Source organism: Cornus florida, unplaced genomic scaffold (assembly GCF_030987335.1).
Source record: "Cornus florida cultivar Cherokee Brave unplaced genomic scaffold, ASM3098733v1 CherokeeBrave_3.0.0_Hap2_Chr05, whole genome shotgun sequence".
Taxonomy (NCBI): domain Eukaryota; kingdom Viridiplantae; phylum Streptophyta; class Magnoliopsida; order Cornales; family Cornaceae; genus Cornus; species Cornus florida.
The window spans coordinates 56,670,619-56,742,707 of record NW_026775575.1 but is presented as its reverse complement, the minus strand read 5'-3'; the positions used below and the strand labels follow the sequence as shown (position 1 = coordinate 56,742,707).

The 72,089-nt window shown below is 36.6% G+C and overlaps 1 protein-coding gene and 1 non-coding gene across 2 annotated transcripts; one reads left to right on the top strand and one right to left on the bottom strand.

Annotated features, from left to right (window-relative positions):
* Window positions 1-28,606: 28,606 nt before the first annotated feature.
* Window positions 28,607-28,713, bottom strand: LOC132310675 (small nucleolar RNA R71). The gene has a single exon (XR_009482674.1). It is a non-coding gene; the product is annotated as a small nucleolar RNA R71 (small nucleolar RNA).
* Window positions 28,714-31,050: 2,337 nt separating this feature from the next.
* LOC132309307 (uncharacterized) lies at window positions 31,051-34,704 on the top strand (the record flags this gene model as incomplete). Its single annotated transcript, XM_059807623.1, has 5 exons — window positions 31,051-31,134; window positions 31,861-32,056; window positions 32,258-32,617; window positions 32,864-33,090; window positions 34,516-34,704. Coding segments are annotated over 5 exons (1,056 nt in total), but the record flags the coding sequence as incomplete, so codon positions are not given.
* Window positions 34,705-72,089: the final 37,385 nt, after the last annotated feature.

Below are 72,089 nucleotides of genomic sequence, written 5' to 3'. Positions count from 1 at the left end.
AAGATTAAAGTTCATGGCTATACCTTGCATGAAATTGAGTTGTATTATGCTTCTAAATTAAGTTTTGGCATGTTGTTTAACATACTTTAATTTGAGAGCATTTGGTTGAGTTTGAAAATCAAGAGACTTTAATTATGAGGATTAATTAAAATCTATTTTGTGGTTTCGTGGGCCTAATTAAGCTTTTGTGTGAATATATGTAATGATCATGATATATCTTTCAACATATATCAAATTGAGGCCATTTGGGGATGATTTGAAATCTAGAGAGTTGATTATTGTGATGTAATTAAATTCTATCTTGTTTATCCTTGGATTTAATCATGTTTTAGAAGTTGCTTCTATTTTAAGATCATGGATTTAGACTTGTGGTGTATTCACTTGATTATGTTTTAAGCATTGGAAAGCGTTGTTGTTAAATTTATATTCATGAGAATACGTTTCTAATATGAATATATTGTTGACTTGTGATTTCATAGCATTATGAATATAAAATGCTTATAATGCACAATTGAGAGTTATATTGCTAACTTGTTACTATGTAGTAATAATGTGTATAAGTTATAAATTTATTTGGATTATTTTGGAGTCTTGGGACATTGTTTTGTGAGATGGCTAGAGTTTGGCTCTAGTACGGGGACGTGAGTCATTTAAGTCAAAAGTTCACGCGTTGGGAAGGCTGGCTGGGGGTTAGTAGCTCCAAATTAGCCCAAAGGAGTTCGCGCGTTGGGTAGGCTGCCTGGGGGTTAGTAGCTCCAAATTTGCCTTGTCTCGGCGGAAATCCGAGCTTTGATGTCTAAGTCTTCCACTATTTGTTTCGCATTAAATTCCAAGTTGACAACCAATGTTTAATTGTGACTTGTGATTTTGGTTATAGGCGATTTGATGTTGTTAAGTATATCCATACTAAATTGTCATATTTAGTTGATCTCACACTTTTAGATTTCTAGTTGATAGTCTAGAGAATCTATGTCTTGATGTGTGGTATTGGATATTCTAATTATACTAAATTGCTATATCTAGTTGATTTCGCATTTTAGATTTTTAGTTGATTACTTGAAAAATCTATATCTTGTTACTTTGTGTAAGCATATTCTTATCTTGTTGCTTGGTGTAAGCATGTTCCTATATTGATTCTCGGTGTAAGCATGTTCTTATATTGTTGCTTTGCGTAAGCATGCTCCTATGTTGTTGAAATTGCATGAATGAGGTGATTGATGCTAGAATTGATCTAGGGTAGCTTAGGATGCTCCCTGAGTCTCACCTTTGACATAGATGTTAGGTGGAATGAACCACAATGATTAAATCATGCAAACTTATAAAACTTAGGTCAATGCATGCTCATTTCCTACGAGTAGCTTTATGTTACTCACCCCTACGATACTGGGGCATATTTCAGGTACAGGGTTCAAGATTGGAGATTGTAATTGCTTGGGTGATTTGCTGAGTTGAGCTTCTTTAGAAGCATTTTTGTTCACATGCAAGTGTTAGCATGTTCATGATTTGTCTATAAAATGTAATTTTTCTAACTTAGAGGTTTAACATGTCAAATGTTGTAAATGAATTGTAATAAGGCCATAGGCCATTGTACCATGATTAAAATGTCATTTTACATTTGCGTGTATGTTCACATCATCACACACTTGCATAGAATGTAATTTGATCATGCTATGGGGGATTCAAATGAAAACATAAGGTCCATTTTCAGCTTTGGTGCATAACAGGTTCATATGCACATTTTCGAGCCATTTCGGTTGACCGAAATGCCAGTTCGGTCGACCGATTCTCTTTTGATTTTAATTGTTCAGCACAAAGTCCAATTCCAGTAGCCTTTTTCACTTTGAGGCTTATTTCGGTCGACCGGTTTGTCATTTCGGTCGACCGAAGTGAAGGTTTATTTCCTTCCTTTCTTGGTCCATTTCGGCAGACCAAAGCTCCATTTCGGTCAACCGAAATAGAGCTGTTTTGTGGTTTTTGCTTGGTCGTTTATTTCGGTTGGTTTGTTTTGTCTGTTGTTCCCACAGAACTTGGTTTATCTTGTTTAAGCCAATTAGTGGTGTACTTGGTTTAGTTTGAACTAGATCTTGTTCCTTTGGTTGTCATTGGTGTTATAGGGTACCATTTGACCTTTTTATTCTAGCTTTCGCTTCCGATTATTTCCTTGAGCTTCGTGACTTCATGTAAGGTCACATTGGTGCCTTAGAGATGGTTTATATCTCTAAAAAACTTTGGTTTCATCTTTGCTTCCGCATCTCGGATCCGTTATCGGATCATTTTTCGGTTCATCACTGACGCACCTGGTGGAAAAACTTGGGCCGTCACAAATTTGGCTTCATGTTTTCCTAGTATTTTTTATTCGGTACTTTGTATAATAAAGGCAATTTAGGTTTTTAGGTATTTTCTTTTTAGATTTTTTTGTATTATATTTTGGGACTGAGAAAATGGATAGAAGGCACCACTTGATGATTATAATTGCACTACTTATCATTATTCTATAAATACATACATCAATTTTTTTTTATCAATTTTATTTAATTTTTTACTTGTTTTGTGCATAGTTCAATTTCATATAGCATACTTATGCCCTGTATACTTGTTTCGTGCGTATTTCAATTCCATTTAGTATATATACTTGCGTCTTGTATACTTGTTCCATGCGTATTTCGATTCCATTTAGTAAACTTGCGTCCTGTATTCTTGTTTTGTGCGTATTTCAATTTAGCGTAGTATACTTGTGCCTTGTATACTTGTTTTACGTGTATTTCAATATTGTCAGTCTACTAGAGTACGCATACTTATATATTATATATCTAGTTCCAATATTGCTTTGTATACTTGAGCATGTATACTCTTATATTGTCTTCCATTTCAATTGATTGTGTAGCTAGAGAAGATCCCTTAGTTCAACTTGGAATATAGACGTTATGAAGAATGATCCCTTGTAATGATCTATACTAAACTTGCATAATGTTTGAAACTTTAGGGTATACATATGCACTTCTTGCTACGAGTAACTTGTTTACTCACCCTAGTTGTTTAGGATTTTTTTTCAGGTAACGAAACTTGTTTTGGGATGCAGAACATCCCTTGAATGGCTCGGTTCCATCAATATGCTTTTGTGTAATTTTAAGTACATACAAGTGTTAGCATGTTAATTTACTAATACTCACTTTGGTTTCAATATATAGTTTTTGTCTTGAAACATGTAAAGTGTGACTAAGCACACTAATTTGGATCCTTTTTATATGTATGAGGCGTGGACATGGGCCAAACGACATTTCGTTTACGCCTATGTACCTTATTGTTGTAATTTACCTTTAAAAGCAATATTATGAATTTAGAGGTTTTAATATGTCGTTTTCGCTTCGGAGTATGTATTCTGCACTATAGTATGCTTTTTGAGATCCATTTTATACGTATAAGGTGTGGCCAAGAGCTAAACACCTTTCAGTTCTCATATATGCTCATTGTCTCCATAATTTACTTTCAAAAAGCCATTTTATGCATTTCGGAGGTTTGGCATATCATTTTTTGTATCGGGCGTATTTGGGGGCCACGAGCCATTATAGCGCGTCTTAAAATGCATATTACGTTTGTGTGCATGTCCACTTTTATGCACAACCTTATCCTTGGTGATTTGAGTACCCTTAATTTTAAAAGGATAGTCTCGGTATTTTAATTTATTATTTTATTGCATTTTTATTTGGTCAATTGATTATTTGCTTATTTGTTTAATTATTTAATTGAATTATTTGCTTATCTGTTTAATTATTTAATTGAGTTATTTGTTTTCATTATTATATACTTATGTGGCAATTTAATTATAATTGTTTGTCTTGGGTAAATGCATAAATTGGTTTATTTAATTATGTGATTAAATGTTATAAATTAGTATCATTAGTTATAATAGTGTAATGATAGGTTTAGGGTTTTATATTTATTCATGTAATCATGTGGGTTAGGTTAGCCGACTTATAATTGGTTTGGAATTAGAATTAGGTTTTCATAGAAGCCTATATATATATAAGTTATGTGTCAGCAAAGGGTTTTAGAACCTTATTCACGAACAGTGGAGGCAGAGAGAAAGAACAGAGAGGTTTGAGAGAGAGATGAGAGGGAGAATTAGGGTTTGATGAGGAACAAGGATTTCACTAAGGAGGGGTGGTAGAAGCTTGCTTGTGGGTTGAACCAGGAGCAACTGAAGGTCTGTGAAAGCAACCAAGGTCATTGGATTTATTATCAGTGACGAAGGTTTAAGGTTTCAAAACTGAAATCAAAGGCAAGTTCATATTCTAATTCCTTCCCTTAGACCTTTGTTTTGTGCATGCCTATATAGTCTCTAAGACTTAATCAGACTTTAAAATGGTTATTGTATGCCTGTTAATTCAAACTTTTAACTATTTTATGTATTGATTTATTAAAATTGATTTATTGACCAAATTGTTTCAGTTTATGTTTTTAATTCTTGTTAACGATGTGTACTGGATTTTTATAAGTTTCTGGATGATTTGGGACATGGTCGGACATCTAAGGACTTTAACTGAGACTTACAGAGGGATTTTAACATCGTCGTAGATGAAGACGATGATGGGAAGTAGGGACAGAGCTGGCTCTCAAGGGGATGGAGCTGGCTCCCTAAATATTTTTGGCCGAGGCTCTCTGTAAGAGAGAGAGCCGGCTCCATGGTGAAGGGAGTCGGCTCCCTAACGCACAGAGCTGGCTCCATGGGTAGGGGAGTTGGTTCCCATTGGTGGAGAGCCTGCTCTCAACTTTTGAGAGCTTGTTCTCTTGCTACGATATGTACGGGAAGTGTTTTTAGGCACTGTTTGGATATTTTTGGGATTCCAGAATTGTTGTAGGTTACTAAAGGGGGATTCTAAATAATTTTCATGACCTATTAGGATCCCTTAAGGTATAATTTTTATCTATATGCTAATGATTTGAATAGAATGAAATTTTAATGAAGTTTTTAATAATTTTCATGAATCTTATTTTCGCAATTTAAACAACTATGACATGATTTCTAAATCTTGTATTAGATGCATAATATGATCATATATATATATCAGATTGCTATTATGCATAAGCTTTGGATTTTAATTGATGAAATATTTATATCTATTTATCAATTAATGGATTGTATTGTGGATAGTATGCATCGGTATAGGATGGTGGTATATTAGGGATGGATTAGTTCAAAACACTAAGTCCTACCCATTCTGAAATAAGAAATGGATTAACTATAAAAGTTAAGTCATACTCATATATATGTCAGGTCAATAAATAGTTGAATGACATACCTTGGTTTGGATAGATTATTTATATATATACTTATGGTACCGTGATATGAGCTTGAGTCTCAAGATTATGGTTAGAGTGTGTATATCGCCTAGGATGGATAACTGGACATAGTAGATACCTGGTCCCCTGGTAGGTCCAGGTATACTTGCCCACGTTATGTGTGCGATTTGCATGTTACCTTCTACTTAGGTTGAGACAGACCTATAGACTAGTGAGCGTCCTATAGTGTATATTTATACACATATGGACTACTTTAGTTATTGCTAAGTTATCTATAATGTATCTGCATATCGGGTCTCTTTATGGATTATAATAGAGTAAAACTTGCTCGTGGGCCTTACCCTTCTTATTTTTCAAGTGTTCGTCAGTTCCAAGCTTAGAGCTTGATCGTGCTGAGTAGATACAGTCACTTACTCCTCTGATTTTATTTTCGTTTTTTACTTTCTATTGGGATTTTTATTAGGGGTCCACTAGATGGATTCCCGAGTTGTACGTATATTGGAGGTTTTGGAAAGTTTGGATTATATTAGTTTTATAACTTTTGAGGATTTAATATTTAGAATTCTTTCAGCTTATTTAATTATTTATTTCTTAATTCTTTTGTACTCATGCTTGTTTAAATACTAAATCTTCTATTATCCCTCGGATATGTTCTCGGACTTGATCACCTGTGGCTCTAGAATAGAGGGGTATCATAGTTAGTATCAGAGCACTCTAGGTTCAGTGTCTCTGGGGTATTTCGTATTAAGACTTTCGCGTAATGTATTCTCTTGTTTAAAACTTAAGTTCATGATTCATTGTATTCCTTTACGGTTCGCTTAGAGCATACTGATGTCAATTTATTCTGTAATTTTAGAATGTTTGCCACTAAGAAAAGGATGTAGGCCGCGATGAAACCAAAAAGGGACCCAAAGATGAAAAAGATTACTCCGACGATTCCTCTACGAAGGCAGACCTAGAAGGCAGACTTGGAGACTAAAGACTTGTTTCTAATCAGTGTCGTCTCAGAGTATAAGCCAAGGAAGGTTTCTTGTGTGCGGTATTGGCCACCATACTGTGGACCTAACACAATTTCGGTGGTGCTCAATGCTGTGACAAGTGTAGAGGAAGACCCCGAAAAAGATCATGATGGAGGAGATACCGGAGCATCCAAGGTGGAGGATACCGGAGTTCGAGAATGAAAACTCTTTTAAGAGTGATATGTTTTTATTACTCCTAATAGTAGTGGAAGTATGATTTAAAGAATAGTACTGTTTAAATTACATACACTAGTATTTTTTTTTAGAATACATGACATTTATTCTTTTGGAAGTGTATGATTTAAAGAAGTTCTTAATGAAGTGAACTGGTTGTTTTGGCATCTCAATTGTGTATCATAAGAGTTTTTTTAGATTTTCATAAATGATTTTAATTAAACTATATTGGATTATGTATGTTGGGATGATATAGAAATATCACAGTGGAGTGGTTGGTATTTGGACGGGCAAACAACTTTTTGCTTATAATTAGGTTATATAGGTAGGAGACGATTACTAGTTGTTGCCCAAGAATGGACTCTAAAGGGGGGTGAATAGAGTCCTTGTCTAATAATGGTAGATTAAAAATTAAGTAGATGTGCAAGATGTAATTTCTATTTGACAAGTATGAGCTAAACAACATCAGCAAATAGATATAGCAACAAGCTGTTACTGATTTTCAGATTATGCAACTTCAATTTCTAGCAAGTAAATTGTAGCAATTGTGTAATACTAGAGATATAAATTTAGCAAGTTAATGGCACAATAACAAGAGAGATAAAGGAAGAGAAATTGAAAACATAGACACAGCCATTTTAGCGAGGTTCGAAAACTCCAACTCCTCGGCTCAAGACACCTCTTGAGACTTCCCAATCCACTATGGCTTCTCCTTACGGGTGGAGAGCAAACCTTGTAGTGAAGCAACTCCCTTGCTTCTTCTTGCTAAGAGACACCCACTCTTAGACTTCCTTTGGGCCAAACCAGCCCTTACAATATCCTTACTACGAGACCACCTCTTTTAGTCTTACATAGGCCACACCAGCCCTTACAATAGCTTTGCTAAGAGAACTCCTTCTCTTAGACTTACAATAGATTTCTAGATATAATTTATAGTACAAGAAATCCTCACAAGAACTGATACAAATCAAACCTCACACTAGAGTATATATGAAATCAAGTGAAGCTCAAACTCTAAGTATGAAATGTATGAGAGATAACGAGGAAACAATCAGAACACAAGTTCTGGAAATTATCAGAACAAAAGCTCTGTTTAAGATTAAATCAAGCTAGGAACAAAAGCTCATTCGAAGATGGATTATACCAGAACAAAAGCTCTATAAATGGTAAGTGAAACCCAGAACAAAAGCTCTGTTCAAAGTTCACGAATGTGGCTCTCTCTTCACTTAGCCTGCTATACAAAACTGATGCATATATATGAAGTTCATGAGATGCAATATGACCGTTATTTTGGATTCTACTTGATAGGCATACCTGTATCTGGTGCTCGAAATATGTGTACAAAGGTATATGTAAAGCATGGAGCAAGATTGCAGAAGTATTAAAGAAGATGCGCAACTCTGACACAGAAGGAATATAGCCATTGGCTATTCCTTCAGGACTTAGTCGACTAAGTTGTGAACTAAGTTGGTTGGGTTGAGAAGGGAGTCGGCTCAATTATGAATTGAGTCGGCTGGATTATCAAATGAGTTGAATTTTGATTTTGATGAGCCTCGGCCTAACTGAGTCGGCTGGATTCCAAACTGAGTCGGCTGAGTTGTGAATTGAACATAATGAGCCTCGGCCTAACTGAGTCGGCTGGATTGCTGACTGAGTTGGCAGAGTTGCATTATATCAGAAATTCAAACTGTTTGTGATCTACAACAGGTATCTGCACAGGACTTCTGCACAAGTAAATGTCTTTACAGTATTTATATGTCCATTTACTTTAAGTTTACAATGTAAATAAGGAAGTACCCCCATTTGGATTCAATAAAAAATACTAGAAAATTGAAATCCAACTAAATCAAAATGTAGAAATTTAGTTTTAGTACAAATTTAGATTTTCGACAATTTTGGTAAAAATGAATCCTTATGTACAACAATGTAGACTTGGTCAAAAAATCTGATAAAATCGATTTAAGCTAGTTTAAGTATAAAGAGTTATTATCGGGAAAAATTATTTTGAAATAATCATTATTTCAAAAATCTATTTTTCACACTTAGCCAAAAACACAGTTATCATGATGCGCATACAAGAGTCCTAAAGTTCGTTACCAACTTATGGTAATGAAGGCTTCTCATGTCTTAATCGTTGACCAATGTGAATTATGTGATTGATGTGCATGGTCTTAACATTTCTAGCACAAGTGATGAGTTCTTTATAAGTTTATACAAGCTTGAACTAACTCATTCTTTTAGCAAAGACTTCATGTGTCAATGATATGATGAAGTGCATAGTCTATTGCTAATGGATAAAGGAGCATATAAATGATGTATGATATGCATGGTCCTATAAAGATGAGCTTCAAATGGATTCATAAATACCTTGACAATGAATCCTAAACACTCACCAACCTATCCCCTTTCTTCATGCTTTGTCCATGATCGTGTAGGCTTTCAAGTAGACTTGTTTTCTTCCTTTCTTTAAGTTGCTTTATTGCTCATTGTAGTCCAAGCTATCTTTAGATGGACTTTGCATTTAGTTCCTTGCAACTTCATGTTCCTTTGTCTCCTTTGCTTTCCATAGATGTGATCTTGAGTAATGGAATACTTGGAATGGTTTTTATGATCTTCATTGAGGTTTTTCTTTGAATGTAAATCATCTATAACACTCAATGTAAACATTAGTCCTTAAACACCATTAATGGTTTGTTATCATTAAAACACCTAGATTGTCCTTGGATGGAATCCTTATGGTCAACAATCTCCCCCTTTTTGATGATGACAAAACATTGATACATTCATAAGCAAGTGGAGTAGCATTTGAAAAATGCTCCCTCTGTCAAAGTGTATATAATGAACATAATGTCAAAAAATAGCATGCTTTCTATATCATAAATCATTTTAGACATAAATATGCATTTAAGATCATTTAACACATCACATTTCTCTCGCCCTTTGGCACCTCAAAAAGGTGGGAGGTCAAGACATCTTTTTTTAGCATTTGATCATTTAGCATAGTGAATTGACATGGTGAAGTCAATAATTGGCATTTGAAGAATTAATGATTATAATATGCTTTGGAATTAAACACGTAAGCAATTATATCATAAGAAGCCAATTTCATGAAAGGCATGAGTTCAATGTATCATTAAGGTTCATAGCATATACAAAAGTATATAGAAGACATAAACCAAGGATGAAACATAAACTCAATTACAAGAAGTATACAAAGTATACATAATAAAACTTAAAAAGAATGAAGTATGGATTAGAATAAGCCAAAAGGCAAAGACCTTGTAAGGCAAATTTAGGAATTTGAATGTGCTTCAATCCTAATATATGTTTCCCATTTGATATCTTCAATAATGAGGGAAAATTTTCAAAGTTATGAAAGCTCATATGAACGGAATATAATGACCAAAAGTCATTTTAAGGCATGTTTTGACAATATACAAGATAAGTCAATTAAGCTAATCAAATCATACAATATTCCTTCACAAGATATTACTAATAATCTCCCCCTATCAATATACTTCCATTTATATCATATATTATTCAATGGTTATGCAATGAGTCATTGATTCCAAAGTATATAATTGAATGATAACAATTATATATGGCATGAAGAACATAAAGCATATACAAGTAGTGTCACTACTTCTAGTTATATGCAATAAATTTCCAAGTATGCAAAAACATATTTTCTTGGACATGTATGGTTAGAGATAATTGGCTACATGATTGTCCATGTGGATGAGCTCAATATTTCTCTAATACATATTTCTCAAGGAGTCATTTCAAAGCATCTTATGGAATCCTAAGGCGCTAAGAATGATAATTAGAATATGGCCTTGATACCCAAAAAAAAGTCTTCTTTAAAAGTTGTGAGAGATTGGCTACATGATTTTTCATGTAGATAAGCTTAATATCTCTTTTAGACGCATTCTTTAAAAAATGATGTAGAAGCATCACATATAGTTCCAAATGGCTCAAAAATGGATACATCAAAATAGAATAGCACTTGATATTACATTAGTCATCTAAGCTAGAACAAAGTGTTCTTTGAATAATATAACCCAAAGACAAAAGTGTCAAATGGATATATGAAATTTAATTTTCATGACACTTTAGGAGTTTCACTCCTTAGAAGAAATCAAGTTTACTTATTATGCTCATTTCAATTTATTTTGCATGCTTTAGGTAAACTTCTTTGTACAAAACATAAATGTTGATATAAAGACAAGATCATCCATGTAAGTGCAATCAACATAATGTCAACAATGGTTTTGAAAATGATGAGATACAAAAATATCAAGTTTATCCAAAAATCATCATTCTTGAGAAAACCACAAAGCCTTTTGAAAAGATCTCTAGGAGTTTATTTGTAAACACATAAGGCTATAGATCATTTTAAACATGAGTTCCAAATGTATGCATTTCAATTCCGAGTGTTTTATCTTCAGAGACCTTTGAATTTAAAGTCATTTAAAAATGCATTTGATAAAAATTATTTCATGTAAAAACATGTAGCATTTTTATTGTTTTAGTCCAAAGTCATATGCACAAAGACATATATTCAAGACATTTTTCTTGGTTGAACAATTGGGAATAAAACTTTAGCTTAGTTACCAATAATGACGCATGTTGCCTAACATGATGTGTGATAAGCACTGAAAAGTGCGCATTTAAACCCGTTAAGCTTAAGCATTCTAGTACCTTTATCTATCTTACTTTGCCGTTTTAGACTTATTACGTGTTATTTATATTTTCAGGCACTAATCCCAAAATTGAGCTAACTCAGCCAAATAAGAGCTTAATTGAAGCAATCCTGAGATAAACCAAAGGAGGGAGCAAAGTGGAGAAAGAAAGGAGCAAAAAGGAATTAAGTTGTGCAGCTAAAAAGTTCGATCGATCCAAATTAGAGTTCGATCGATTGAACATATATGATCGATCACAGTACTTCTCGATAGATCCAACCTTGGCCTTTGCTGAAATTCCAAGTTCGATCGATCGAACATCACCTTCGATCGATCGATCGAACCCTATTTTGTCCTATTCAAATGATTGATCTTATCCACAGCTGTACGCCTATCAACCACTTTTGTCCTTTTCCCCATAAATATCTTCGAAATATCTCAGCCTTGTCCTTATCCGGAGGAGTCAGACCACTTCGATCGATCCAAGATGCAGTTCGATCGATCGAACTCATCTTCGATCGATCCAAGTTAAGGTTCGATCGATCGAACTTCCTCCAGCGAGAAAAAGTTAAAGTCCAGCTCATTTATTCCGTCCTTCATCCAATCATTGGAGAATATGCCTTGCACGACCACAGCTCATCATAGGGTGTATTTGACCTACCTATCTAAGGAATATGATACACTTTTTGGAGAGGGCTCTAGAGTCTCTTGTCACACATTGAAAATTATCTTGGAGGCTATTCTTGGAGAGGAAGAAGGGAGGAAGCTAGAGCAACCATTGGAGGAGATCTTCACCAACAAGGAGTAGCCATGGAGTTGGCCCTTGAGGGTTGGATCATCACTACCATGAGTGGCTAGACATCTTCTTGGGGCTACAGTTAGCCCCAAGCATGCTTTCTATACTCTAATCTTGTGTATTATTGAGGGATTAGTGTTGTATGATACATCTTGATATTCATGTATATATAAATCTTGATTATTTCATGGTTTATATGGTTTAATGCTTCCAATTGACTATTCTATTCTATCCATATGTCTATGTATGGTAGAGTAGGATATTCATGTGCTTATCTCTAGATTTAGTATTTTTGATGCATGTCTATGTGTATTGATGCTATAGATCTAGAGATTATCAAGATGATATGCTTAATGAATGCTATTTTGGTTCATTTGATGGTTTATGCCTATTCTTGATGGTTTGTGCTTCTCCCCTAGTCTAGATAGCTTTATTTTCATGTTAGTAGTGTAGATTTAGTGTAGTGGTAGTGTAATGTTAGATGGGAGGACAATCTACTCTTGATGTTTGATGTTCCATGCTTGTGAGTCCAAATGGCATATTCCTCTAACATTGTGTTGCATGTGGATTGTGAGCTTAATGAAGGATTAATGACTTGTTTTGATCTATTGTGCCATCCCCATGTTGTCTAGACAATATATGCTCTATTGTTTAGATATATTGTGCTCTTCACATGATGTTTAGACAATACTTGTTTGATTTGTCATCCTTGCCAATTGAATCAACCTAATGCACACACACCATTATCATATTGCAACACATCCATTACCCTCAATAGATCACTTGTTAGTAGTATAGAAAAGTATTGCTTGGTGGTGATCTCTACACCCCAAGACCTCTCTCTCTCTTGTTTACCTCATATTATTTTATTTAGTTGAATTCAATTTAGCTTAATCAACCAACCAACCAATTGTGTGATCACTCGACCTACTAACCCTAATTACCATAGTTTCACAATTCGATACACCATCAAATCCCTTGGGACGATCCCTACTCGCCCTATCTATATTTTATATAGAGAAAGGTAGTAGTGGCTTTCTATAAATGTAAAACTTGGCCACCTCCTAAATTCACACACAACTTTCAAGCTTTGTTGGTTGTGGCGACTCCATCAAGGAAACCAACAACAAGTTTTTGGCGCCGTTGCCGGGGATTTTAAATTGGCAACGTCGAATTGTGAAATTCAATTAGGATTAGTACTCTTTTGATCGTGTCTTTACTTTCTTTTTATTTTCTGTTTTTGATTACTTATTAAGTTTGTTCTTCATTAACAAGGTGCATTGAGCAAGGAGCTAGCAAAGAACTTCAAAGCTAAGGAGCAAAGCATGCAAAAAGGAAAAAAAAATTGCTAAAAATGAAGAGTTGCTAAAAAAAAAAAAAAAAATTTTGCTAAGCTAAGCTTTTAAATTTGGAGTTGAAGTGCTAAAGGACTATTATGAGTCCTTCTTACTCAATCTCCTTAGTTAAATCGGGGGCCCACGTGGAGGCATTTATTTGACATACATTGCATTTGAAAATTATGGTTGTGAAGTTTAATTGCATTGTTGAAAAAGTTGCTTATTCGTGTTGCATTGTGCATGCATGGTCGTCGTTCATTGAGACCTACTCTTGTCCCTCTTGATTTGCATTTAGAATCCATTATTAGGAATCCAAGGGGAAGAGGAAGTTCACATAGAACCAATCTACCAATGGACGCTCTCAATGATGATCATGTTGAAGACCTTGGTCACATAGACCAACAAGGCATCCTTCACCCTAATGTGCAAAATGATAATATGCAAGTTCCATTAGGCATGCCTAGGCCATACATTCATCAACCTCCTCAACAGCAAGGCCAAATTCCAATGGGAATTCCAAGGCCAATATATGCACCACAACCCCCTATCATTAATCAAGCTCAATATAACCAAGGTGTCCATGTTGCACCTCAAGTTGCTAATCCACCACTCGCATTGAGAGATCACTATGTGCCTAATGAGTATAATGTACCCACATGCATTCAATTGCCACCATTTAGAGCACACCATTATGAGATTAGAAGCACAAACTATCCAAATGCTACCTAACTTTCATGGACTTCTTAGTGAAGAACCTTACAAGCATTTGGATGAGTTTCTTGAAGTTTGTTCTACCATTCGATACACGGACATGCCGGAAGAAGTTTTAAGGCTGAAACTTTTTCCATTCACCCTTAAAGATAAGGCGAAGTATTGGTTTAACAACCTTAGGCCTTTTTCTATAACTTCTTGGGCAGAAATGCAACAAGAATTTTTGAAAAAGTATTATCCGGTTTTGAAGACCAATGCTATGAGAACCGCCATTAGGGAATTCACACATGGGGAGGGAGAAACTTTCCACGAGGCATGGAAACGCTTCAATGAATTGCTTAGGAAGTGTCCTCACCATGACATGCCTAAATGGCAATTGGTCCAATTCTTCTTTGAAAGCTTATCGGACAATTATAAAGGCATGGTTGATGCTTCAATGGGAGGGTCTTATATAGACCAGCAAGAGGAAGACGTGTGGCGTCTTTATGAGAGCATGAGTGAAAACTCTTTGCATAGAACATTGTCATCTAGGAATGGTAAAAATTCTCAAGGTAGGAAGAGTGTTGGCTTGCATCAAGTTGACCACTCAGATGATATAACTGCCGAGATGAAGTCTTTATCTCAAAAGTTTGATCAATTGATCAATCAAAACTTGGCGAATCAAGTGTCTTCCTTTCCGAACCATTCTCCTAGAGCTCAAAATGAATCATGTATGACTTGTTCTAGTGTTCTTCATTCTACTTCTAATTGTCCTCATAGACAAATTCAAAATGAACCCATTGAGCAAGTTAATGCAACATTTGTGAACCAAGGGAACAATCCTTATGGTAACCATTACAATCCCGGTTGGAGGAATCATCCTAATTTTTCTTGGAAAAACCAAGGGGAGGTCTCGAACTCTTCCCAAGGCAATTTTCAAGGGAAATACATTCCACCTCCACTTCAAAACCAAGGATCCCAAGGTTCAAGACCATATAACTCACAAGAAAATCAATTTGCTAGTTCTCCTTTTCCTAACCAATCATATTCTCAAGGAAATTCTAGAGGTTCCGCTTTTGAGGAAAAGGTTTTAAATGCTTTGGGCACTCTAGAAGCAAATACTCAATTGTTGCATTCTCATTCTCAATCAATTGCCAAGCTAGAAACCCAAGTAGGGCAAATAGCTGAAACACTTAATGCTAGAGAGAAGGGAAAGATGCACATGAATGCCCCAATCAAACAACAATGTGCTGTAGAAACCAAATCCTCATTGGAAGGGCATAATGTTGAGCATGTCAATGCGGTAACAACCTTGAGAAGTGGTAGGGTAGTAGATAATCAAGTTAGAATGCCTAATGAAGAGAGTGAACGTGTACAACCTCAAGTTGTCACCCATCCCGTTCCACACACTATTCCTCCTTCATTGCATGTGCATGATCTTGAGAATGAGAAACCCTCAAATTGTGAGTTGAAAGATGATTTCCAAAGAGATTCATTGAAAACAGTGTTGAAAAATGTGTTTGAGAAAAGTTCTTTGAAAAATGTTATTCATGATTCTTCTTTGAAAAGTGATTTGAAATCCAATGAATCGAACAAGTCCAATGCTAAAAATTCTTTGAAAGAAAATGCTGAAAGAGTTTTTGAAAAAAACTCCATTTCCGGACGCCTTGAAAGGGTCCATTTCAAAAGAAAGGCAAAAGACCAAGAACAATGAGATAATGGATATGTTTAGGTAAGTCATAGTCAATCTTCCACTTTTGGATGCAAGTAAGCAAATTCCGGCTTATGCCAAATTCTTGAAGGACTTATGCACCCAAAAGCGGAAGAACAAGAGCCAAACATCAAAAAAAGTGGTCTTAACCGAACAAGTGAGTTCCATTCTACAACACAACACTTTGCCAAAGTTTAAGGACCCCGGTGCACCTACAACATCTTGTGTCATTGGTGAACATGTCATCAACCGGGCACTTCTTGACTTAGGGGCTAGTGTTAACCTTCTTCCCTATTCGGTTTATGTCAAATTGGGCCTAAGTGAATTGAAACCGACGTCGGTGGTTTTACAACTTTCCGACCGATCCATTAAGAAGCCTAGGGGGATAATTGAGGATGTGTTGATTAAGATTGATAAGTTCTTCTTCCCGGTTGACTTTGTCGTTATTGACACGGAACCAGTGCCCAATCCAAAGAACCAAATTCCGGTTATCCTTGGTCGTCCTTTCTTGGCAACCTCAAATGCCAACATAAATTGTAGGACGGGGATAATGAAGATTTCTTTTGGGCACATGAGAGTGAAGTTGAACATCTTTAACTGCACACCCAATCCATTTGACAAATATGAGGAAGAGGTTAATGTGGTAGAGGAATATCATGATCTTGCTTGTGAAAGGAATGAGCTTTTGTGCATGAACAATGTTTCAAAGCCTTCATCTTCATCTTCAGCATTGCATGCAAGAAAAGTGATTTCGAACTCTTGTTGTGAAAGGGTGTGGAAGCCCAAGGAAAGTTTTGATAAGGAACTCAAGACGTCTTTTGAGTTTATCCCAACAAGTTCTTATAAGAACCATTTGTTGGGAGTGACTCGAAACATCTCTCATCCCAAAAAAGAGGGGATGCATTGCAAGATCTTTGATCCAGGTTAAAAGAACCCTAGGTCTTGCTAGAGACGTTAAAGACTAGCACCGAAATTCGTAGGATGTCAAAACCCTATTCCTCCCTCATTTGTATCTTGCATTTTGATTCTTGCGAAGTCTAGATACTATTTTTATGGTTCGTATACATTGGAAGGAACTGAGTAAGGGATTGCATGAGCATTCAAGTCATTTTGAGCATTTAGGCATAATTTCGATCGATCCAAGTTTTGGTTCGATCGATCCAACTATGGACTCGATCGATCCAGCTCTCATTTTGCACCCAACACTTAGAAAAATTTTGGACCTGCATCCAAATTCCAAAATGCATGCTCTCGGGATCTCCAAATTTTCAAAAGTTCGATCGATCGTAAACCATTTCGATCGATCGAACTACCTTTTGATCGATCCAACATGTGGTTCGATGGATCATGAGTCCCAACACTTAGAAAAATTTTGGATCTGCATCCAAATTCCAAAATGCATGCTCTCGGGACTTTTCAAAATTTTTCATGTTCGATCGATCGAATTCTAAGTTCGATCGATCCAAGGTTCCAACACGTGTCAACTCTTGAACCCTTAAACTTGTACATTCTTTATCCTCTTCGATCGATCGAAATCTTTCTTCGATCGATCGAAATTTACATCTCATTAATTTAATTTCCTTTGATTTTTCAAAATTCATTTCAAAAAAAAAAAAATCCAAAATTTCAAAAAAATGCCATTAAGAGTGGAGACCTAAGTTCGATCGATCGAACTCCATCTTCGATCGATCGAACTCTGCATATCGTGTTTTTAAAATATAACCGAGTTGGATCGATCACTTTGGATCGATCCAACTTCAAAAGGAAACCGAACCCTAGTCTCCCTCTTCTCTCAATCTCATCCTAATCCGGCAAAAACCCAATTCCCAATCATCTTCCCCATCTCCGGCGAGCAAATTCCGGCCAACTCAAGCTTTTTTTTTTTCACCGCGGCTTCGCCCCCTCTCTCTCATCTCATCCCTCTCGGTTTTGAGGTAAATCGCGAGCCATTTCTTGATTTAAAAGTTTAATCGATGCATGATTCATGATTTTCTATATTGATTTATGTTGTATGTGTATTAATCATCCATTTTGAAGCATCAATTTCATGATTATGATATACATATACACACATGCATTCGGTCGAACCAAAATTGGGGATTTTTTATTTGATTTGGCATTTGGGGAGTGTTTGGGTGTTGAGGATTAGATGTTTGGTGTGTAGATGGGCCCACAAACACGTTTGTATGGGCCCCGTGCTCTAGAGCTCACAGATCTGCGACTTTTCAGATTCGGCACTCGCACAGTTCGATCGATCGAATTTGTGCTTCGATCGATCGAAGTAGTGAACTTCATTTCACTACCTTCGATTGATCCAATCTTGTGCACTTTCATGCTTCGATCGATCCAAGTGTTGGATTGATCCAATTCACTTTGATCGATCCAACTTTTGAACATTTTTCACTTCGACCGATCAAAAATTTCTGTGATCGATCGAACTTAAAGTTCGATTGATCGAACTTTCAAAGATCACACATACACACTCCATTCATCTTGTGTCGTCTTCATGCTATCTTTATATACACAATGCCTGTGATATTCCACATTGGATGCATTTTATACCTACATTGCTTAGCATGACTCATATTTCATCATTATCATAGATTCATGTCATCCATATTTTGTCTATCTTATTTGACATACATGTTTCTATTATGCATTTAAATTCTTATATATCTGGCACTGACTTATATATTGAAATTTTCTTGTCTTTTTACAGATCATGCCTCCGTGGTTCAAGACACTAGCCAAGCGATCTTCGGGACCACAGCGACCCCGCAAACATATACGGCCCAGGATAGAGATGGTTGCAGAGCCATCTCATGCTCAGGAGGAGCCCGCACAGGTTACTCCCCCTCAGTCCCCATCCCACGAGGCTGAGGAGGGAGCTGACCATGTGCCATCTACATCCCAGGCTCCTCCAGCCTTCACACCATCACCTTCTCTTACACGCCATCAGGCAGATGCAGCCGCCATGCCATCACCGCAGCCACCTCTACCGGCTCAGCGCCATGACCAGTTGCTGCCGAGATATGCAGCCATGACCGTGGCTCAGGAGTCGTACTTCGATACTGAGTACTTCTCCGAGTTTATCCTGACCCGGTCTGGCTATCAGGATATCATGCAGCGGGGCCTCTCAGCCATCCTTACCCCAGTCACCGGCCTTGTATACCCGCGACTGGTGCGGCTATTCTTTTAGCATCTCTAGCCCTCGCCACGATCTACCGCAGAGATGATCACTACACTGGACGGCCACGAGATTGTCATCACAGTTGACACTCTGGCCAGTGCTTGCCGGTGCCCACACCAGTGTCCACCTGAGATTGCAGAGACATACCTGAGGCTGCATAGGCCTTCATTTTCTGACATAGCTGTCTCCTTGACAGGCCATCATACTGGCGGTCAGACATTCGTCACCAGGACCTTCTTGCCTGACGACCTCTGGTTCATCGACACAGTTCTCTTCCAGAACATTTACATGGCGGGCCACAAGATCCAGAGGCGTCATGACTACTTGACAGCTCTTTACGCTTTTTACACGGGCTGCTGGGTTTCTATCCCAGTCCTCATCTGGACCGTGATGAGGTTGCTGTATGATTCTTTCATTTCCAGGAAGGACCCTAAGCGGTCCAAGGTCCTGCCCTTCAGACACCTCATCACGCAGATCCTTCTTGACCAGCGCTACAGAGTGCCCCCAGATGAGAAGCCCCTTGCACAGTCCAGCTTCTATAGGAGGAGCGACTGGAATAAGAGCTACAATGCTCTTATTCGGAGTCTTCAGGAGCCAGCTGTAGAGGCAGCAGCTGAACTAGAGGAGGAGGAGGCAGCCCAGGCACAGCCGGCACCTCCAGCAGCAGCAGATATCATAGCGGACGGCGCACTAGTCAGTCCGGCTACCGATCGCATGGATATTGACCTGGAGCGACCTGCGGAGGAGTATACCGATGCTGCAAATGATGCTGATGCCGATGATACCAGTGATCGAGCCGCTGCTCAGGAGCTAGTTCGGGAGTCTTCTTCAGAGGCATCTCTGCCTGAGTCTCCAGTTCCCACTCCCGGATTCGGAGCACGCTTGCAGACACTAGAGGAGGATGTAGCAGCCATGCGAGCCGGCATCACTGCCCACCGAGCTGAGTTCACCTCTTTCAGGGCGGATGTCATGGCTTGCTTTGCCGATCTCTCCAGCCGACTCCCTACACCTGCACCCGCACCTGCACCTGCACCTCCAGCCACTGCAGATCTTCACGATCAGGCCTCCTGAGACTCCACTTCCAGTTGTTCTATACTTTCATTTCTTTTATTCTGGATCTGTATTATACTGTCACTGTTACTGTATTATACTTTGCGACCGATCTGTCAGCTTTATTATTTTATTGATGTACCTGCACTTTATATTCTCTATATATTGCTTTTTGATTATGGATGTCTCTTAGTATCTCATATTTGTATGTTTGACTCCATCAGGTACACCACAGTGACTTCAGTGAGAGAGTGCTGCCCAATTTTTCAGGACCACTCTTACACCTCTCTCTCTATTCTCTATTTATCCCATTTTACACTTGCATGTCTACTGTGCACTGATTATCCTATCTTGTTATCTAATGAGTTTATCCGAGTGCAAACTTTTCAGGACCACAGTTTATCCCAAGTTTGGGGGGGCCATGCCACCCACTTTGGATACTTCTATCCCGTCATTCATGTCTAAAGCACTGGTATACTCTTTCCTTTGTTCTCTTCACACATTGAGGACAATGTGCAGTTTAAGTTTGGGGGTATTGGTGTATGTTTCAATGTTACTTTAAAATACTTTAAAATTCAAATTTTGAGCATGTCTTGTGTATTTGAGGGAAATTTCTATACTTGGTCCATTTCTAGCTATGATTTTGATCTTTTGAGGACTATATTGCTTAAAATTTAAAAGTTGCTTGACTTGAGAGTCCAATACTCCTTGTATGCCTTGAGGATGCCATTTAGGAGTAAATTTTTCAAAAGATTGATATCTTGCTTGCATTTGTGGTCCGCATCATCCTGAATTTGTGATTGTTTTGAGATTCATTCTAGGATTCTACACTAGCACCGGTGCACACTAGCATTCATTTGCGGGGTACATGCTTTGTTGATTATTGAATTGGTTATATCCCAATTGGGCTAGTAGTGCATTGAAAGCTTTCATTCATGATAAAGGTGGATAACAACCCCATTTCATTGAGTAGCCGGGATTCTTGCCTCATTAAGCAGTGAACTTCTCGCGCCGAAAGGTGGAGGGCCCAAACTCTAGGTTAATAATTGATTATTATTAAATAAAATAAAAAGAAGTTGCAAAAGTAATAAAAGTGAGGACTTCTCCCAAAAGGTGAGAAGTAGGAAATGATTAGATGGTTGTTGTCTTGATTTGTAGCCTAGTTGATTTGAGTTTGTAAGTCCGTAGGGGTGTTTTAACACCTAATGCCCTAAAGCCATCTGGTTTGGGAGTCATTGACCTAAAGCTCGCTACATGAATCTTCTAAAAAGCTTAAGAGATCAACACATTGCACAATATTTCCATCTTTGATCCTCAATAAAAAAAAATAAAAAAAAGAAAAAAAAATAGAGTGAAAAGAATAAGCGCACCTAGAACAATAAAGCTTTAATAAAAGGTCCACTCTCTTATCTTGATGATCGGTACTAGATTTGTGTGCTAGTTTGAGGGTAAGGATGTGATTACTTCTCTAGTTGGCTAAGATAGCAACACACTTGATGCCGGACCTCTCACATGGATTCTAGACTTGTTTCGATTTTCATGATCATTTTCTTGATATGTGGAGAACCATACTTGCTTGCTTGATATTGAAATTTTGGGAGATTGCTTAGAAACGGTTGAAAATTTGCATACTTGAGGTAGTTTTCTCCCAATGCTTGTTTGCAATATTGGTGCCTCTTTTGAAAGAATGAGCTTAATGTTTGTAGGTATCATTTCTGGAAACCCTCACGAGACTTCACTCGTCCACTAGGGGTAACCTAGGGGTTTAAAAGGATTGTTGCATATGCTAAATGCAATCGTGTTCCCTACGAAAATGGTGTTATCATTTTACTTGCTTTCCAGTTTATACTTGTTTAGTTGTTCATTTCATTCCTTTACTTCTTAGTTCATTGCTAGGGACTAGCAATATTTAAGTTTGGGGGTGTGATGAGCACCGAAAAGTGCGCATTTAAACACGTTAAGCTTAAGCATTCTAGTACCTTTATCTATCTTACTTTACCGTTTTAGACTTATTACGTGTTATTTATATTTTCAGGCACTAATCCCAAAATTAAGCTAACTCAGCCAAATAAGAGCTTAATTGAAGCAATCCTGAGATAAACCAAAGGAGGGAGCAAAGTGGAGAAAGAAAGGAGCAAAAAGGAATTAAGTTGTGCAGCTGAAAAGTTCGATCGATCCAACTTAGAGTTCGATCGATCGAACATATATGATCGATCACAGTACTTCTCAATAGATCTAACCTTGGCCTTTGCTGAAATTCCAAGTTCGATCGATCGAACATCACCTTCGATCGATCGATCGAACCCTATTTTGTCCTATTCAAATGATTGATCTTATCCACAGCTGTACGCCTACCAACCACTTTTGTCCTTTTCCCTATAAATATCTTCAAAATATCTCAGCCATGTCCTTATCCGGAGGAGTCAGACCACTTCAATCGATCCAAGATGCAGTTCGATCGATCGAACCCATCTTCGATCGATCCAAGTTAAGGTTCGATCGATCGAACTTCCTCCAGCGAGAAAAAGTTAAAGTCCAGCTCATTTATTCCGTCCTTCATCCAATCATTGGAGAATATGTCTTGCACAACCACAGCTCATCATAGGGTGTATTTGACCTACCTATATAAGGAATATGATACACTTTTTGGAGAAGGCTCTAGAGTCTCTTGTCACACATTGAAAATCATCTTGGAGGCTATTCTTGGAGAGGAAGAAGGGAGGAAGCTAGAGCAACCATTGGAGGAGATCTTCACCAACAAGGAGCAGCCATGGAGTTAGCCCTTGAGGGTTGGATCATCACTACCATAAGTAGCTAGACATCTTCTTGGGGCTACAGTTAGCCCCAAGCATGCTTTCTATACTCTAATCTTGTGTATTATTGAGGGATTAGTGTTATATGATACATCTTGATATTCATGTATATATAAATCTTGATTATTTCATGTTTGTATGGTTTAATGCTTCCAATTGACTATTCTATTCCATCCATATGTCTATGTATGGTAGAGTAGGATATTCATGTGCTTATCTCTAGATTTAGTGTTTTTGATGCATGTCTATGTGTATTGATGCTATAGATCTAGAGATTATCAAGATGATATGCTTAATGAATGCTATTTTGGTTCATTTGATGGTTTATGCCTATTCTTGATGGTTTGTGCCTCTCCCCTAGTCTAGATAGCTTTATTTTCATGCTAGTGGTGTAGATTTAGTGTAGTGGTAGTGTAATGTTAGATGGGAGGACAATCTACTCTTGATGTTTGATGTTCCACGCTTGTGAGTCCAAATGGCATATTCCTCTAACATTGTGTTGCATGTGGATTGTGAGCTTAATGAATGATTAATGACTTGTTTTGATCTATTGTGTTATCCCCAAGTTGTCTAGACAATATATGCTCTATTGTTTAGATATATTGTGCTCTTCACATGATGTTTAGACAATACTTGCTTGATTTGTCATCCTTGCCAATTGAATCAACCTAATGCACACACACCATTATCATATTGCAACACATCCATTACCCTCAATTGATCACTTGTTAGTAGTATAGAAAAGTATTGCTTGGTGGTGATCTCTACACCCCAAGACCCCTCTCTCTCTTGTTTACCTCATATTATTTTATTTAGTTGAATTCAATTTAGCTTAATCAACCAACCAACCAATTGTGTGATCACTCGACCTACTAACCCTAATTACCATAGTTTCACAATTCGATACACCATCAAATCCCTTGGGACGATCTCTACTCGCCCTATCTATATTTTATATAGAGAAAGGTAGTAGTGGCTTTCTATAAATGTAAAACTTGGCCACCTCCTAAATTCACACACAACTTTCAAGCTTTGTTGGTTGTGGCGACTCCATCAAGGAAACCAACAACAATGTGAAAGAAAAGTTAAGGAACTAAGATAGTATAAAAAAAATAGTTCCAATAACTAGCAAATTGATAAAGTTCACCAATAATGGATCAAAATAATGAAGGTGAACAACTCCTTAACTCTTAGGAAGGCATTATAAGCTTTCATTCTTAGATCTTATGTGATGGCTCTTCTAAGGAGTTTTATTCCTTGAGGTTTTCAATTGAGGACTTGTTTGATTTCTCATTTTGTCAAGTCCATCTAAACATTTTCAAGTTCAATAACCTCATTTTCATATATGCAAAGAGTGATGCCAATAAAATGTAGATAAAGCAATTATCATCACACAAACATATAAATGATTTTCTTAGACATAACCACTTAAAAAGATTTGATTAAATTTAAACGAAGTAGCATTAAGGGTTAACAATATGCCATAACACATTACTTTTCATGTAAATCATCAAAATCTATAATACACCTATGTCATTTGAATGAGTAGCATATTAAGATCACCATTAAGCATTGACTAGATATAAGAAATTGCACATCATTGATGGGGAAAGAGAATTGTTTACCAATTGTACTAACTTCATTAGCTTAGGAGTTGATTCTCAATGTGGTGCACCTTTCATCCTTTTGTGAGAGAAAAAAATTCTTGGTATGACTTCTCTTTTATGCTTTAGGTATCCATTTTTGAGAGTCCATTTGTTCTTGAGTGAATATGATTTTAAACCTACAAAACACACTCAAGCAAAATTATTTGGTACTCAATTCTTTTAGGGTCCTTATTTGTTAGTACACATTTATATGGTTCCTTTTGGAACTTAATTTAATAAGGCACAAATGTGATACTTTCTTTAAACAATACGTTTCAAAATAAATTTGCAATTTTAGTGGATTTAGCATGCTAGAGCATTTGTCAATTCAATAAGTATATATGCTTATGGCAAAATACAACTCAATGAACTAATATAAAATGAGTAACAATTGAGTGGAAAACCTAATTTCATATATGGATCATAATGTAATTCCAAGTGCATTATCTATGATCATATCCAAGAATTGACAAGAAGAATACGATTCTTCCTAAGTGCGCAAAATTGAATTAAGTGCCCCATTTTTGAAATCCTTAAAGTATTCAACAATTAAGGAGGATAGTGTATTGAAATGTAATGTTTCTCATTAGACATACACTTTTCAAATCAAATTTTATCCAATTATAAGTGTAGCAAATCAAATGCAATATCAAGATGGTAATGTATGAACAAAATAGTTTTCAATAATACATGCATTTAAACATAATTCGCATTTTCAATGAAAGCTTGTACCAAGATGATTCATGAGATATATCATATCATTAACTTAAAATACCAATGTTATTCTAGAGTACAATACATTCTTAAGTACTCCTCATATATGCATTGATACTAATTACCTTGACATTGGAGTTGTTCCCAAATGTAAAACATCCTTCATCATAAGTTTTGAGAGTGAGGAAGTTGGAACAATCTTTCATCATTTGTTGCCCTTCAAGAATTCCTACAAGAAAAACTCAAAGGTTCTTCTTTTGGTACCCAAAATTTTCTTGGGTCCATAAACATTAGGAAAATGCACATATGTTCCTTTCGGAACCCAAATCTTCTTAGTCCTTATCTTCTTTTTAAATGGACAACTATAGATTTTATGTCTAAACTTTTTTACAATGATAGCATTGAGAATAATTCTTAACAAAAGAGTTTCTCCTTTTCAATAGACATGCATCTTTATTGTAAGGATTAAATCCTATCCCATTTTTGAAGTAAACACTTCTTTGTTTTACAAGCATAATAGGTAGGCTTTCCTTTCCTTTAGTGAGCTTAGGCAAAACATCAATTTGGTCCTTAATGACAAGTTTCAATGACTCATTTTCTGAACATAAGTCAATTGATTCCTTATTGATAAGTGCTTAAATGTTGCACATTTCAGCATCTAAGCTAAGGTATTTTAGTCTTTGCATCTATCTTAATTTTATGTTTTAGTCATAATTTATGTTTATGTGTATTTCAGGGTAATAAAGTTAAAATGAGCTAAGAACGGTCCAATTAAGCCTTTTTGGAGTTAAGCAAAGATTTTCAGACAATGGCACAAAGCAGTCAATTTCGGGCCTTTGATGATGTTCCCAAAGATGGAGAAGCAAACCAAATAGCCCGGGGCAAAAATAGAGCTGAATAAGGCTTAAAGGAATTTGTCAACTCTGGGGGGATCGATCCCCAGGGTGGGGGGATCGATCCCCCAGGACTTAGCAACATTACAGTTTTTATTTAATTTTTGGGCTCATTTTGGGAACTGTTGGGCTTTAATGAGATTGTTACTTAAGGCCCAATGAGCCATTAGATTAGGGTTAGTTTTATTTTTTTTTTAGGTAAAGATTATTAGAGAAAGAAAAAAGAGTTTTATTATTATTATTTTTCTGTATCGTAGTATCGTATTTTCTCTCTGGAAAAACACGCGAAGAAAGGGAAAAAGAAGAACAGGCTAGGGTTTGGAAGAAAAGTTCAGAGAAGATGAAGTAGATGATGGGGATTGTCCTGTCTTCGACTCCATCAACCATGAGTGGCTGATTCTTCTACTTAGGGTTGGATAAACCCTAAGCATGTAACCTATTCTCTCTCTCTTTTCATACTTTTTGGGGATTAATTTATGTAATTAGTGTATAGTCTTGAATATTATGAATTAAATTCTTCCAATTGATTATCTGTATTAATCTCATATTGTCTTATGGGTGGTTGATTGATAAACAAATTTTACACATGAATTCTTTGTTAATTGATTCTTGTGATGGCTATGCATGGTATTGCTTAGTTGTAATTGTGTTTCAAATTGATGAAAAATGCTTCCATTTGATGGATGGTACTACATGTTTAGGTTAATTTGTTGTCTAATTAGTTTTAAATTCATGTTTAATTAGTTTAATTTAAGTTTAATTAATTTAATTGCAATTCAATTATTAGGTAAGTAGACCATCCATACTTATGTTTGAATTCCATACTTTTTGTCACAATTGGATTATCTTCTAGATTAATGTGTGTTAAATTTGAAACTTGGATTGATAAATCATGCTTTGAATGGGTGAATTGCACTACACTTAGTTTAATTGTCATTAGGTAGTTGATTCATGCTTGAAATTGATGGTTTACACTTTTCATTGCACTTGTTAGCCACATATAGATTACATAGTATTATTTCCCCAATTAGTTGAAAGTGAGTGAGTTAGGGAATGTGCTTAGTGGTGAATCCTACACCCTAAGTCTCTTTCCAATCTCTTAAACTCTATTTCTTTATTGCAATCATTTAGTTTAAAATTAGTTTTAATCACAAACAAAACCCTTTTGGCAATCACATAAGCATTAAAGTAGAATTCAATTCTGGAAAACCTATAATTGTTTAGATCTCTTGGGACGATCCCTGCTCACTTCATACTCCATAGTATAAGTGTTTCGTGGTTTTATAAATTTTAAAATATGGTGCCCACTTGACATTATTTCTAAACCTAAAATGTTGTGCATTATTTTGTGCACACGCTCGGTCGCACCATAGTTTTGGCGCCGTTGCCGAGGATCTAACGGTTTTGAAGAATTGAATTAAACATTAGTTCTTTGTTGATTGTCTACTTTTAAGTCATTTTAATTTTTAATTTTTTTTTTTATTTGATTTGTCAATTAGGTACTTGAAGCAAAGTGGAGCAAACGCTGGACTTAGAAGCAATTAAAAAAAAAAAATGAAGTTGCTTAAGGACCATCTGTAAGTTCTCTTTAATTTTAGTACTTTAATTGTATACCAATTTGCATGCTTTGGACAGCCCAAGTGGAGGCTTAAATTGAATTGTTTTATTTTTAAGTCCAAGCATACCTTCTTGTAGAAGGCATCGGCCCGTGTGGAGGCACTTATTTGTGTTAAGTGCATTGATATTATTGAGGAGTTTGGGAACATCGTATGTGGAGGTTGAAATTTTGAAATGTTGGTGTGTTGACTTGTTCTAGTGCATGCATGGTCGTAGATCACTTAATCGTCCTCTTGCTCCTGTAAATCAAAATCTCGAAATTTTTCTTCGGCATTTAAGAAGTAGTACTAGGGATAGTCATCTTAATCTTTCAAATTTTGATCTTCCATCACCTTTAATGGAAGATCCAATTGAAGATCCCATTGTAGATCTTGGTCATGTGGATCATAATGGTGTGCACCACCCACCACAAGTTCATATTGTGGATCCTCAAGGTGTGCATCCACCCTTGGGAATGCCACAACCAGTTAATCATGCGGTGCAACAACCTAATCTAGGGATGCCAAGGCCAAATGTTATTCTCCCAATTGGTGAGCAACAACAACAATATGTTCAAATGGCATACCCTCAACAAGGTCAAATGCCATATCCTCCTCTCAATCCTCTCAATCCTCCAATGGTCCTTAGGGATCGTTACACTCCAAATCAATATAATGCACCCACTTGCATTCAATTGCCAAATTTTCGTGCTCATCATTATGAGATTAAGGCTTCCACCATTAACATGTGCCCCCTTTTCTATGGGTTGAGCAATGAAGAGCCTTATAAACATTTAGATGAGTTCTTGGAAGTTTGTTCCACCGTGAAAATCACGGATGTTCCAGAAGAAGTCCTAAAAATGAAGCTTTTCCCTTTCACTCTTCGGGATAAAGCTAAATATTGGTTCAACAACTTGCGGCCAAATACAATCACCTCTTGGGCACAATTGCAACAAGAGTTCTTAAAAAAGTATTACCCTGCAAGTCGAACTGATGCCATGAGAACTTCCATTCGTGAATTTAAACAACAAGAAGGAGAACCCCTTCATGAAGCATGGGAACGTTTGAATGACTTGCTACGGAAGTGTCCACATCATGACATTCCTAAGTAGCAATTAGTTCAATGTTTCTTTTCAAGTTATCCGATGCCAATAAGGGCATTGTTGATGCTTCTTGTGGCGGAAGCTACATTGAAAGAAATGAAGATGAAATTTGGCAACTTTTCGAAAAAATGAGTGAAAACTCAATGCATAGATCTTCATCTTCTAGGGGTAGTCACCTAGCACATATGGGAGGAAAGAAAGCTATAAATCAAATAGACTCTTCCATGGAAATTGCCGCTGAGGTCAAAAATCTTACTCAAAGGTTTGATACATTCCTTTTGAATCAAGGTCCGGTAACTCAATCATATCCTCACCATTCCAATGAAATGTGCATGACTTATTCTAGTTACACTCACCATACTTCAAATTGCCCTCTTGGACAAATTATACCAAGTGAGTCTTAAGAACAAGCAAATGCTGCTTTCATTCATCAAGGGAACAACCCTTATTCCAATACTTACAATCCGGGGTGGAAAAATCATCCAAACTTTGCATGGAGAAATCAAGGAGACAGTGCAAACCCTCCTCAAACTCAAGGTTACCAAGCAAAGTATGTTCCCCCACATCTCCAAAATCAAAATTAGAATTCTCAAGGTTACCGTCCTTCATTTTATCCTCAAAATGTGAATCAATATTCTCATCCTCAAGCATCAAATTCTCAATCTTACTCTAATCCAAATCAAGCGCCTCCTAAGAGTTCCGCTTTTGAGGACAAAGTCTTGCAAGCTTTAGGTAATCTTCAAAAAGATAATCAACTGTTTCATTCTCACTCTCAATCAATTGCAAAGCTTGAAGCTCAAATTGGGCAATTAGCTAATTCTTTAAATGTGAGAGAGAAAGGTAAGTTGCCCAGTCAAACTGAGACCAATCCTAAAGGGCAATTTATGGCGCAAGCAAGTCCTTCATCAGAATTTTCTGGAAATGAGCAAGTTCAAGCAATTACTACCTTGAGGAGTGGTAGGAAAGTGGATAATAAGGTAGAGGTACCTAAGGAGGATAATGAATTGGCACAACCAAGTGGTTGCATCCATTCCATTCCAAATTCTATTCCAATTTCCTTGGATGCTAGTGGTTCCAAAAAGGACATTCCATCATCTTCATCATCATCTCCCCAATTAGAGAAGCCTTATGAGCCAAAAGCTCCATTTCCTCAAGCTTTGAGAGAGACTTCATCATTTGGGAGACAAGAAGGAAAAATTCATGATATGATGGAAGTGTTTAAACAAGTGAAAATCAATCTTCCTCTTCTAGATGCAATTAGGAAAATTCCACCATATGCAAAGTTCTTGAAGGACTTGTGCACACAAAAGAAGAAGAGCAAGGGAAGGGACCTTAAGAAAGTGCTTTTAACAGAACAAGTGAGTTCCATCATTCTTTCTAACACTCCTCCTAAGTTCAAGGATCCGAGTGCTCCGACTATTTCTTGTGTTATTGGAAACCAAGAGGTTCGTAGAGCTCTCCTTGATTTAGGTGCAAGTATCAATCTCATTCCATACTCTGTTTACTTGCAATTAGGATTAGGGGACTTGAAGCCAACATCGGTAGTCATCCAACTAGCCGATAGATCAATTAAAAAACTAAGGGGAATTGTTGAGGACATTCTAATTAAGGTTGATAAATTTTATTTCCCGGTTGATTTTGTGGTACTAGATACTGAGCCAGTCCCTAATCTCACCAATCACATTCCAGTCATCCTAGGAAGGCCATTCCTTGCCACTGCCAATGCCACCATTAATTGTAGATCTGGCATTATGGATATCTCATTTGGCAACATGATGGTTAAGCTTAATGTATTCAATGCGAGTCAACATCCCACAGATGAAGACGAGTGTTTCCTAGTGGATGTCTTGGATGAAACCATAGAGGAGACTCTTCCCTCTATTCTATCTAAGGACCCTCTTGAGGCGTGCGTTTGTGAAATGTTTTAAAGTTGTGGTTTTGACACAGAAGGATCCATAAGTGAGGTGAATGCTTTGATGGACTCTATGGCCACTTTGGATTACCCACCTTGGAAAAGCAAGAAAGAACCTCTTCCTTCACTCTCTAGTACTCCACCAGTTCCATCTCTCATCTCTCCCCCTATTCTTGAGCTTAAGCCTCTTCCATCAAATCTGAAATACGCCTTCTTAGGCCCAAAAGAGACTCTTCCGGTCATCATTGCTTCCAATCTTGAAAATGACCAAGAGAATGATCTTTTGGAAGTGCTTAAAGCTAACAAAGAAGCCATTGGATGGAGTGTGGCTGACCTAAAAGGCATTGACCCTTCTATTTGTATGCATCGCATACACATGGAAGAGGATGAAAGGCCATTTAGGGATGCTCAAAGGAGATTGAACCCAAATATGAAGGAAGTTGTCATGAAGGAGGTTGTGAAACTTCTAGATGCAGGAATCATTTATCCTATCTCTGATTCCAAATGGGTTAGTCCAACTCAAGTGGTTCCTAAAAAGTCGGGAATTACAGTTGTTGAAAATGCTAAGGGTGATCTTATTTCGAAACGCACCGCCACTTCATGGCGTGTTTGTATAGATTACCGAAAGCTGAATTCTGCCACTAGGAAGGACCATTTTCCATTGCCTTTCATTGACCAAATCTTGGAAAGATTGGCTGGGCAACAATACTATTGCTTCCTAGATGGTTACTCGGGGTACAATCAAGTGGCCTTGAATCCATTGGATCAAGAAAAGACCACATTCACATGTCCTTTTAGTACATTTGCTTATCGACGGATGCCTTTCGGATTGTGCAATGCTCCTGCCACTTTCCAAAGGTGTATGATGTCAATTTTTTCGGACATGGTGGAGAAGTATTTAGAAGTCTTCATGGATGACTTCTCGATTTTTGGGCCCTCATTTGATTCGTGTCTCCAAAATCTTAAAAAAGTGCTTCAAAGATGTCGTGAGACTAATCTTGTGTTAAGTTGGGAAAAGAGCCATTTCATGGTTCAAGAAGGAATCGTGCTTGGACATGTCATCTCTAAAAGAGGAATAGAAGTAGATAGAGCGAAAGTTGAACTAATTTCTGAATTGTCTCCACCTACGACGGTGAGAGAAATCCGCTCCTTTCTAGGACATGCCGGTTTTTATCGCCGATTCATCAAAGACTTTAGCAAAATTGCTAGACCCTTGTGTAACCTTCTTGCCAAGGAGACTCCATTTGTCTTTGATGAAGCATGCCTAAATGTTTTTCATCAACTTCGCACTCTTCTATCATCCGCTCCTATCATGCAACCTCCAAATTGGTCCTTACCATTTGAGATTATGTGTGATGCTTCCGACTTCGTAATGGGTGCTGTTTTAGGGCAAAGGGTAGGTAAACTACCATATGCTATATACTATGCGAGTAAGACTTTCTCAGGTGCCCAATAGAACTATTCTACCACCGAGAAAGAGTTACTTGCCGTAGTATATGCCCTTGATAAATTTCGGTCATATCTCTTAGGATCCAAGGTAATTGTGTTTTCCGATCATGCCGCTCTTAGGCATCTTTTAATGAAAAAGGAAACCAAACCTCGCTTGATAAGATGGATTCTACTTCTTCAAGAATTTGACTTTGAAATCAAGGATAAAAAGGGCTCCGACAATGTCGTTGCCGATCATCTGTCTAGATTAATGGTTGAATCTTCTCCAAATCTTGAAATTCATGAATCATTTCCGGATGAACAACTCTTTCAAATCTCAAATGGGACGTTGCCTTGGTTCGCCGACATTGTTAACTATCTTGCAACCAGCAAACTTCCCATTAATTGGTCAAAACAAGAAAAGGACCGATTCTTTGCTAACATCCAGAAATACTATTGGGAAGATCCCATTCTGTTTCGTTATTGCCCGGATCAAATCATCAGGAGATGTGTGCCAGAAAGTGAAGTTCCGAGCATCCTTGCGTTTTGTCACACACTTGCTTGTGGTGGGCATTTTAGTGGAAAAAAGACCGCTTTGAAGGTTCTTCAAAGTGGGCTCTTCTGGCCCACTATCCACCGAGATGCCTATAACTTTTGTAAGGTGTGTGTTCGGTGTCAAAAGTTGGGATCAATGTCAAAGAGAGACATGATGCCCTTAACTTCAATCTTTGTAGTTGAAATCTTCGATGTATGGGGCATAGACTTTATGGGACCATTCCCAATGTCTTATGGCTTTCAATATATCCTCGTTGCCGTTGATTATGTTTCAAAGTGGGTTGAGGCTTGTGCTACCAAAACGAATGACCACTACGTGGTAATTGCATTCGTTAAATCAAATATCTTTACTCGTTTTGGTATGCCAAGGGCTATGATAAGTGATGGAGGAAAACATTTCTGTAATCAATTCTTGAAGCAACTTTTCTTGAAATACTCCGTCACACATAAAGTGGCCACTCCCTACCATCCCCAAACAAGTGGGCAAGTCGAGGTGTCAAATAGGGAAATCAAGTATATTCTTGAGAAAACTGTCAATCCGACCCGAAAAGATTGGTCAAGAAAATTGAACGATGCTTTGTGGGCTTACCGGACAGCTTACAAGACTCCAATAGGCATGTCTCCATATAGACTTGTTTATGGTAAGCCTTGTCATCTTTCGGTCGAGCTAGAACACAAAGCACTTTGGGCAATAAAAAGGCTCAACTTTGATCTTGATAAGGCTGGAAATGACCGTTTACTCCAACTCAATGAGCTAGAGGAATTGAGAAATGATGCCTATGATAGTTCAAAAATTTACAAGGCAAGGACAAAAGCATTTCATGATAAACATATTGTGAAAAAGTCCTTTGAAGCCGGTCAAAAGGCTTGGTTATTCAACTCTAGGCTCAAATTTTTCCCTGGAAAGCTTCGAACCAAATGGGAAGGCCCTTATCAAATTATCTCCGTCTCACCTCATGGGGCGGTTGAACTTAAAAATCTAAAAGATGAAGGGACCTTCAAAGTTAATGGTCAAAGGCTTAAACCATACATTGATGGACAAAATTTTCAAAGAAATGTGGAATCTGCCCTCTTGGTAGATCCCATTTACTTTGAAGATTGAGAACATCTCACGTCTTTCTAGCGACGTTAAACACTAGTTGTATCGAGTTTCTCCTTCGTTGCATTTTAATTTCCATTTTATTATTATTTTATTTTTATTTTTCCTTTTGTACATTTATGCATTTTTAAATTTAAAAAAATTTAAAAAAAATTGTAAATGAGTAATGTAGGTTGGTGTTTGATTTTATTTCTATTTTATTATTATTATTTTTATTATTTTTGTATATATTTCATGTTAGTTTTGATTTATTCAAAAACATAATAAAAAAAAAAAATTTTGAAAAAAGTATTAATTAGTATAGGTTGATAAGTGATTTTATTTCAATTTTATTTATTATTATTATTTTTTTTTATTTTTTATCTATTTTTCATTTTAGTGTATATATTCTTTTTAGTTTAGTTTTGTTTTATTTATTTATTTATTTATTTTTGTTAAAAAAAAATTTGAAAAATTGAAAAAAGGAAAAAAGAAAGATCGATCCCCAAAATGGATAGGAGATCGATCCCATTTTCTTGGCAGAGAGCAACACAAAAATAGGCCAAGTGGATTGATCCCCCGTCCAAAGGGATCGATCCCATTTTACTTATGTTTCTCCCTTCTCATTAAACAGTGAAGCGGACATTTTTTGCCTAAAATTATCGATCCCCCATCAAAGCAGATCGATCGCACCTTATTCCTTGAAACCACCAATACATTCCTCTCTTCTGTTGCTTGAAATTCTGCTTCTTCCCCCAACAATCTCTAAACCCAATTTCATTGTCCAACCCTCATGGTTCGCTCTTCTCTTCTCTTGGCTGTTCATAGTTCTTCTCTGGCATCGAGGCTGAGTTTTTCCAGCGATTTAGGCTAGTGTTCTCCAGCGATCAAGGCTGTTTCGGCCTTTATTTTTCCGGCGTCAGATCTGGGTCACGGCTATTTCATATGCCGGCGAGACCCAGCAGCGGATTCGCAGCTGGGTTCATCTTTCCGGCGATCTGTTTCGTCATCCGATGACGCGGTTGTTCGTTGCTTTCCTGCGTCGCATCTGGGTTCGTCTTTCCGACGCCGTTTGCCGTTTTCTGGGTTCGTTAGCCGGTAATTCCGGCTGGTGGGTTCGCGGCTCGTTATTCTCCAGCGAGGTCGCGGCTGCATCGGCATCATATTCCAGCGATCTCGGCTTCATCGGCGTCCCTTTTCTTCCAGCGATCGCGGCTGGTTTACGGCTGCATCGGCGTCGTCTCTCAGGCGATTGCTGCTGGTTCGTCCAACGGCGTAGCGGCTGGGTTCTTCTCCGATCGCTGCTGGGTCGCTGTTCTCCGGCGAATGTCGGTTGCGTCTCGCCGGCGGCTTTTGATTAGGCTTTCTCCGGCGACCTCGTGTTAAAAAAAAAAAAATTTGGTGTTTGAGCCATTTTTCCGGCGTCGCAACTGGGTTCATTTTTCTGGCGTCGCGGGTTCGTTTCTCTCTGGCGAACAAGGCTGGTTCTTCTCCGGCCACGATTTCCGGCGGTTGGTTCTTCCAACAGCGGTCGCGGCTATTCATCTTCTCCGGCGAGCTTTTGGCTTCGCCGTTCCAATTGATACATAAATAAAAAAAAATTTTAAAAAATAAAAAAAAAAGAAAAAAAAGAAGAAAAGAGAAAATAAAATTAAAAAAAAAACAAAAAAAAATAAAAAAAATAAAAACATAACATAAAAATTTTAATAATTAAAAAGTATATATATATATATATTTATTTTATTTATTTATTTATTTATTTATTTATTTTATTTATTTATTTTTTTTTTTGAATTGATTTATTAAAAAAAAAGTAGATAAAAAAATAAAAAATAAAATAAAAAAGAGTAGCATTGATGTTTAAAAAAAAAAAAAAAAAGCTAAGTAGAATTTGTAGTAATGTTTTTAGTTATTTAATTCTTTATTTATTTTTGATAAAAATAATAACAATATTCAAATAAAATAAAATAAAATTTCAGTAACATTCTATCTTGCTAGAGACGTTAAACTTAGCCCATTTTTCTTATTTTATTTTGTTGGTTGTATATACATGTTCTTTTCCTTTGTTACAAAAAAAAAAAAAAAAAAAATTTGAATTGATTTATTTTAGTATATATTTATTTCTTTTTAGTTTAGTATATATTTTTTCTTTTTAGTTTAGAATATTTTTCTTTGTGTTAAAAAAAAAAAAAAACTGAGAGATCAATCCCATTCTTTAAATATATAAAAAAAAAAAAACATATCACAAAAATTTCAAAAATATGTGTCCCCGTTATGCCCTTCTGCTTAGTTATGCATGTTTTCATCTTTTACAAAGGGCTTGATATCATATCTCTTTACATCTTATTCTATATTGTTTTGGAATGTATGCTTTACTTATCCCATTTGATATTTGATGTGAGTTGCTAGTGTGGCTTTTCTAGTAGGTTTTTGCATCCAAGTTTGGGGGAGACCTCTTTCGTCATGGATCATTGCCGGGCGTCATTAACTTTTGCCATCACGGTATACTCTTTCCATTTCTTTCATTGTTCTCATTGCACATTGAGGACAATGTGCAGTTTAAGTTTGGGGGGTAAAGTAGCCTTGTTACATTCTACTTTAAGTTGAGTTTTAAATGCATGATTGAGATTTGAGATATATTTGGCAATGATTTTGAACTTTTGAAGCATAGTGCCTTTAAAAAACAAGTTGTTAGAGTCTAATACTTCTTGTATGCTCTAGGATGCCATTTAGGGGTAAATTTTAATTTTTGACATCATGTTTGCTTTTGTGGTACACATCATCTTGTTGGTTGAAAATGCTTTGAGAGTTAATTCTAGAATTCTACATTTGCACTTGCGCACACTAGCATTCAATTTGTGAGGTACATGCTTAGTTGATTATTGTCTTGGTTTGTTCCAATTGAGCTAGTATGCTTTGAAAGCTTTCATTCTTGATAAAATGACCTTGCAAAGAAAAGAAAGAAATAAATTAAAAAAAAAAAATTGCATTCTTTCAACATGTCTACTGATTAAAAAGGAAGACAAGGGAAGAATGTAAGATGTATGATTAGTTTGAGTTCGTAGCCTAGCCATTCCGAGTCATTACGCCCTTAGGAGTGTCTTTACACTTAACGCCCTAAGACCATCTGGTTTGGGAGTCGTTGGCTCAACGCTTGTTACATGGGGTGATTAGAGAGCTTAAGGAACTTGGACATTGCACATGGTCATATATAAAAATAAAAAATAAATAAAAAATGAAATCAATAAAAAAAAAAAAAAAAGAATGTTTGATTAAATAACAAGGTTCATTCAATGTCTTGATATCTGGTACTATATCTGCATGCTAGTTTGAGGGTAAGGCTATGCCATTACTTTGATTTGCTAGGATAGCAACACATTTTGATGTCGGTTCACTTAAAAGGATGATAGAATTGATTCAATTTGCATGATTAATTGATTGATGTGTGGAGGACCGTTTTTGCTTACATGATGTTGAAACGTTGATAATAGCTTAGAAATGGCAGAAATTTGCATACTTGAGGTAGTCTACTTTCAACACTTGTTTAATATGTGTCGTTACTTCTCAAGTAAGAAAGAGCTGTTGATGTTTGTGGGTACCATTTCTGTAAACCCTCACGAGACTTCACTCGTCCACTAGGGGTAACCTAGGGGTTTAAAAGGCTTGTTGCATATGCTAAATGCAACCGTGATCCCTACGAAAGTGGAGTTATCTTTATTTGTTTTATTAGTTCATAGTTGTATCTATGTTTATTTCATTTCCATACTGTAGTTCATTGCTAGGGACTAGCAATATCTAAGTTTGGGGGCGTGATAAGTGCTTAAATGTTGCACATTTCAGCATCTAAGCTAAGGTATTTTAGTCTTTGCATCTATCTTAATTTTATGTTTTAGTCATAATTTATGTTTATGTGTATTTCAGGGTAATAAAGTTAAAATGAGCTAAGAACGGTCCAATTAAGCCTTTTTGGAGTTAAGCAAAGATTTTCAGACAATGGCACAAAGCGGTCAATTTCGGGGCTTTGATGATGTTCCCAAAGATAGAGAAGCAAACCAAATAGCCCGGGGCAAAAATGGAGCTGAATAAGGCTTAAAGGAATTTGTCAACTCTGGGGGGATCGATCCCCAGGGTGGGGAGATCGATCCCCCAGGACTTAGCAACATTACAGTTTTTATTTAATTTTTGGGCTCATTTTGGGAACTGTTGGGCTTTAATGAGATTGTTACTTAAGGCCCAGTGAGCCATTAGATTAGGGTTAGTTTTAGTTTTTATTTAGGTAAAGATTATTAGAGAAAGAAAAAAGATTTTTATTATTATTATTTTTCTGTATCGTAGTATCGTATTTTCTCTCTGGAAAAACACGCGAAGAAAGGGAAAAAGAAGAACAGGCTAGGGTTTGGAAGAAAAGTTCAGAGAAGATAAAGCAGATGATGGGGATTGTCCTGTCTTCGACTCCATCAACCATGAGTGGCTGATTCTTCTACTTAGGGTTGGATAAACCCTAAGCATGTAACCTATTCTCTCTCTCTTTTCATACTTTTTGGGGATTAATTTATGTAATTAGTGTATAGTCTTGAATATTATGAATTAAATTCTTCCAATTGATTATCTGTATTAATCTCATATTGTCTTATGTGTGGTTGATTGATAAACAAATTTTACACATGAATTCTTTGTTAATTGATTCTTGTGATGGCTATGCATGGTATTGCTTAGTTGTAATTGTGTTTCAAATTGATGAAAAATGCTTCCATTTGATGGATGGTACTACATGTTTAGGTTAATTTGTTGTCTAATTAGTTTTAAATTCATGTTTAATTAGTTTAATTTAAGTTTAATTAATTTAATTGCAATTCAATTATTAGGTAAGTAGACCATCCATACTTATGTTTGAATTCCATACTTTTTGTCACAATTGCATTATCTTCTAGATTAATGTGTGTTAAATTTGAAACTTGGATTGATAAATCATGCTTTGAATGGGTGAATTGCACTACACTTAGTTTAATTGTCATTAGGTAGTTGATTCATGCTTGAAATTGATGGTTTACACTTTTCATTGCACTTGTTAGCCACATATAGATTACATAGTATTATTTCCCTAATTAGTTGAAAGTGAGTGAGTTAGGGAATGTGCTTAGTGGTGAATCCTACACCCTAAGTCTCTTTCCAATCTCTTAAACTCTATTTCTTTATTGCAATCATTTAGTTTAAAATTAGTTTTAATCACAAACAAAACCCTTTTGGCAATCACATAAGCATTAAAGTAGAATTCAATTCTGGAAAACCTATAATTGTTTAGATCTCTTGGGACGATCCCTGCTCACTTCATACTCCATAGTATAAGTGTTTCGTGGTTTTATAAATTTTAAAATATGGTGCCCACTTGACATTATTTCTAAACCTAAAATGTTGTGCATTATTTTGTGCACACGCTCGGTCGCACCACTTATGCAAAACACATTCATTTTCCTTTTTCAAAAGTTCATTTTTAGTTTCAATCTTTTCAAGCTTTTGAAGAAGAATGTGGCATTTCAAAAGCATTTTTCCTAACTCATCATGAATCTCTTTAAAAGCATTTTGCAATTCATTATGCTCATCAACTAATTCATTGTAAGAAATATCATCATCACATAATGATTTTAGATTAGAGTTTACCTTTTCTTTGAAGGCCATGAAACACAAAGCATCATCTTCGTGATTTTTAATTTCCATTTTGATGGCACTTACTTCTTTGCTAGAAGCTTGAAGAGCTATACTCTTCTCTTGAGTTACTCCATCTTTTTCACTATAAGCGTATGAGTGAGTTCTATCAAGAGCATTCAAATGGTTAGAGATGTTAATTGAAGAAGAATGCATTTCATGAAATAATACATTGTCTTTTATACTAAAAAAATCATACTCATTGAGGTGCATATTTGATTCCTTAACTTGACATATACCTTCATACGTTAATTCAAGTAAGTTCCAAATATCTTTAGCCGTTTTACAAAAGACAATTTTATTGAACTCATTTCTACTTAATGCACAATAAAGATAGCATATGGCAATAACATTGCATTGAATTAATCTATGCTCATTTTCAGTCCATTCCTCTTTTGATTTAGGAAATTCATTTCCTTCAATAACTTTGGTGGGGATATGATCACCATTTTCTATGACATCCCATACATCAATATCAATGCTTTCTAGAAAGACACTCATTCTAATTTTCCAATAGATATAATTAATTCCATCAAAACCAGGAGGTCTATCAATGTAATGTCCTTCTAAGGAAGTGGATGAACCAATGTTAAACATGATCGTACTCTAAGACGGTTAAGTCTTTTAGCTAGAGTTTAGGCTCTGATATCACTTGTTGCCCAAGAATGGACTCTAGAGGGGGGTGAATAGAGTCCTTGTCTAATAATGGCAGATTTAAAATTAAGTAGATGTGCAAGATGTAATTTCTATTTGACAAGTATGAGCTAAGCAAAATCAGCAAATAGATATAGTAGCAAGCTGTTACTGATTTTCAGATTATGCAACTTCAATTTCTAGCAAGTAAATTGTAGCAATTGTGCAATACTAGAGATATAAATTCAGCAAGTTAATGGCACAATAACAAAAGAGATAAAGGAAGAGAAATTGCAAACATAGACACAGTGATTTTAGCGAAGTTCGGAAACTCCTACTCCTCGGCTCAAGACCCCTCTTGAGACTTCCTAATCCACTATGGCTTCTCTTTACGGGTGGAGAGCAAACCTTGTAATGAAGCAACTCCCTTACTTCTTCTTGCTAAGAGACACCCTATCTTAGACTTCCTTTGGGCCAAACCAGCCCTTACAATATCCTTACTGAGAGACCACCTCTTTTAGTTACATAGGCCACACCAGCCCTTACAATAGCTTTGATAAGAGAACTCCTTCTTTTAGACTTACAACAGATTTGAAGATAGAATTTATAGTACAAGAAATCCTCATAAGAACTGTTACAAATCAAACCTCACACTAGAGTATATATGAAATCAAGTGAAGCTCAAACTTTAAGTATGAAATATATGAGAGATGATAAGGAAACAATCAGAACACAAGTTCTGGAAATTATCAGAACAAAAGCTCTGTTTAAGATTAAATCAAGCTAGGAACAAAAGCTTATTTGAAGATGGATTATACCAGAACAAAAGCTCTGTAAATGGTAAGTGAAACCCAGAACAAAAGCTCTATTCAAAGTTCACGAATGTGGCTCTCTCTTCACTTGGTTTGCTATACAAAACTGATGCATATATATGAAGTTCATGAGATGCAATATAACCGTTATTTTGGATTCTACTTGATGGGCATATCTGTATCTGGTGTAAAGGTGCTCAAAATATGTGTATAAAGATCTATATAAAGCATGGAGCAAGATTGCAGAAGTATTAAAGAAGATGCGCAACTCTGACACAGAAAGAATATAGCCATTGGCTATTCCTTCAGGACTTAGTCGACTTAGTTGTGAACTAAGTCAGCTGGGTTGAGAAGGGAGTTGGCTCAGTTATGAATTAAGTCGGCTAGATTATCAAATGAGCCAGCTGAATTGAATTTTGATTTTGATGAGCCTCGGCCTAACTGAGTCGGCTGGATTCCAAACTGAGTCGGCTGAGTTGTGAATTGAACATAATGAGCCTCGGCCTAATCCAGTCGGTTGTTTGTGATCTGCAACAGGTATTTATATGTCCATTTACTTTAAGTTTACATTGTAAATAAGGAAGTACCCCCCATTTGGATTCAATAAAAAATACTAGAAAATTGAAATCCAACTAAATCAAAATGTAGAAATTTAGTTTTAGTACAAATTTGGATTTTCGACAATTTTGGTAAAAATGAATCCTTTTGTACACCAATGTAGACTTGGTCGAAAATTCTGATAAAATCAATTTAGGCGAGTTTAAGTATAAAGAGTTATTACCAGGAAACATTATTTTGAAATAATCATTATTTCAAAAATCTATTTTTCACACTTAGCCAAAGACACAGTTTTCATGATGCACATACAGGAGTCCTAAAGTCTATTACCAACTTATGGTAATGAAGGCTTCTCATGCCTTAATCGTTGACCAATATGAATCATGTGATTGATGTGCATGGTCTTAGCATTTCTAGCATAAGTGATGAGTTCTTTCTAAGCTTATGCAAGCTTAAACTAACTCATTCTTTTAGCAAAGACTTCATGTGTCAATGATATGAATGAATTGCATAATCTATTGCTAATGGATAAAGAAGCATGTGAATGATGTATGATATGCATGGTCCTATAGAGATGAGCTTCAAATGGATTCATAAATACCTTGACAATGAATCCTAAACACTCACCAACCTATCCCCTTTCTTCATGCTTTGTCCATGATCGTGTAGGCTTTCAAGTAGACTTGTTTTCTTCCTTTCTTTGAGTTGCTTTCTTGCTCGTTGTAGTCCAAGCTATCTTTGGATGGACTTTGCATTTTGGTTCCTTGCAACTTCATATTCCTTTGTCTCCTTTGCTTTCCATAGATGTGATCTTGAGTAATGGAATACTTGGAATGGTTTTTATGATCTTCATTGAGGTTTTTCTTTGAATGTAAATCATCTATAACACTCAATGTAAACATTAGTCCTTAAACACCATTAATGGTTTATTATCATGAAAACACCTAAATTGTCCTTGGATGGAATCCTTATGGTCAACCCTAGTAAGTTTATAAAAGAAACTTGAGGGAATCAATTCTGTTAGCTTAATTGTAGAAGAGATAGTTTAGCACCTTTAAGGGTAGTTGTTATACTTGTGGAGAATTTAGTCATACTTTTAGGCAGTGTCCTAAAGTAGGATAGGGAGAGGGATAACATATGCTGCAGGGACAGAGGGCACCGGTACTTTTACCCGCTCTATAGATTCCACGAATTTAGGGACAAACATATCCAGCTTTACCAGCACCGCCATAGCCTCAGGGACAGGCACTGCAGCAGTTGCATTATGGCAGGGTGTACAACCCTATGCCACAAGATGTTTAGGCACCTCGGGCTGCTGAGGGGATGTTTCTTATTCATGCTACACATGGTCATGTTTTATTTGATACGAGTGCTACAAATTCTTTTGTATCTAAATCTTTTGTTGCATTATCAAAGATGACGACGCAAGTATGTGATAGACCTTATGGTATATCTACACCTTTAGGCACTACTGCCATTTTACATGAGAGTGATGGACTTATGACACTAGATATTGGTAGACTCAGATTTCTAGCCAATCTATTGGTCCTGGATATGCACACTTATGATGTGATACTTGGGATGGATTGGTTATCTCACTACCATACCCAAGTTAATTGTTATAATAGGTCTGTTGTTTTTACTATACCTGGTCAGGATATGTACGTCGTCACTATGCCACATTCTAACAAGTTACTAGCACTTATTTGTTCTATGTGGAGGAGGAAACTGAGAAGGAGATTACTATGTCACCGGATAGTATACCAATTGTACAGGAATTTTTGGATGTTTTTTAAGAGATTCAAGGGTTGCCACCAAGTCAAGAGATAGACTTTGTAATTAACTTAGCTCCAGGCACTATGCCTATTGCTAGAGCACCATACAGGATGGCACCAATGGAGATACGAGAGCTGAGGGATCAGATTCAGCAATTGCTCAGTCATGGTTTTATTCGTAGGAGTACTTCACCTTGGGGAGCACCAGTTTTGTTTGTAAAGAAGAAAGATGGTTCGCTTAGCCTGTGTATAAATTACAGGGAGTTTAACAAGGTTACTATTTGTAATAAGTACCCTTTACCCAGGATTGATGATCTTTTTGATCAGTTGAGGGGAGCTACATACTTATCTAAAATTGATCTGCGTTCTGGATATCATCAACTTCGGGTTAGGGAGCAAGATGTTCCTAGGACAGTGTTTCTTACTAGATACGGTTCTTATGAGTTTTATGTCATGCCTTTTGGATTGGCTAATGCACCAGCAATCTTCATGGATATAATGAACAGAGTCTTCAGGGCTTATTTAGATCAATTTGTCATCGTCTTCATAGATGATATTTTGATTTATTCTAAGTCGGAGGACGATTATGCTAGACATCTTCACATAGTGTTGCAGACGCTTCATGAACACCAGTTATATGCCAAGTTCAAGAAGTGTGAATTTTGGCAGCGGGAAGTGAGGTTTTGGGTCACGTAGTATCAGAAAGGGGAATAACTGTAGATCCAGCTAAGGTTTCAACAATGGTCGAGTGGGGACAACCTACTTCACCTACCGAGATTTGGAGTTTCCTTGGATTGGCAGGATATTATCGTAGCTTCATACAGGGGTTCTCGAATATAGCGGGACCACTCACTCATTTGACTAAGACGGGTGTACAGTTTGTATAGGATGAACACTGTTAGAAAACTTTTGAAGAGCTAAAGAGCAAGTTGACTTTTGCACCAGTTCTGTCTACTCCATAGAGTGGGATAGAGTATCTTGTCTACACAGATGCTTCTTTGCAAGGTCTTGGGTGTGTTTTGTTGCAGGAAGAACGACCAATTTCGTATGGATCTCGTAAGCTTAAGGCTCATGAGCTTAATTATCCAACACATGATTTGGAGTTGGCAGTTATGGTCTTTGCCTTATGCATTTGGAGGCATTATCTGTTGGGAGAGTCTTTCAGATTATTTAGTGATCACAAGAGTCTACAATATTTGTTCACTCAGTGGGAGCTAAATATGAGATAGCACTGATGGTTGGAGTTTGTGAAAGACTATCATTTCTCTATACAGTACTATCCAGGGAAAGCTAATGTAGTGGCAGATGCACTCAGTCGCTGACCCTATACGAGTCTTTCTGCTTTATTCACCATTGAATGGAATGCTTTAAAGACAATTGATGAGTTATGTAATACTTTTATGGCTTGTATGGTAGTTACACCTTATATCATTCATAAAGTATTGACTGCCCAACTCTCGGATCAGCAGTGCATTAACAAAGTTACAGAGATAGTTTCTGGGGAGGTTCCATTTTACTATGTTGGGGACTGATGAAGGTTTAAGGTATAATGGACATTTAGTGGTACCTTCTGCTGATAATTTAAGGAAGGATGTGATGACTGAAACTCATCACTTTGAGTTTTCTGTTCATCCAGGAGGAGACAAAATGTATCAGGATATGAAACGACAGTTTTGGTGGGCTGGTATAAAGAGGGACATTACTATTTTTGTCTCTCAGTGTAGTACTTGTTAGATGGTCAAAATTGATCATCAACGGCCGCCAGGAGCTCTACAACCACTACCTATACTGGAGTGGAAATGAGAGAGCATTTCTATTGATTTTGTGGAGGGATTGCCTAATTCATTTAAGGATCACAATTCCATTTGGGTCATCGTTGATAGGTTAACTAAATTAGCTCATTTCTTGCCTATTCACACTAACTTCACTTTGGAGTAGTTGGCGAGACTTTATATTATAGAGATTGTGAAGTTACATGGCATTCCATTGTCTATTATATTAGATAGGGATTCGAGCTTTATGTCAGGATTTTGGAAGAGTTTTCAGCAGGATTTGGGTACAGAGTTGCATCTTAGTACTGCTTATCATCCTCAGATAGATGGTTAGGCCGAGAAAGTTAATTAGATCATGGAAGATATGCTTCGTTCGTGTGTTCTTGATTTCAAGGGTCATTGGGAGGATTATTTGTCACTTATAGAGTTTGCATATAACAATAGTTTTCAGAAGACTATTGGTATGGCAACGTTTGAGGCATTGTACGGCCGACCATGTTGATCTCCTATTTGTTAGATGGAGATTACAGAAAGTAGATTTTTGGGTCCTGAGTTCATCAAGGGTACTTCTGAGCAGATCGCTCTTATTTGGGATCGCTGCGTACTACTCAGAGTAGGTAGAAAAGTTATGCCAATCATCGTACTCGTGCCTTAGAGTTTCGGGTTAGAGATCAGGTTCTACTCAAAGTGTCTCCTATGAAAGGAATAATGCGTTTTGGGAAGAAAGGGAAGTTGTCACCGTAGTTTGTCAGTTCGTTAATGATTATGGATCGAGTTGGAGATGTGGCTTATTGGTTGGCACTTTTGGATCATTTGGATCATGTGCACAATGTGTTTTATGTTTCTATCTTGTGGAAATTTTTGCGAAATGAGGATCGCTACCAGCATATCGACGTTAGGGAGATAGAGTTGCGATCGGATGTAACATATTTGGAGCTACCATGTCGTACTGTAGACCGTCGGGATCAGATTCTTCAGAATAAGGTTATATCTTTAGTGCGTGTCTAGTGGAGTCACCATAATGAAGCTAAGTGTACTTAGGAACATGAGGATGTCATTCGCTCGCAGTTTCCTGCAATAATGGAAGAAGGTAAGAGTGAATTCTGAGGACGGAATTCCTTTTGTTAGGGGGGAAGAATGTAATACCCCTAATTTTAAAAGGATAGTCTCGGTATTTTAATTTATTGTTTTATTGCATTTTTATTTGGTTAATTGATCATTTGCTTATTTGTTTAATTATTTAATTGAATTATTTTCTTATCTGTTTAAATTTTTAATTTTTTAATTGAGTTATTTGTTTTCATTATTATATGCTTATGTGGCAATTTAATTATAATTGTTTGTTTTGGGTAAATGCATAAATTGGTTTATTTAATTACATGATTAAATGTTATAAATTAGTATCATTAGTTATAATAGTGTAATTATAGGATTAGGGTTTTATATTTATTTATGTAATCACGTGGGTTAGGTTAGCCGACTTATAATTGGTTTGGAATTAGAATTAGATTTTAATAGAAGTCTATATATATATAAGTTATGTGTCTGCAAAGGGTTTTAGAACCTTATTCACGAACAGTGGAGGCAGAGAGAAAGAACTGAAAGGTTTGAAAGAGAGCTGAGAGGGAGAATTAGGGTTTGACGAGGAACAAGGATTTCACTAAGGAAGGGTGGTAGAAGCTTGCTTGTGGGTTGAACCAGGAGCAACGGAGGGTATGTGAAAGCAACCAAGGTCATTGGATTTATTATCAGTGACGAAGGTTTAAGGTTTCAAACCTGAAATCAAAAGCAAGTTCATATTCTAACTCCTTCCCTTAGACCTGTATTCTGTGCATGCCTATATAGTCTCCAAGACTTAATCAGACTTTAAAACAATTATTGTATGAATGTTAATTCAGACTTTAAACTATTTTATGTATTGATTTATTGAAATTGATTTATTGAACAAATTGTTTCAGTTTATGTTTTAATTCTTATTAACGATATGTCCTGGATTTTTAAGAGTTTCTGGATGATTTGGGACATGGTCGGACATCTAGGGAATTTAACTTAGACTTATAGAGGGATTTTAACATCGTCAAAGATGAAAACGATGATAGGAAGCAGGGACTGAGCCAGCTCTCAAGGGAATGGAGCCGGCTCCCTAAATATTTATGGCTAAGGCTCTTTATGAGAGAGAGAGCCGGCTCCATTGTGAAGGGAGCCGGCTCCCTAAGGCACAAAGCCGGCTCCATGGGTAGGGGAGCCGGCTCCTATTGGTGGAGAGCCTGCTCTCAACTTTTGAGAGCTTGCTCTTTTGCTATGATGTGTATGGGAAGTGTTTTTAGGGATTGTTTGGATATTTTTGGTATTCTGGAACTGTTACGGGTTACTAAAGGGGGATTCTAAATAATTTTCATAACCTATTAGGATCCCATGAGGCATAATTTTTATCTATATGCTAATGATTTGAACAGTATGAAAGTTTAATTTTAATTAAGTTTGCATGCTATTAGTAGATATAGAGGATTTAATTGTTAAATCTTATTTTAGCAATTTAAACAATTGTGACATGATTTGTAAATCTTGTATTGGATGCATAATATGATCATATATATATCAGATTGTTATTATGTATAAGCTTTGGATTTTAATTGATTAAATATTTATTTCTGTTTATCAATTAATGGATTGTATTATGGATAGTATGCACCGGTATGAGACGGTGACATATTAGGGATGGATTAGTTCAAAACACTAAGTCCTACCTATTCTGAAATAAGAAATGAATTAACTTTAAAAGTTAAGTCCTACTGATATATATGTCAGGTCAATTAACAGTTGAATGACATACCTTGGTTTGGATGGATTATTTATATATATACTTATGGTACCGTGATATGAGCTTGAGTCTCAGGATCATGGTTAGAGTGCGTATATCGCCTAGGATGGATAACTAGACATAGTAGATACTTGGTCCCCTGGTAGGTCTGGGGATACATGCCCACACTATAAGCGATTTGCATGTTACCTTCTGCCCAGGCTTAGACAGACCTATGGGCTAGTAAGCGTCCTATAGTGTGTATTTATACATATATGGGCTACTTTAGTTATTGTTGAGTTATCTATGATGTATCTGCGTACCGGGTCTCTGTATAGATTGTAGTAGGGTAGAACTTGCTCGTGGGCTTGACCCACTCTTATTTTTTTCAGGTGTTCGTCAGTTCCAGGCTTAGAACTTGATTGTGTTGAGCAGATACAGTCACTCACTCCTCTGACTACGTAGGATTTCCTTTCATGTTTTAGCTTTGGATTTTATTTTCGTTCTTTAATTTTTATTGGGTTTTTTATTAGGGGTCCACTAGATGGATTCTCGAGTTGTACGTATATTGGAGGTTTTGGAAAGTTTGGATTATATTAGTTTTATAACTTTTGAGGATTTAATATTTAGAATTCTTTCATCTTATTTAATTATTTATTTCTTAATTCTTTTGTTCTCATACTTGTTTAAATACTTAATTGTTTGGTATCCCTTGGATCCATGCTCGGACTTGATCACTCGTGGCTCTAGAATCGAGGACTATCACAAGTACCTATTGGACTCATTTTTTAAAATTTTTATTTTTATTTTATTTTATTTAAATTTTTTTTTTTGTAAAACTCTGGTTGAAGGGGCTTTTTGGGTTTTTCCTTCGAAAAATTCCGGCCTTGACATGGTTACTTAGAAAATGTGATTTTAGGAAGGTTTCTTCACGGACTTTTTCTGAAAAATGCGGTCTTGGTCCCCCGTGCCAAATTCAATTTTTTGGTTTATGCATTTTCTTTTTCTAAACTTGAAATTTTAGCACTTGGTACTATTCATCACCTTTTTAAAAAAAATGTGTTAACCGATCCGAAACTTCTGGGGGTCTTGTGGGTGTATTTTAAGGTTGCATATGCAATTTAGGCAATTTATTTCTCACCCGAACCCTCATTTTGGACCCTTGGGTAGAAACTTTCGGTTTTGGTGGGTGCCCGCCAACTTTAGCTGCCGCCCGCCATTGTTTGCTGGTGAGGGCCCGCTGCCCTTGGCTGCAGCCCATACTGCATGCACTAGGCGCCATTTTGGCAGCCTTGGCTTAGGTTTTTGTTTCGGTCATAGCTTCCTCATCCGAACTCCGAATCAATTGATTCTTAAATCGACCTTCGTTAATTTTTCATTGTCTATCCAATGGTGTGCACGGTGGTACCCTTTCTGTATGAAATTACCATTTTACCCTTAGACCATTTCTTGAAGGGTTTCGAAACCCTAACTTCTGTCTTGCTTCCGTTGAGTCATGAGACTCCTCAAAAGGCCACTTTGGCATCTTAAGGACAATGTACGTCTCTAAAGACCTTATTCTCTTTTTTACTTCCGCATTCTGGATCTGCTATCGAGTCAACTTTTTAGTCATCACAGGACGCACTGGGTTTGTAAAAGCTGGCTTTCTCAATAAAACAAAACCAAGAAAAAGACCCAGTTTTTAGAGAGAGAAAGTTGTTGGCTTGAAAGATGGTATATCATTTATTGGCTGTTTGGTTCAATAGATAAAGCTAACCTTGGTGGAAGTTATAAAATACGTTGTTTGGTCAAGTGTTTATAGGAAAACGACAAAAGGATAAATTAGTCATTACATTCATTTATTTGTTTTTTGTCAGTCGACAATGTCCGACAGGGGGTTTGACTGAATTTTTGCACATGTGAGGAGGTCCCCTTTAAGATTGAACAAACTATAGGGGGTGTAACTGAATTAAACCCTATTTTTTTAAACAATGAGATAAAAAATGATTTAATTCTTAACACTTTAATTTACATTTAATATAATTAAATAATTAACTATAATATAATAACATTGATAACATTGAGTAAAATCTAGCACAAATAATTAATTTCTCATCCTTTCACATCATCGTCGTCATCTTCATTATTCTTGTTTTAATTTCACATGTTATGCACAGATTTTTCAGTCTTAATTTTTTTTTTTTTATTAATTCTTTCTTTGATTTCCATTGTATGTCTTTTGCAAGCCCTAATCGGTAAACTAGGTATATGTAATTTAGTTCTTTAACAAAAGTCCGTTGTCCTATCAAATAGTAATAGCTCAATATAAACTCACATTCGGTTCGAGCTTTGGTAAAAGTAAGGGATGAGCGAGTTTGCTTACTTAACCTTTTTTTTTTTAAGTAAGGGATGAGCGAGTTTGCTTACTTAACCTTTTTTTTTTTAAGTAAGGGATGAGCGAGTTTGCTTACTTAACCTTTTTTAAAAAAAAAAAAAAAAAAATACTCCTTATCCTAAGAAATGATTCTTAAGAAATAAAAGAATCATATATTAACAACAATAGCCCAGTACAAACTCCCAACCGGTTCAAACGTTGGTGAAAGCATGGGTGTGTAAAAGAATCATGTATTAGGCTTTGTTAGATGAGATGAAATCAACTAAAGAGTGAAGGAAACAGAAAAATTTAAATTTTTTTTTTTAGAGTTTGAATAAAATTTAAAGTCTGAATATAAGGATTTCTGCATCCGTCTATTTACCCTCAAAACTTTTCGGCACAGAGGACGCTAAAAAATATTTTCAGACCTTTTTTATTTTACATTTCTATTGTTATTTCATTATTCTATTATTTTGTATGATAAAGGCAATTTAGGTATTTTTAAGTAACTTTCATGCTATAAAAATAAAGGCAATAAAGGCAAATTAGGTTTTTAGGTAAATTAGGTTTCACATTATTTTCTTGGTTTTTTTTTTCTCTTCTATATTTTGTATAATAAAGGTAATTTAGGTTTTTAGGTATTTTCTTTTTAGGTTTTTTTGTATACTATTTTGGAACGGAGGAAATGGATAGAAGGCACCACTTGATGATTATAATTGCATTATTTATCATTATTCTGTAAACACATTCATTAATTTTTTGTGTCAGTTTTATTTAAGTTTTTTAATTGTACTCGACTAATAATTGGTGATAGGGAAAAATAACCTATATTGACCAGACGCCAGACTTCTTTGACATATTTCATTATCAGAGATAAAGATTTTCCTCGGATAAGAATGATGACATTTCTTACCCAGGATAATGAATGACGACATGGTTCAACAGGGTGCAGATAACCTTGGCACAATTTGAGGAAGTTAAAGGAGTAAATCTTATCCCCAACAAATCTGGCAACGAACGATCTCCTCTGATCTCGCACAAGCAGATCTCCCGAAGGATCAATTTGATTCCAATTGACAGCCATAAATAGGGCACCAAGCCGTTAAAGAAGGTATGACAAAAAACCTAAATAGAATATACATAATTATTATGTGATACGATTACAGGTACTAACTTGATCGTCGAAGGGTCCTCAGCTGGCACCCCACCGGTGCCATTCGAGGTGACGTCCCTCTGTTTTGCAGGTAAATGCCGTCGTTCTGAGTCGTGAGGATTTCCACATCAACAGCTGGCGCCATCTATGGGAATGATTAGTTCTCTGAAGAAATAATAATCCTGACGCGACTTGGCTCGGACGACAAGACGAAAGTTTCTGATCATGGAAACCATCCCAAAGTCATCAGTTGACAACGGGTTTCCATATAAGGACAGTTCTCTACATCATGATTACATGTCCATCATATTGGGGGTAAAACGGTGGGTTGCGTGATGCCACCAGTGTATGATGACAATAATCAAAATTTGGCACGTCCACCCAGGTAGTCCAATGTGGTGTTTTCCATCTAACAATGCTTGGTCCCCTCACTATTGAGGTTTGGTCATCTAAGACTAAACTCTATCTCATATCTGGTAGCAGCCAACTACCAAGGCCTGATCGTTGAAGACTAAGGCTTGGTTCTTCTGCGCCTACATAAATGAGTAGGTCTCCACCCATAAAGAAGATCACTACCAACAAGGGGTTTTCTACCTACTAGTAAGGCCTTCACCTACCAGACGACAGTCGTTACTTTTCTTCCTTCGCAGGAATTGCCTATCGACTTCAGATTATGTAGAATTTTGGAGTGATAATCCATGGCAGGTTAATTTTCAGTAATCATTTCTAACACAATCTAATATTTTTACAATTGTAAATTGTTGCAGCACTCAGTACCCCGTCCGCTGTATAAACGTCTATAGAATGGGTAATCACCCAAGATCCCACCATCGGGGGCAGAATAGTGGATCATACGATATCAATCATCGATCTACATATGATGACAAGGTTTAGAAGATCGACATACCAACCTTGGTACATCGAGCTAGTCGGGTTTCTAGCTTCTCTCCTTCAGCGACCCCTCGAGGGAACTAGTTGTCCAAGGCCAGTGCCCGATCCTCTGAAACCATAACCTGGTAAGTCTCTACACACTGGGAAGGACTCTAAGTCCAGTAAAGTTTCTATAATCAATGAGTTCACCATGTCCAAGGTGGTCCCATAAGGTTTTTAACCATCAAGCACCAATAATGGTCTTTTCAACCTGGAACCAAGCTTAGTCATACGAACTTCAAATTTGATGGGTCACTACCACCATAGCCACAAAGCAAGGCAAGCATAAAGGATAAGTCCACGAAAGTGAAAAAATTTGACTCCCTTATTAAAGGGCAAGCATGTAAAGCTTCGGCAAAATATCCCCTTATTAAAGGGGCAAGCTGGGTAAGCCTCCTAAAAAATAACCCTTTATTAAAGTTGTAATATCCCTGTATTACAAGGGATGATAATGAGTGTCCAGTATTATAAGGACCCGGGCCAAAAGAATCCCGTAATCAATATCCCCGTATTACAAGGGATGATAACAAGTGTCCTGTATTATTATTTCCCTTATCAATAGGACATACAGAGTGAAGCTTGAACATATTACTAACTCCTTACCAAAGGAGTAACAAAAAAACCTAATTCCCTTACTAAAGGGACGAGCTAAGTGGAGCTCGTAAAACCTAATTCCCTTACTAAAGGGATGAGTTAAGTGAAGCTCGTAGAACATGATTCCCTTACTAAAGGGACGGGCTGAGTGAAGCTCGTAAAACCTACTTATCTTACTAAAGGGATGGGCTGAGTAAAACTTGTAAAATTTAATTCCCTTATTAAAGGAGTGACGAGCTGAGTGAAGCTTGTATAAATTATTCCCTTACTAAGGGAAGATTACCCAGGGGTATTAAAAATAGTACCCAGGGGCAGAGCACCTAAGGGGAAGATTACCCAAGGGTACTAAAAATAGTACCAGGGGCAGAGTACCCAAGGGTACTAAAAATAGTACCCAGGGGCAGATTACCCAAGGGTACCAAAAAAAGTATCCAATTCCAAAGTACCCAAGGGTACCAAAAAAAGTACCCAGGGGTAGAGTACCCAAGGGTACTACAAATAGTACCTAGGGACAGAGTACTCAAGGGTACCAAAAATAGTACATAGGGGCAGAGTACCCAAGGGTACTAAAACTAGTACCCAAGGGAAGATTACCCAAGGGCACCCAAAACAGTACCCAGGGGCAGAGTACCCAAGGGTACTACAAATAGTACCTAGGGGAAGATGACGAGCCCCTTCCTATGTGTTTAGAAAGTGAACTTTTTAATGCGAAAGGTCGCTTCGCAAGGTCAAAATATGAATGTGGTTTCGGAAGCTTTTCTAGTCAAATTTATATTTATAAAAACCACTACTACAACTAATGAAGTATAGTGAGTAGGGATCGTCCACAGAGATTATACGTGTTGGAATTTAACTTCAACTTTAGCGTATCAAATGATTGCAAAGAGAGAGATTGGTTGATTAAACTAAGGTGCAATGAAATTAAAATGAAAGTAAGTAAACTAGTGAGAGATAGGGATTTAAGAGATATGAAGAGAGGTCTTAGGGTGTTGCAATCACCACTAAGCTCATGTAATTAACCACTTGCTTTCCGTTAATGGGGAATACATTGTTGCAATCATGATGTGGCCACAAACATAAACACAATTTGCATATAAAAGTGTGAACTATCTAATGCAAGAGTGAATTGTGTACCTAACCCATAAGTAAACTAAGTGTAGAACAACCCACCAAGACAAAGGCATAATCCACCAATTAGTTAACAAATGGGTCTAATGAGAGCACACATCAATCTAGAGAATCATGGAATTTGCAATAATAAGTGTAGAGTATCAAATCAAGCATAGATTGTCTACCTACCTACAAACATGAATTAAATTATAGAACAAACCATCAAGTGTAAGTATAATCCATCAAATTAGTTTACAAACCCATTTAGTGAAAACCCATGCTTAGCTATCACTAAATCCTTAATTAATCACACATAGATATGCAACCAACATAGAGAATGTAGTATAGAGATCAATTCCCAAATAATCACACATAAGATAACATATAATTAAAATAGAGAATCATAAGGAAGAATTGAATCAACAATCACAAGGCTAACCACTAATCACAACAATATATATATAAATCCCCAAAAATAGAAATACAAGGATTTAGATTACACAAAACTTAGGATTCATCCAAGCCCTAAGTGTAGATCTAGCCAATTATAGAGGAGGTAGATATGGTCATGAAACCCTCAAGGGCAAGCTCCAAACAAGGCTCCATATTCTTCTTCTTCTTCTTTGAAGCTCTAGAGAGAGAGAGTGAATGGATCTAGAGATGTGTTCTTGAGATATGCCTCTACTTCCCTCTTCTCTTCTAACCCTAATCTATAACTTTTCAAGAGAGAGAAAATAAAATTACAATCTAAAAATAAAATGATAAAAAGCTCCCTTACAAAATGGTTCAATTCCCTTTAAATATAAAATTACAACGTAAAAATACAATGATAAAAAGCTCCCTTACAAAATGGTTCAATTCCCTTTAAATACAAGGTCCTTTTCTTAGTCACTAAGTCAGAAATATAGCCCAAAAATATCTAATCCCGCAACTATGTGGTAGGTGGAAATCAACGTGCTCAGGAATTAGACCGCTCACTGCCAGCACATTTTCGATCGATTAGAGAAAAGTTCGATCGATCAGAGTTTGATCTATCCCACTTTTTTCAATCAATCTCACTTGGCAACTTTTCAACATCGGCCTCTTTTTGTTCCAGATTAGCCTTCTTTTGCTCCAAATTCTCACCAAGACTTAGTTTGACTCCAAAAAGGCCTTAAGACACCATTTTTAGCTTATTTTAACATTATTGACCTGAAAAAGGAAATAACACAAAATTAGTCTAAAACGAGAAAATATAATAGATAAAGGTTCTAGAATACTCGCGTTTAAGGGATTTAAAAGCTCACTTTTCAGCGCTCATCATACCCCCAAACTTAAATGTTGCTAGTCCCTAGCAATGAACTACAAAGTAAAGGAATGAAATGAACAACTATACAACTATGAACTAGAAAGTAATAAACGGATAACGCCACTTTCGTAGGGAACACGATTGCATTTAGCATATGCAACAAGCCTTTTAAACCTCTAGGTTACCCCTAGTGGATGAGTGAAGTCTCGTAAGGGTTTTCAGAAATGATACCCTCAAACATTAAGCTCATTCTCACTAAAGAGGCACCAATATTGCAAACAAGCATTGGGAGAAAGCTACCACAGGTATGCAATTTTTCAACCATTTCTAAGCAATCTCCCAAAATTTCAACATCAAGCAAACAAGTATGGTCCTCAACACATCAAAAAAATGATCATGCAAATCAAAACAACACTAGAATCCTTTTTGAGTGGACCGGCATCAAATATGTTACTATCTAAGCCAACTAAAGAAATAATCACATTCTTACCCTCAAACTAGCACACAAATCTAGTATCGATCATCAAAACAAAGAGTGGACCTTCTATTAAAGCTTTATTGATCTAGGTGCGCTTATTCTTTTCACTCACTTCTTTCTTTCTTTTTCTTTTTTTTTCTTTTTTTCACTATCTTAAGGATCAAAGATGGAAACATGGTGCAATGTGTTAATCTATTATGCTTTCTAGTGATCCATGAGGTCAAGCGTTAGGTCAATGACTCCCAAACAGGACGACTATAAGGCATTAGGCATTAAAACACCTTTAAGGACTTACAAGCTCAAATTAACTAGGCTACAAATCAAACAACCTCCATCTAATCATTTCCCACTTCTCACCTTTTGGGAGAAGTCCTCACTTTTTTTCATTACTTTCGTAAATTTTCTTTTCTTCTTTTCTTTTCTTTTTTTCTTTCTTTCTTTTGTTTTTTTTTTTTCAAGTTCAATTATTAACCTAGAGTTTGGGCCCTCCACCTTTCGGTGCGAGAAATTCAATGTTTGATGAGGCTAGAATCCTAGCTACTCAATGAGAAGGGTTTGTTATCTACCTTGTCAAGAATGAAAGCTTTCAATGCACTATTAGCTCAATTGGGATATAACCAATTCAATAATCAACAAAGCATGTACCCCACTAATGAATACTAGTGTGCGCCTGTGCTAGTATAGAATCCTAGAGTAAATCTCAAAATAATCACAAAATCAGGATGATGTGGACCACAAGTGCAAGCAAGATATCAATCTTTCGAAAGAAAAATTTACTCCTAAATGGCATCCACAAGGCATACAAGGAGTATTTGACTCTCAAGTCAAGCAATTTTTAAATTTTAAGCAATATAGTCCTCAAAAGATCAAAATCATCGCTAAAATGGATCCCAAATCTCAATCATGCAATTAAGTTTCAACTTAAGTAGAATGCAACAAAGTCACCTTACTCCCAAACTTAAACCGCACATTATCCTCAATGTGCAATAAGAATAATGGAAAAGATGGAAAGAATATATCGTGGTGACGAAACCATGAAATCCGGCAATGATCCAATATGAAAAGGGTCTCCCCCAAACTTGGAAACAACAACCTATTTGAATAACCACACTAGCAAACTCACATCAAATATCAAACGGGATAAGAATAATCAAATCTTGCATTCTAAGTCAATATAACACAAGATGCAAGAGAGACATGAGATCAAGCCCTAGCTAAAACATGAAAGTATGCATGACTACACATAAGGGCACAATGGTGAAACAAAATTTTTTGTATTTTTCTTTTTATGAAAGCAAGTATATACAAAATGCAAGAAAAATAAAGAATAAAATGCATGAACAAAATGAAAAAAAAAATAATAATAATAAAGAAGGCAAAATATAATGAAAGAATATGTACAATGCAAGAAATGAAAAACAAAAAGTAAGAAAGGATGCAAGAACAAAAAAAATGAAAATAAAAACAAAAACTCTTTTTTTTAATTTTTTAAATTTTTTTTTATGACATAACAAGTATGTACACACACAAAATAAATGAAAAGAAATAAAAATGTAATAAATGAAAATGTAATGAAATAAAGAATGCAATTTTTTTTTTTTTGTTTTAATGAAATTATGTACAATAAAACAAAATGCAAGAAAAATAAAGAAACAAAAATGAAAATGAACATGTATGATACAAGAGATAAATGACACAATGTGTCATGTGGGTGCTAAGTTTAACATCTCTAACAAGACGGAATGCTACTTTGAAAAACCGTTTCTCTTTTATTTATTTATTTATTTTTTTGTGTTTTTTTTTTAAATTTTTTTAGAAAAAACAAATATGTACTCACAAAATAAATAAATAAATAAATAAAATAAAATAAAATAAGGTAAGTAAATAAAAATGCAAGTAAAAATGTAAAGAAATAAAGAATGTAAAGAAATCATTTTTTTTTTTAAGTAAAAGAAAACGAAAAATAAAATAAAAATAAAAAGAGGAAAAATCAAAAAGTTAAAGGGGTAAAGCTGTGATCGATCTTGACTTGGATCGATCACACCATGATCAATCTCAATGCTCGCACGATGGGATAAAGGGCATGAAATTTGCAAAGCTTTGAAAAATTTTCTAAGTATAAAAGTGAGATTGATCACAGGGGTATCCGGATCGCTCGAGGAGTACTTGGATCGATCGAACATAAAGTTCGCACGATGGAACAGAGAGCTGAAACATACAGAGAATCCTCGAATGATGGAACAGAGAGATGAGAATATGCAGAGATGATGTTCGATCGATCGAAGGTGCTCTTGTGATCGATTGAACTGGCACCAAATGCCTCATTTTGAGATAAAAGTGCAGAAAATCCTATGATAAGCCCCAAATGATGGCAACAAGAATGGAGATTGAAAAATGAATGGAAGAATGTACACAAGAATGAAAAATAAAAAAGAAATGAGGAAGGAATAGAGTTTTAAAACTCTATGAATACTAGTGTTTAACGTCTCTAGCAAGACGTTGGTTCGACTCACTAGTCGAACGTATCAAAAACCGAATATGAGACATCCTTATTAACCCTATTTTCACTTTTCTCATTTAATGACTCACTTACGACAATGAAATCATCCTCCAAAAGAATGACTTGAAAATAAATGAAAGAGATGATTTTGTTCCTTTCATCCACGGTCTTGAAAACAAAATCAATCATGGTTGGTCTTGCCTCTTTGTTGTGTTCTTGAAACACATTCAAATGATCATTCACTTTGATAATTGGTGAGGCAATGTCTTTCAAAGACTCATTTGGAATATCAAGAAACACCTTCTCTTCATCCCCTTTCTCTTCCTTAATGATCACCATCTCCTCACTTTCCAAGTTAGCTAAGGAGTCTATTAAAGAGTTCACTTCATTTTTAGAGCTTTCAAGGTTAAAACCACAATTTTTATACATTTTAAAAAGGCATGTCTCAAGAGGATCTTTAGAGATAATAGAAGGAAGGCCCTCTTCAACAAGTTCCTCCTCCTCCTGTCCTACCTCAAGTGTGGTCAACATCTTCTCACTCTCTAAAGTAGTAATGGCATAGATAAAATTATGATCAAAACAAGGAAAGCCCTCATTAATCATGTTGTTCTCTATCGGACTAGCCATTGGTGGACTCATTAATTCCTCAAATTGCTCACTTGCTATTTCTTCCTTTTCACTATCATCATTCTCATCTATATAAATTGAAGTTCTTGCCATTTTTTCATTTGCCTTTTCCTCCTCCTCTTGACGAGAAAGAATACTTCCAATTTGCTCAACTTGGGCTTCAAGCTTGGCTAACATTTGAGAATGAGAATTAATAAGTGGAGTTTGTAAAATATGCACATCAAGTAAAGCTAACACTTTTTCTTCAAATCTGGGTGAATAAGGTGATGGAGGTGGTTCTTCATAAAATGGTGGGGGAGGGTAATAGTCACAAGAAGGATAATGAGAATAGTCAAGTCCATAATAAGATGATGATGCTTGAAATGAATTGGACTCAACCTCATAAGAATCAAAATATGGTAGAGGGACATAAGGTGAGGGGAAGTAATTTTCTCCCAAACTTGGATCAAACAATTCCTCCATTCACAATAAAAATCCAAATGCAAGAAGAAAAAAAATTTGGTATCCACACAGGCCGATGCTTGGACTTAAAATAAAGCAATAAAATGAGCCTCAACAAGGGTTATCACAAGTATGCAAAGAAATGCACAATTAAAATACAAGGGTTCCAAGAATTGCTCACAACGGTCCCTAAGCAACTTCAACTCCAATCCTAGCTTTAAGATCCAATGATTGATTTAAGATTAAAAGTTTGCCTTCCTTGTAGTCAAGCACAGTGGTCCTTAAGCAACTTCAACTCCAATCCTAGCATTAAGCTCCAATGATTGCTTTAAGATCAAATGTTTGCCTTCCTTGTAGTCAAGTACCTAATCGACAAATAATTATGAGAACAAGAGAAAAGAATATACAATGAAAATAAAATATAAAAAAATAGAAGCAATCAAACAAACATTATTTTCGAGTCTAATTCCAATAAAACCATTAATCCCCGGCAACGGTGCCAAAATTTGACGAGCCCCTTCCTATGTGTTTAGAAAATGAACTTTTTAATGCGAGAGGTTGCTTCGCAAGGTCAAAATATGAATGTGGTTTCGGAAGCTTTTCTAGCCAAATTTACATTTACAAAACCACTACTACAACTAATGAAGTATAGTGAGTAGAGATCGTCCACAGAGATTATACGTATTGGAATTTTAACTTCGACTTTAGCGTATCAAATGATTACAAAGAGAGAGATTGGTTGATTAAACTAAGGTGCAATGAATTAAAATGAAAGTAAAGGAAACTAGTGAGAGATGGGGATTTAAGAGATATGAAGAAAGGTCTTAGGGTGTTGGAATCACCACCAAGCTCATGTAATTAACCACTTGCTTTCCATTAATGGGGAATACATTGTTGCAATCAAGATGTGGCCACAAACATGAACACAATTTGCTTATAAAAGTGTGAACTATTTAATGCAAGGGTGAATTGTCTACCTAACCAATAAGTAAACTAAGTGTAGAACAACCCACCAAGACAAAGGCATAATCCACCAATTAGTTAATAAATGGGTCTAATGAGAGCACACATCAACCTAGAGAATCATGGAATTTGCAATAATAAGTGTGGAGTATCAAACCAAGCATAGATTGTCTACCTACCTACAAACATGAATTAAATTGTAGAACAACCCATTAAGTGTACGTATAATCCATCAAATTAGTTTACAAACCCATTCAATGAAAACCCATGCTTAGCCTTCACTAAATCCTTAATTAATCACACATAGACATGCAACCAACATAGAGAATCTAGTGTAGAGATCAATTCCCAAATAATTACACATAAGACAACATGTTATTAAAATAGAGAATCATAAGGAAGAATTGAATCAGCAATCACAAGGCTAACCACTAATCACAACAATATATATATAAATCCCCAAAAATAGAAATACAAGGGTTTAGATTGCACAAGACTTAAGGCTCATCCAAGCCCTAAGTGTGGATCTAGCCAATCATAGAGGAGGTGGATGTGGTCATGAAACCCTAAAGGGCAAGCTCCAAACAAGGCTCCATCTTCTTCTTCATCTTCTTCTTTAAATCTCTAGAGAGAGGGAGTGAATGGATCTAGAGATGTATTCTTGAGATGTGGCTCCACTTCCCTCTTCTCTTCTAACCCTAATCTCTAACTTTTCTAGAGAGAGAAAATAAAATTACAATGTAAAAATAAAATGATAAAAAGCTCCCTTACAAAATGGTTCAATTCCCTTTAAATACAAGATCCTTTTCTTAGTCACTAAGTTAGAAATATAGCCCAAAAATATCTAATCCCGCAACTATGTGGTAAGTGGAAATCAGCGTGCTCGAGAATTAGACACCTCACTGCTAGCACATTTTCGATTGATCAGAGAAAAGTTTGATCGATCAGAGTTTGATCGATCTCACTTTTTTTTATCGATCTCACGATCGATCTCACTTGGCAGCTTTTCAACATCAGCCTCTTTTTGCTCTAGATCAGCCTCCTTTTGCTCCAAATTCTCACCAAGACTTAGTTTGACTCCAAAAAAGCCTTAAGAAACCATTTTTAGCCCGTTTTAACATTATTAACCTGAAAAAGGAAATAACACGAAATTAGTTTAAAACGAGAAAAAAGAATAAATAAAGGTCCTAGAATACTCGAGCTTAAGAGGTTTTAAAAGCACACTTTTCAGCGCTCATCAGCAGAGTATCCAAGGGTACCAAAAATAGTACACCCAGGAACTATTACCCAAGGGAAGACTACCTAGGGGGAAAAAAAAAAAAAAAAAAAAAAAAAAATATTTCTTGTTACTGTTTATATGAACAGTACTTGGGGAAGAGTACCAGCGGGTACTGTTCCCTGGGCAAGAAAAAAAAAATTCATGTTACAGTTCATATGAATAGTACCCGCTGGAATAGTACCCGCGGGTACTGTTCCCAGGGCAAGAAAAAAAAATTGACATTCCTAAAGCTAGACGAGCAAGCTTGGGAATAGGGGGCAACTGATAGGGAAAAATAACCTACCTTGACCAGCCGCCAGACCTTTTCGACATATTTCGTTATCAGAGATAAGGATTTTCATCGGATAAGAATGATGACATTTCTTATCCAGGATAATGAATGACTGGAATGACCCAGTCATTTTCATTCCTTTCCCTTTATCAGATTTTCACGGATATTTTTTTTCTGTTGATCTTTTCCTTTCTGAGTTCAGTTCCTCGTCGCTTAGTGTCGTCTCGAGTGCTCTGGAGTGATTTCCGAGACTCTTTTCTTTGGAATGACAACTTCCTTTGAGGACTGAGTCAATTCCACATTTTTCGTTTTTTGACACTATTCACTTTTTGTCCTTTTCCCCATTTCGTCTTTTTCCCAATTTTATCTTTTCCCCGTTTGTCACTTTATTGGCGTAACCACACTTCTTGTGTTCGGAGTTGGTTTTTGACTTCACGTATCTTCATCTTGAGTGGTTTCCATGAAATACGTATCTTTACTTTTGTAGTAAAGTACTCTGGTTGCTCCCGGTATCCATAGGGGCATGGATGCATAGTTCTTTGGAATCTTTTTCTTTCCTTGGGGTGTTTTTCATAAATATCTTTTGAAGATATTTATTTTAGGGGTTTCTAAGAAAATATCTTTTTGGAAGATATTTTCATTCTGTGGTAGTTTCGCAGTTTTCACTTTTTGGAGGGGCCATTGTGCAATTAATGAAAGTTATTGCTCAATGTATTGTTTTGAGCCTGGATCCTCGTACGGGATTCATTTTCACTTTTCGTTGAGTCGTGTACTCTTGGAATTTCCTTCTGATCAATGTTTTCCAGTTTCACGGTTTTTGGCCCCGAAATAGCTAGATCCCGAGAGTAGCTTCAGTCTAGTTTCAGCAATGTTCTTCTGACTTCAAATGACCATAACTCCTTCATTTTAAATCCAAATGGGGTGATTCTTGAGCCTAAATTCATGGATTTTGAGTCAGCTTTCCAATGGTACCAATTCCATTCTTAGATTCAAATGATAGTGGGAGTTATTCAAGTTTTAGTGAGAGGGTGTCAGTTTTCGCTTAAACCGGGAAAGGGCGTTTTGTGAGATTCTTGTCAAATGTTCTTAGAACCTCTTGGAAAGTCTTGAAATGATTAGATTAGGTTTTTTCCACCTTATTTGATTTGTTTAGAGTCAATTTTCTCCTTTTAATGGTGAGTTGACCATTTTGCCCTTTGGTTATGATTTTTTGTCCGTTTTGACCCTTTGTTTCTGCATTCGTTCTCATTGAGCTTCGTGACTTCATGGAAGGTCACATTGGTGTCTTAGAGATGCTTTATATCTCTAAAGACTTTGAGTTATCTTTTGCTTCCGCATTTCGGACTCGTTACCGGGTCAATTTTCGGTTCATCACTAACGAACCAGGTTGAAAAACTTGGGTCGCTACAAGTGGTATCAGAGCTCCTTGGTTTGAATATCTTGGATGATGGGATTTGGGTGCATATCATGCTTTTGTTACCATGCTCTATGTGTTTATATGCTTCATGATAACATATTTTGGTTTAATAACATGTTTATGTGTTTACGTGCTATGTGTAGTATGCTATTTGTTTAGCTTGTTTTAATTCTAATGTAAGAAGCATGACGTATGATGTGTGCTAGATTAGAATTGCATATGCATAACTGTGTTGCACATTTGGCATGACACGTGATTGGTCATTGAGGCACGAGTTGAGGTTGATGGTGATTGTAGTCACAGTTTCGTAGTAGTGTAGGTTGTTGTCGACCTAGTGTTGGTTTTGAGGTAGGTGGATGGTCACCTTTTTGTTTAGCCTCTCGTGAAGTGAGTCATTTAGCGTTGCCATAGTGATGGATTTGTTGGTTTTGAGCCATGATGAGGTTATGGACCTCTTAGGATCCTTGATTGTTCGTAATGATTCTTCTAGGATTGCGTTTTTCTTAGGCGGGTACGTTGTGGGCGGGTGCATGGCACTATCATGCTACCGTACTAGCTAGCTACAGTGTAGTTCAGATGGAATCAAGGTTGGTTTTGTTTTGATAGGCGTTGTCCTTTTGGTCGATGATGATGATGGTTGTTTTGGAGATCAATCGTGGTGATTGATTTAGTTGTTGCTGGTATGGCCATAGTTGCCATTTTCTTTGGAGTTCTTCTTGTGTGATGACGCTTTTGGGATCAAGTCGACTGATTGATGTTTCGGGTTGACAGAGCATTGTATTGTTAGTGTCACTTGTAGTGTCACCTTTAGATTCAGAGATGGATTGTTAGAGTCTTACCATTATGGTATAGGCTCACATTTGTTTTGAAACGGGTGTTGTCGCATTGATTTTTGGAGTCAGTTTATGACTAGGATTGGTCCTTCCTTTTTCCTAGACACTCTAGGGCACGATATCCATAGGGTTTATGGTTGCATCATTTTTATCTTCTGTAGTTTCATTTACTACCATGTTAGTAGTTTGATTTATGATATTGTGATGCATGAGTAAGTGGAGGTCTATCCACATTTTCCTTTTTGACGTGTGGCAGTAGCATGCCTTTCTTATATGCTTAGAGATGGAATGTTGTTACTGCATTTTAGTGACATGATTTTGTGCTTATGTGGAAACGTGCTACATGTACCATTGATTTTTATCTATGTGAGTAGATTTTCTTTCTGGTAGTTGCATTCTTTGTCATATGCATGACTTCCAGGTCTAGTTTCCCTTTTTGTTCTCCTTAGTCGCGCGTAGTGTGTGTAGGGGTTTTCGTAAGGGTTTCGTTGTGAGATTTCTTATAGAGGAATTCTCCTCCTTTCTTGGTTCGAGTAAGGGACTTCACAAGGAGTGAGTCTCTTCTTTTCATTGCGTTGTACATGGTTTTGGGAGTTAGTTGGTCCGTAAAGATCACCATTGTTGTTTTGAGTCCTTGGTGAGGATTTGATGGGTTGTGGTCGACTTACTTCCATGTAGGGGGTGAAGTCTTTGACCTTGTTGTCTTTCATTTTAGAGATGTAGTCGTGGTGTTGTCCTTTTTAGGACTGGTGGCTCCCTTTCTTTCGTGTCTTCCCTTGGGGAGTTTTTGTCATGGTTGTTGACGGTTGTGGTGCTCAAAGTGAGTTGATTAGTGTAAGATCATTTTATGGGGACTTGTGTCTATATCATTAAGGATTTGTTTGATTCGTGAGGTGAGCTCGATGCTCTTTTGAGAATGTCTTTTGGAGACTTGTTTTAGTTTTGGAGACCTTGATGTGGTTGACTCTTAGGAGGAGTTTTAGAGGATCGCTGTTGGATATGGCTTGTTTGTGGAGTTTTTCGTCCTAGTTATGACTAGGCGTGGTTTTGAGGAATGGTAGTTCTGATGATTGGTTGTGGATTGAAATTGAGGAATTTTGATTTAGCTTGGTGTTACCAAGCACGGTTTTGAGAGATTCATTTTTGTGACCTTGTTTGTCGAGATTTTGATGTGTGTGCCATTTAGTGGACTTGTATTTTAAGGATTTAGTTATCTGTGATAGTGTTGTGGATCTGACGTTTGATTACGGTGCAGTCTTGTAGTTGATCTGTTTCGGGGAGAAATGTGAAGGACTTTCGATGAAATGTCTTATGGTGAGATTCGTTTTGATCTCTGGAAGTTTTGATTTGCTTCTCAGGTTTTGGATTCTCGATTTTTGTTGTTGATAGGAATGTTTTGAGACATTAGAAAGGTTGGTTTCGTTATATTGAGGATTTGGGGCCTTAAGCATAGCGGTACCTATAGCATTGTTGTCAGAGTTTTAGGATTGGCCAGGATGGTCCAGCCGGACATCTTTGGACTATATCTCAACTCTCACAAAATGTTAGTCCCCGTAGTGCTTTTGGTAATGATCATTTTTGACATTGATGTCATTGGTATCGAGAGTTCCATAGGTAGACCTAGTGGGGGCAAGTTATGAACTAGTGCCTTATACTATCATGCTACCTAACAAAGTTGTGTGTTGTGGGCGAGTACTAGTTGCCGTCGATGCTACCTTACTGACGAGTAAGTGTGGGCGGGCACTAGGCACTGTCATTGCTACCATACATTTGAGTACGTCGTGGGCGGGTTCTAGTCGCTATTCGTACTACCACGTTGTCTTTATTTTGTACCTTGATTTGATCTGTGATGATCTTGGAGTTCATTTTTTTAGTTGTTTATGGATCAGTTTGGAGGTTCATCAGGAGGAATGCTTACGGTAGTTGTTTTCCATTCTTTTGTCTGACCTTGGGTTCAGTGTGTGAGTTCTGACTTATCGTGTGGCTACACGGTCACTTTTTCTTTGAAAGGTTGTCTTGTCATGAGCACGTGGGTGCAAATGACACTGGTTTGTGTGTTCCTTTCAGCTTTGAGGTTGCGGGTGTGGCGTGTTGTGTGGGGTACTCGGAGATGTACTCCATAGTTATCCTGGTTTCGCCTTTTGTTTTGTTTGAGGCTGGATTTCAGGGACAAAATCCCTTTAACGTGGGAAGGCTACAATGACCTGGTCATTTTCATTCCTTTCCCTTTTTCAGATTTTCACGGATATTTTTTTTTCCGTTGATCTTTTCCTTTCTGAGTTTAGTTCCTTGTCGCTTAGTGTCGTCTCAAGTGCTCTGGAGTGATTTCTGAGACTCTTTTCTTTGGAATGACAACTTCCTTTGAGGACCAAGTCAATTCCACATTTTTCATTTTTTAACACTATTCACTTTTTGTCCTTTTTCCCATTTCGTCTTTTTCCCTATTTTGTCTTTTCCCCGTTTGTCACTTTATTGGCGTAACCACACTTCTTGTGTTCAGAGTTGGTTTTTGACTTCACGTATCTTCATCTTGAGTGGTTTCCACGAAATACGTATCTTTACTTTTGTAGTAAAGTACTCTGGTTGCTCCCGGTGTCCATAGGGGCATGAATACACAGTTCTTTGGAATCTTTTTCTTTCCTTGGGGTGTTTTTCATAAATATCTTTTGAAGATATTTATTTCAGGGGTTTCTAAGAAAATATCTTTTTGGAAGATATTTTCAGTCTGGGGCAGTTTCGCAGTTTTCACTTTTTGGAGGGGCCATTGTGCAATTAATGAAAGTTATTGCTCAATGTCTTGTTTTGAGCCTGGATCGTCATATGCGATTCATTTTCACTTTTTGTCAAGTCGTGTACTCTTGGAATTTCCTCCTGATCGATATTTTCCAGTTTCATGGTTTTTGGCCCCAATTTGCGCCAAACTTGTTTAGGGCATAACTTTCTACTCGAGACTCGATTTTTGACGTCATTTATTCCGTTGTTCTTATTTTCTAATTTTGAATCTTTTTCATTCATGGAGTTTTTCTGTTTGAGCGCGTCTGCGCGAATTTCACTTTTTCAGACCCGGCAGGGCCTGTTCGGGGCACTTTTTGAGATATTTCTATAAATAGGGTGCCTTTAGTTGAAAAATCAGATCTCACTCTCTCTGTCCTCTCTTTTGGCCGGAATCCTTGGCAGCCATGGATGCCATCTTCTCTCTCCTCTTTTGGTCCACTTTTCCTTGATGAAAAGTCTTCGGCCTTAACGTTTATTGTTACCCTTGACGTGCTCTACCTTTCCCCCTTATTAGAACTCAGTTTTGGTCATTTCTTGAGTTTTGGTTTGAGGTCAAGATGTGTTTTTGTTCGTGGTGTTGTCCCCGACAAAACCTAGAAGTTTCGTAGGATTCGGAGCACTTCCATTTTGGTAGGGATTTGAGATTTCATCTCAAATGGAGGTAGGGAATGTTTTAGGATTATTTGTGTGTTGTATTATGTGTTTCCCATGATTATACAACCTATATGTTTGCCTTGTATCAAATCTAGAAAGTTAGTAATTTTTATTCTTGTATAAGATTTAAAATTCATGATGATGTGTAACTTTGATTTGGATTGTGGCATGCTAGAAATATTAGTTTTAATATGTTGGTTAACATATATTAAATTGGGATTAATTAAATAAGGATTGCACTTTTTAATTAATATTTATCTTTTGTGAAAGATTAAAGTTCATGGCCATACCTTGCATGAAATTGAGTTGTATTATGCTTCTAAATTAAGTTTTGACATGTTGGTTAACATACCTTAATTTGAGAGCATTCGATTAAGTATGAAAATCTAGAGGGTTTAATTATTTTTATTTAATTAAACTATATCTTATTGTTCCATGGATTTAATCATGTTTTAGAAGTTGCTACTATTTTAAGATCATAGATTTAGACTTGTGGTGTATTCACTTGATTATGTTTTAAGCATTGAGTACCTTGTTGTTAAAATTATATTCATGAGAACTTGTTTCCAATATTGGATATATGATTGACTTGTGTAATGAATTGTACACTTCGTGTTGACATTATGTATGCCATTTTAGAATTTGAATCCTAAGACATTGATTGTGTGGTTTCTACCTACTTGTGCATGGGAGGTGGTTTGTATGCCTTATTATATATATATAATTTTTGAACCTGATATATATTTTGGAATCTCTTGGGACATTGTTACATGTGACATGGCTAAAGTTCGGCATTAGTGCGGGAGGTATGAGTTCTCCCCAATTGAGATAGTGCGTACTAGGGTGGTCTTCCCAACGGGTTAATGCCCGGAATAACCATTTTGTTCTCGGCGGAAATCCGAGACGTGATGTCCAAGTCTTCCACTATTTGTTTTCACACTTTTAGATTTCTAGTTGATGATCTAGAGAATCTATGTCATAATGTGTGGTATTAGATATTCTAACTATACTGAATTGTTATATTTGGTTGATCTTACACTTTTAGATTTCTAGTTGATAGTCTAGAGAATCTATGTCTTGATGTGTGGTATTAGATATTCTAATTATACTAAATTGCTATATTTAGTTGATTGATTTTAAGTTGATTACTTGGAAAATCTATACCTTGTTGCTTTATGTAAGCATGTTCCTATATTGATGCTTGGTGTAAGCATGTTCTTATATTGTTGCTTTGTGTAAGTATGTTTCTATCTTGTTGTTTTGTGTAAACATATTATATCGTGTTGGTATGTGTAGCATGCTCTTGGGTTGTTGAAATTGCATAAAGGATGTGTTTTATGCTAGTAATGATCTTAAGTAGCTAGGATGCTCCCTGGGTCTCACCTTTGACATAGACATTAGGTGGAATGAACCACAATGATTAAATCATGCAAACTTGTAAAATATAGGTTGATGCATGCTCATTTCCTGCGAGTAGCTTTATGTTGCTCACCCCTACGTTACTAGAGCATATTTCAGGTACAGGATTTAAGATATGGAGATTGGTACTTATCTTTGATGGTTTGGAGATTTGAAGTTTCTTTTAAAGCATCCTTGTTTACATGCAAGTGTTAGCATGCTCAAGTTTCTCTTTTGATGTTGTAGCACCTAGATAGGTTCAATATGCTATTTTTGTCTCATTATAAGAAAAATATACTTAAGTTAGTTGTTTGGAACCTTTATGATATGTATGATTTGTGGCCAAAGGTCACCAACCTTAAAGATCTAAGTGTATGTGTTTAAATTGCAAGTTTTGTTCTTAAAATGTAAACTTTTCCAACTTTGAGGTTTGGCATGGCAAATTTTGTAAATGAAGTGTAATAAGGCCATGGGCCATTGTAGCATGTTTAAATATCCATATTACACTTGCATGCATGTTCACTTTATCACACACTAACGTATTATGTGAATTGAACATGCCATGGGGGATTACAATTAGACTTCCAGCCTTGAGTGCATAATATGAAATTTTTGCACTTTCTTGAGTCATTTTGGTCGACCGAAATGGCATTTCGGTCGACTAAAGCCTTTTGGGTTTTGTTTGAATCTTGAAACTTCACTTTCCAGTAGCCAAAGTCAGCATTTAGGGTCATTTCAGTCGACCGATGGTTCCTTTTGGTGCATCAAACCAACCAATCCTGAAATACTTGTTTTTAGCACAGATTTTGTTCATTTCAATCGTCTGATGGGTCATTTCGGTCGACCGAAATAGCTAGATCCCGAGAGTAGCTTCAGTCCAGTTTCAGCACTGTTCTTCTGACTTCAAATGACCATAACTCCTTCATTTAAATCCAAATGGGGTGATTCTTGAGCCTAAATTAATGGATTTTGAGTCAGTTTTCCAATGGTACCAATGCCATTCTCAGATTCAATCATAGTGGGAGTTATTCAAGTTTTAGTGAGAGGGTATCGATTTTTGCTTAAACCGCGAAAGGGCGTTTTGTGAGATTCCTGTCCAATGTTCTTAGAACCTCTTAGAAAGTCTTGAAATGATTAAATTAGGTTGTTTCCACCTTATTTGACTTGTTTAGAGTCAAGTTTCTCCTTTTAATGGTGAGTTGACCATTTTGCCCTTTGGTTATGATTTTTTATCCGTTTTGACACTTTGTTTCCGCATTCATTCTCATTGAGCTTCGTAACTTTATGGAAAGGTCACATTGGTGTCTTAAAGATGCTTTATATCTCTAAAGACTTTGAGTTATCTTTTGCTTCCGCATTTCGGACTCGTTACTGGGTCAATTTTCGGTTCATCACTAACGAACCGAGTCAAAAAACTCGGGTCGCTACAATGACGACGTGGTTCAACAGGGTGAGGATAACCTTGGCACAATTCGAGGAAGTCAAAGGAGTAAATCTTATCCCCGAAAAATCTGGCAACAAACGATCTCCTCTGATCTCGCACAAGCGGATCTCCCGCGGGATCAATTTGATTCTAATCGACAGCCAAAAATAGGGTGCCAAGCCGTTAAAGAAGGTGTGAGGAAAAACCCCTAAATAGAATATACATAATTATTATGTGATACGATTACAGGTACTAATTTAATTGTCGGAGGGTCCTCGGCTGGCACCCCATCGGTGCCATTCGAGGTAACATCCCTTTGTTTTGCAAGTAAACGCCGTCATTCTGAGTCGTGAGGATTTCCGCATCAACAATTGGTACAATAATTTCTCCACAAGAATAAACCCACTACCGTCAGAAATTCCGCCGCTTATACCCCATTCACTGCTATACTTCTCTGGAAGTTCTTCCCAAGTCCCATCCAATTTTCTTTAGCCACCATATCAAAAGAAAAAGAAAATATATATGTATATGTATATGTATATGTATATATTTATATATATATATTCATACTGTACTATTTTGACGAATATTCAATATCTATTCGATACTAAATTCCTTTATAATTTAATATATAAATGAAGGCACACATATACAAGTTAGTTCATCAATGAAATGCTACTGAAAGCATTTTAATGCCTAAAAGCTATTCAGAAAAAAATATATATATTTTTACTAGAAATGGCTAGTTTTGTGAGGACAAACTGAGTCACTGACCCGCTGGATAACAAGGTTAGGGATTGAATCATCGGCTGTGAACCGGTCTACGCCATGTAATTTTGTATACAGGCAAGTGTTAGCATATTTAGAATTCACTTTTGAAGTTGTACATTTAAGTATAATTCAAGCTTATTATACAACATCGGAGCATTTGACTTCAAAAAGTTCGGTTCAAGAGGACAATGTAACACATTTTGCAAGAAAAGTTCAATTTCATAACGAATTGGCTCAAAACAACTAGGAGTTTTGGGATGATATGAAGTTAAATGATGTAATTTGAATTATTGTATTGTATGGATGTTATTTTAGAAGTGTATCAATGTATGTGGATGTTTTGGGACAATGGTCGAGACACAAGGATCCGAAGTGGGTGGTATCTAGTCTTTTTAGGTCCTTAGGATCCCTCTTTTGGCTTTGGATTCGGCTGTGTATTTTTGACTTTGAAAGAAATTGAGAGTTTTGAATTAAACTTATTGGATTTCCTTTGACAAAGAGTGTTTTAATGAGTTAAGATTGAATCATACACATTTCAACATTCATAGTGAACACAGCTCCCAAGACAACGACGAATCACCCTGCCATTCCGATCTCATCCACCACTTCCTTGAAGACGACACCGCCGCTCACTCGCTGGAGAACGAATTCGATTTCGAGCTCGATCTGTCAATATCCGATCCAACTGACGTGATCGATTACCTCATTTATCCAATGGTCTCTGATTGTGTTCATTTGTTCAAGAATACACTCTAAGCTTGTGTTTCTAGAGCTGTAGTTACGCTCTCAAGTGCTAATTCAAATTTGAATTCAGACAAATCAATTTTTTGGTGAAACGTGATGGCTTTTCTCTAATTTTACAGACACAATGCGGTGATTTGCAAGACGAGGTGGGAGAGCTCTGGCAGACTGACCATCGGCGGCTACAAATTCATTGACATCGTGATGTCGGAGTCTACCGTGTCACTGCGCTGGTACTTCATCGACCTCGATTTCAACAGAGAGTTCAAGATCGCGAGGTCTACGTGCACGTACGAGTGCGTGTTATAGGCTTTGCCTAGGGTTTTCGTCTGTAGGATTGAGGAGTTGAT